Raw genomic sequence first — 72089 nt, forward strand, 5'->3', positions numbered from 1 at the left:
TTAGAAACATGCTCCCCTGATGGCGAGGCCCCTTGCCCCTATTAAATCGATATTTCAATCACTACCATTTGCACAGTGGGGGCTGGACATACTGGGATCATTCCCGATGGCATCAGCTCAAAGGAAATTCTTATTGGTAGCCATGGATTATTTTACGAAGTGGGTGGAAGCGGAACCTCTAGCAACCATAACCAAAAAGAAAGTAGAAGGGATGGTATGGAATGACATAATTTGTCGTTTCAATGTTCCCCACAAATCCGCCAGCCAAGCCACAGTATCAAAGCCTCATCATTTCAGAATTTCCTTCCTAGAAGACCTCCAATTTCTGTCGAAAGGAACCTCTTTAATCACCCCTCTTTCTGAAAGAACAGACCAGCAGTGCACGTCACCTTCTTTCCAGAACCCTCACTTCTTTCGGAAAGACCTTTCCTTCCGTGACCTAATCCTTTCGAAAAGAAGTTCTTCTCGAAAAGAACTTCTTCCAAAATGGCCATTTTTCACCAAGTAACCTACAATTTGTAGATACCCCCACCATGTTCGAATCTTACCTAACAGCCCTTCCTACTTCACCAAAATTCTAATTATTGTATTTTTTGCCACAACAGTAAAATTTTAGGATTTAGAGTTAATAGTAACCACCTCAAGTTTGTGAAATGTACCGAGCCTAGTTGCAACGCATGTGAGTTCATGTGGGAGATGTCTACCTCTAATGGTAGTTAGTCACAACCATTTGAAATTTTGAGCTTCCTTATTGAAGCCATTCTGATGTAGAGGGCTTTCGGCAAGGCAGTATGAGAAAATGAAGGATTAAGTAAAGCTAAAGGGAGATCGAAGGGTTTCATGTGAAGATGGAGAGCAATGAACAAACCTCTAAATCGAAATACACATCTAAAATAATAAGATCAAGTGATCAACGTAGAGAAATCCCAAAATTACAAATAACAATTTTTTTTACAAATAATAACTTTTTTATTTTTATCCTAATTTAAAAATATCTGAATCAAAAGTTTGAAATTTAAGAGATTTACAGTCAATTTATCCTAAAATAAAAACAAAATGAGGATAAATATAATTATAAAATTATTTTCATTACCTAATTTTTATTTTTTAGAAAAAATTGGTAAAAACAGTATTTTGACTAGTTGCCATTTGAGGTTGCCCTTCAGAAGCTCGAAAATGGTGTCCAGATTCATTGTATGAATTCCATTTATAGAAACCAAGCAAGGTAATTCATTAGATAAGTTTTAAAATATGAAAAATGTTATTTGTACTCCTAGCGACGATCGACGCGTGAGAGGCAAGGCGATGAGGGGATGGCGATGTTGGGCGATTACTGGAGGCAACTATGGGAAGGGGGGAAAGAGGATAGAGCAAGCGGTCATGGGTCGCTAAGTGGGGAAAGTAAATTTGCAAAGTGGAGAAGAGTATTTTCGTCATTTTGATATGTGTATTCATAATTTATTCAAACAAAAATGTTGGCCTTAGAAAAGAAAAGAAAATAGATGATAATAGTAGTGTTGATTGATTTAAAATATTTATATTTTATCAATTTAAATGCTTATTCTTGTCTAGAAATTAAATGCAAAAATAATATATTGCAAAAGATTAAAAAAAAGTTACCATTTGGATTGATAAATGATTACCACATAGATTTCGTATTAGATACAATGTAGATTCATCATTCTGATTAGATTAAATTAAATTATTAAACTATCTTTTTTGGATTAAAATATTTCCAAACGAGTCCTTAAATTTTGTAATTTGGCCGAATATCATCTCTTATCTCTATCTATTGATGGGTCGAAGATTCAAAATTCTATATAACATAGGCAGCCCCTCTCCGCCTCTACACCTCTCACTCCTAAACCTCTATTATTGTCGTTGCTGATAAGGCTTCCCCCCCCCCCCCCCCCCCTCCCATCTCTCTCTGTAAAAGTAGCCTTTTTGCATGGAAATCTGAAGGAAATGATTTACATGGAGCAGCCTATGGGTTTTGTTAAAAAGGAAACTGAGAGCTTGGTATGTCAACTGCAAAGTTCATTATGTATGAAGGGATAAGAGATTTGATGAATTTAGGTTAAGAAAAGGATATAATAGATTCAATTGTGGCCATTGTGTATACTACAAGCAGTTAAGAGGAAATTAGTTTATATATCTACTGATTTATGTAGATGATATGTTTATTGCTTGTAAAGATAAAGGAGAAATTGAAAAGTTGACAAAGGCTTTGACTTTGGAATTTGAAATGAAAAATTTAGGGGCAGTCAAAAGAATTCTAGATACAGATATTGAGAGAAATAGAAAGGAAGGCACTCTGACTCTATCTCAAATAGGATATGTGAAAAAGATAGTTGGCCTATTTGAAATGAATAATAGTAAACATATTTCTACCCCTATTTCATCTCATTTTAAGCTTTGCGCTATTAAGGGGGGATATGTCAAAAAAAAAAAGAGGTATATATGAGAAAGGTCACATATTCTAATGTTGTAGGTAGCTTAATGTGTGTCATGATTGGAACTTAGCCAAATACAGCTTATGGAGTAAGCTTAGTTAGCAGATTCATGAGTAAACCTTCCAAAGAACATTGGAGTGCTATTAAATGGCTACTAAGATATCTAAAAGGCTCGTTGAATATTAAGCTAGTGTATAGAACAAATAAAAAAGGTGGAAGCAACATACTAGGATATTGTCACTCTAATTATGTTGTCGATCTTGATAAAAGGAGATTTATATCAGGTTATGTTTTTACCCTTGGAGGAAATCTAGTGAATCTAGTCAAATCTCCAACACATTGTAGCTCTCTTCTCTATTGAAGCAAAATATGTAAGCTTAACTGAAGCCATTAAAGAAGTTGTGTGGTCACAAGGGATTGCTCAAGAATTAGGAATGGTAAAGTCTATACCAAAAGTCTATTATGTGACTCTCAAAGTGCGATACATTTGAGTAAGAATAGTATTTTTCATGAAAGAACTAAGCACATAGATGCCTAGTTACACTTCATGAGAGATATCATATCAAAGGAATAAGTTAAAGTGGAGACAAATTCCATTAATGTGAATCCAATAGACATGCTAACCAAGTCTATCCCTATGTCCAAGTTTGAGCAAGCATTATCCTTGCTCGATGTGCTCCCTACGTAATTGGGAGACTAAATAGTGATTCCTAATCAAATTCAAAATCAACCAATCTTGAATCAAGGTGGATTTTGTTAAGTGTTGATCCAAATTAATTGATTTGTAAATTGTATATATGTATTTTAGTACATTGGCTGGATGACTACCATGTGGCAAGATTATTTGGGGTACAAGTTCCGGTTGGGTCAGTCCTACCATTATCATTTAAAATACGCACGTGATTTATAATTGTGAAATTGAATTGCAACTTAATTAGGGACACCTAGAGTTCACATGTTGACTAGGCAAAAAAGTAATACTATAGACAGATACTCCACCCATATCGCATGCAGAAGGGACAATTAAGATGGAATCCACAATTTTTTTAAGTAATATTTCTATTACAGTGACTTTGTTTTGCCTAATCTTTGCAGGTCTTTTGTAGGACTTGCAGATTCTCTTCTCAGTCAACTCTATGGTTGTTGACACCATAATGTCAAATTATTTTAATGCAAGTCGAGATAAAATAGTAAAATAAAAATAAATTTTAATTTAAAATTAAACTCAAAATCACCATCCAAAATAGTATTAATATTTTTAAAAATTAAAAATATCATGAAATATTAGTAATATTTTCTTTCAATAACAAGTCCATTTATACTCTTTACAAGAAAATCATGTCATATAATGTGATTTGCCCGCCAGTGAGGAGATGGCCCCGCGTGCATGGGCCCATGCCCATCTCACTGGCGGACAAATATTATGTTGCCCTGCCAATAGGCAATATAGCATTGCTGTATAGTGTGATACCGATCAAATATTTTTTGATAAGTGTCACACAAATCAAATTATTATACAAAATAATGTCTTCTCATAATTTATGATCATCTATAAGCAAATACTCAATTTTTTTATCATATTTATAAAATTAAATTAGGCTAATGCCTCATATGTTTAGTCTAAGTTCGAGGAACCTTTCACTTACTTTGAAAAATTATAATAATTTTTTATGTAATTATAGAAGGTAAAATAATTTTATTAATTTCTCTCTCTTTTTTCTCCTTTCCAAATTATAAGAAAGTAACAAAAAAAAAAAAAGTAAAAATGTGTAGCTTAACAATGTTACGATTTCAAATACAACCCCAAGATCATTGGGATTTAATATTGAATCTCAAAGACATTGGGGTTCAGTTGTGTAGCTTAACAATGTTGCGATTTCAAATACAATCATTGATGTGAGATAGGTTGAGACTCAAAAACTGAATAAGACAAAAACCCTAAATTGAAATTTTAGACTGTGTTGTTTTTGTTATTTTTTTGGTCATTTTTAATTTTTAATTTTCTAAAACAATAAAAATGTGTTTACTTTGTTATTTTCAAAAATGTATTTTTAAAAATAAAAAAAATTATAAAGAAAACCTAAAATAACAAGTAATTATTTTAGTTGTTTTCAGCCAAAATAATCTCTAAGTCCAAAATATGGAAAACATAATTCATTTTTCATGTTTTGACTATAAAAAAGAAAAGGGAAAAAATAATTTTAAATTTTAAAAATAAAATTATATATTTATTTAAACTTTAAAAAATGTAATATATCTATATTATAATTAAAAATATAAGATAACATGTAGTATATTATTAAATATATTACATATACTATATATAATAATATTTAATATAAATTATCACTCAGATGTCAATAATTTATTAATTAAATTTATTATTTTATTTTAATAGTAAAATTTTATTAAAAAAAAGTTAATTTTATCATTTAATAATCAAATTCATCGAATAAAATATCATAAAATAATTTTTCTCAAAATTCTAAAATAAACGCATTTTTTAACTTTTTATTTTAAGAAATAACTTTTTAAAATGACAAAAGGAACATGTTTTTAATTTTTTAAAAATATACTATCAAACATAAAAACTGAAAATTAAAAACGCAAAGAGAATATAACCTTAAGATTTAGAGTATCAAGAACCACCCCTAGTGTGTGAAATGCACTGAGCATGGTTGGAACCCATGTAAGGTTGTGTGGGAGATGCCAACCTCTAATGACAATTCGTCGCAACCATTTGAAATTTTGAGTTTCCTTATTCGAGCCATTTCGATGTAAAGGGATTTCGATAAGGCGATATGAGAAAATAAAGGATTAGTAAAGTAAAATGAGAGACTGAAGGGTTTCATGTGAAGATAGAGAACAATGAACAAACCTCTAAATTGAAATACACATCCAAAATAATAAAATGAAGTGATTAACCTAAAGAAATTTCAAAATTACAAATAATAATTTTTTATTTTTATATTAATTTAAAAATATATGAATCGAAAGTCTAAAATTTAAGAGATTTACGGTCAATTTATCTTAAAATAAAAAATAAGGATAAATATAATTATAAAATTATTTTCATTACTTAATTTTAATTTTTTAGAAAAAGTTGGTAAAAATAGTATTTTGACTGGTTGCCATTGGAGGCTGCCCTTGAGAAGCCTGAAAATGGTGTCCAGATTCATTGTATGAATTCCATTTATGTAAACCAAGCAAGATAATTAGATAAGTTTTAAAATATAAAAAATACTATTTGGACTCCTTAGCGATAATTAGGCGAGGTGACGAGGGGATGGCGAAGTCAAATAGTTGCTAGAAGCAGCCATAGATGAGGAGAAGAGATGAGAGAGCGGGCAGTCATGGGTCACTAGATGAGAAAAGTAATTTCGTAGAGATGAGAGTGATATTTTTGTCATTTTAATATATATATATATATATTTTTTAGGTCAAATAGTACAAGTAGCCTAATTCTTGAAATATTTATAATTTATTCAAACAAAAATTTTGGCCAAAGAAAAGAAAATAGATAGTAGTGTTGATTGATTTAAAATATTTATAATTTATCAATTTAAATGCTTATTCTGATCTAGAATTTAAATACAAAAATAATATATCTCAAAAGATTTAAAAAAAAAAAAGTTACCATTTGCATTGATTAATGATTACCACATAGATTTCGTATTAGATGCAATGTAGATTCATCATTCTGATTAGATTAAATTATTAAACTATCTTTTTTGGATTAAAATATTTTCAAACCAGTCCTTAAATTTTGTAATTTGGCCGAATATCATCTCTTATCTCTATCTATTGATGGGTCGAAGATTCAAAATTCTATATAACACAAGCAGCCCCTCTCCGCCTCTCCACCTCTCGCTCCTAAACCTCTATTATCGCCGCCGATAAGGCTTCCTCCCATCCTCTCTCTATCTCTCTCCCTCTCTGTCTCTGTGTAAATCTCTCCATTTTTTTCTCTCCCTAGAATCTTTTAATGGCTGAAACGGGCGTTCGCGATGTGAATGTTTTGTCGGCGAAGAAGCGAGGAGGTTCGGACGATTTCGAAAGGGAAGATTACGTCGCCGCCAAGAAGGTCTTGGCGACGATGCCGCCGTCGTGGGAGGATCCCCAGGCGGCGCTGGCCAATTCCCGCCACGAGTTTGGCGAGCACGGCGGCGTGAACATGTCGATCGAGGCCTCCGCCACATTCACCGTCATGGAGTCGGAGACCATGCGCCGGATGTTCACCGGCGAATTGGGCCCCGACCGTGACTTCTTCATCTACAGCCGCCACTTCAACCCGACGGTGCTCAACCTCGGCCGCCAGATGGCCGCTCTGGAGGGCACCGAGGCCGCCTACTGCACCTCCAGCGGCATGTCCGCCATCTCCGCCGTCCTGCTCCAACTCTGCAGCAGCGGCGGCCACATCGTGGCGTCGCGGACGCTCTACGGCGGCACGCACGCCTTGCTCAGCCATTTCTTCCCTCGCGCGTGCAACATAACGACGTCGTTCGTGGACCTGAAGGATCTGGATATGGTGGAGGCGGCGATCGTGGAGGGGAAGACCAAGGTGCTGTATTTTGAGGCGATGTCAAATCCAACTCTGGCGGTGGCGAACGTGCCGGAGCTCTGCCGGATCGCGCATGAGAAGGGGGCGACAGTGGTGGTGGACAACACGTTTTCGCCGATGGTGATGTCGCCGGCGAGGCTGGGCGCAGACGTGGTCGTTCACAGCATCTCCAAGTTCATCAGCGGCGGGGCCGACATCATTGCTGGTACGCTTGCGTTCCTCCGCTCTTGTTACCGTACACGTGTCCTCGTATTAGCATGCACGCCTGTCCAAACGTATTAGCCCCTCCTTTTTGGGAAAAAATAAATAAATAAATTAGTTTTTCTTTTTGATATAAAAACCCGAAAAGTCTCTCTCTCTCTCTCACAGTAATACTTTTACTATATTTGATAAATATTAAGTAAAATAATATTTTAATGTATTTTATTTATTTATAAAATAGTAAAAGTGAGTGATTTTTACTTTAGTACAAAATAGTATATATTGTGAATATGTGGGGAGGCTGGGGCAGATACAGGATGGGATCGGTGGTGATTTTACTCTTTTTTTTCTCTCAAATAATTTAAATCATATAAAAAATTTGAGAAAGGACTTAGGCTACGACCCCTAGATCCACCCCTGTGGGGATGTACAGGGAAACTTTTTAAGAACGTCTTTTTAGTATTTTTGAATTATTAAAAATTATTTTTAGATCATTTTTATAATTTAAAAAAAAATTAACTATTTCATATTATTAAAAAAATATCGATTTACTAATAGAGATAAATTCCTTTCGTTTCTAATTTGAAATTTTTAATTTTTATTAGAATTTATTTTTAAAATTTATTTGAATACATTATAGAATTTATGTTTATTTTTAAATTAAATAATTACTTTTTATAATTTTTATACTAAAAATTATATTTACAAAAAAATATTATATATTTTTTTTATTTACATATTTGTCCAATATTTCATTTTTTACTTTTTTAAAAAAAATAATACTTTTTATTTTTATTTAAAATAGTATATATTTCTTATTTTTATTACCACAGCTGGGCAGAAGGGCAGCGAAAATAGGGCGGGGCAGGGGAATCACATGTATGATATGTTATTTATTCCGCTTTTTTAATATATAATCTTAAGTCCGAAAATTCTTATATTTTGTAAATTGAAAATAAAGCTTATTTATAAAAGTAACCCTTGGCAACACGAAGTGAAACTACACGAAATAAGAATAAAATCACTAAAAGAAACTTACTATTTGAATTACAAGAGAACATTGGGTCGGGACACCTTTTAAGGCTATATGATGCCAAAAGGTTACTCATTGTTGTCACGTGGCGAAAGCGTGGATGCATCTCGTGATTCCATCACGTGGAAGTAATAGAATTTATCTGTCACACACGCTAGTCCATTTTTTTCTAGAGTTTTAGTTTGCTACATTGGGTGTAAGATAACAGAGCATGTATTGGTACGATATAGAGTGATTTTGATGTCCTGGCAGGTGCTGTTTGTGGGCCGGCAAGCCTTGTGAACTCGATGATGGACCTGCACCAAGGGGCGCTGCTGCTGCTTGGCCCAACAATGAACCCCAAGGTGGCCTTTGAACTGTCGGAGAGAATTCCCCACCTGGGCCTCCGGATGAAGGAGCATTGCCACCGGGCCTTGACCTTCGCCACCCGGATGAACAAGATGGGCCTCAAGGTCATCTACCCGGGCCTCGACACCCACCCCGACCACGCCGTCTTGAAGTCCTTGGCCAACAAAGACTACGGCTACGGCGGCCTGCTCTGCCTGGACATGGAGACCGAGGAGCGGGCCAACCGGCTCATGAACCACCTCCAGAACTTCGCCCAGTTCGGGTTTATGGCGGTTAGCCTGGGCTACCACGAGACCCTCATGTCGTGCTCCGGCAGCAGCACCAGCAGTGAAATGAACGCCGAGGAGAAGGCGCTTGCCGGCATTTCACCGGGCCTGATAAGGATGTCAGTTGGGTACAGTGGGACTCTGGAGCAGAGATGGAGCCAGTTTGAGAAGGCCCTCGCCAGAATCCAGGACTCCAGTTTGTTCCCAAAGGCTTGAAGCTTTGTCTTTTAAGGCACTTAATATACAACCCCCCCCCCCCCCCCCCCCCCCCCCAAAAAAAAAAAAAAAAGAAAAACTAAAACCAGCTTTTATGTTAAAATACAGTTATCGTGACCCAACTATGGATGTATTTATCAGAACGCTTGTAGTGTAGTTGTTGTTGGATGCTGCCTGGCATTTGATGGATCTATTGTGCTTATTAATAATGGTTTGAATTAGCCGCATGTACATGTTAATAATAGCATTGCAGAGCTTGAAATTTGGTTTTGTTGGTTTTGGATTATTGTCTCTGCCACAACTTAAAATGAACCTTTTTCCCTTCTCGTGTAGCTTAACTAAATTATCAGCGTTTAACCATCCACTGATTAGGCAACAAATTAAGCTCATTGCCCGTTTAGTTCGCTCAAAGGCAATGAGAATCGCCCGATTTAGGGAAATTTTTAAAGGGTCAAGTAATGTTTGAACGGGTTGAATTTTTTATGTGTTAGAAATTGTTCCTTTCAACCTAACGAGGTTGGTAAGATTGGCTGCAATGGTAGCAAAATGTTGCGGTTTGGCGAGAGTGGCTAGCGCTTGCAAACACTTCGACGCTCAAGTCAGTGAGAGTTCAAGATAACAGAGTATGGGTAAGCCTTGTAAAGAATATATCTTAACCTGTGATTAGACTGGTTTATATAGAGATGAATGTGCCTTGAGTGTCATCGACCGTCTTCAGAGGATAGAGGGTCGAGATACACAATAGTGATAGAGATTATTTTTGAGGATCTTGGATTCGATGAAAATTACGAGCTGATGAGGATCAGCATGCGAGTTACTCGAAGTTGATAAGATCTATTACTAACGCGAGGATCTCATCTTAAATGAAAAGATTATCCAAGCTTCTTGGGCTGAGATTTGGTCTAGGGAGTTTCTACTTTTCAAATCATTAAATGCTATTTAGACAACATAAACTTTCTTCTATGAATTAATAAATATTGTTTAATGTTATTAGAAACAAAAAATGACAATTGTGAAACCAAATGGATCATTCATTTTGAAATTTGCGAAGTCAGTTAACATTAAGTGTAGAAAATCTATACATAGGAGAAGAAGCTGTTTGAAGAATGCTACACCTGAACTACACATGTTATACTACTTCAATCAAGCTTCACGAGCCCTCCTTATTCTATAATCTTGCTTCTCATAAGCTATTCATTCTAATATATTTATGTGAGAAAATATTCAAAAATGAGTCTCATTTTAAATCTTGTAACTCCCTCATTCAAGAGAAGAGTTTTTGTGCTTACTATTTCATTCATCATTCTCTTGAACTGTTTTTCACAATCTATTGTGAACTTGTTAAAGGTTATGTTTTATCCTTCAAAGGTAATGGTTTTGGCTTAGCTTATTTGAAAAGCAAATGTGTAAAGGTTAAACATTGTCCTATGAAAATATTATGGTTATGGTTGAGCCCTTCATAAAAAGTCAAAATGTAAAGGTTTGTAATGAGCCTACTAAAATTACAAGATAACAGAAAACACAAGTGGATGCGGTTAAAAAATCATTGATTGTGAATCAATGTAGTGGATTAGGCAATTGAGGCTGAACCATTTTACATCTCGTGTACTGTTCTCTTCATTTTTAATTACAAGCATTACTCTTTTATTTCTCTTTCAGTCAAGTTTTTATTTATAAAAGAGTGAAAAAACATAATTCACCTCCTCATAAGCTAATTTTTTGTTCAATCCCTAACATTATGTAGCCTGTGTCATATCAAATTTACATTGTACTAAAGATTTCATTAGTCCTAATCTACTTTATGCTAGTTGTTAGTTCTTCTTTTTGCTTCTCCTCTATCTTCTCCTTAGTCTTTTTTTTGCCTTTTCTTTTTATCCTCGTTCCTTTTCTTTTTTAGTTTCTCATTCTTCTTCTCATGTCCTGCATTCTTCTTCTTCTTCTTCTTCTGTAACCGTCCTAGTAGACATTTGAGAGATTGACTTGAATCTTCTAAGTCCGTGTAGAGCTGATTGTTACCTCAATCAACTCTTTTTCTACTTTATTCACCCGCTCTATTAATGTTTCTTGGTTGGAGAGTATAGTAGTGATTGATTGGATCACAAAAATCATTTAAGGACATCTTTGTCATACCAGGAGCAAAGAGTAGGAGTTGGAGGATTTTGAGGATGAGAAGTAGAGGCTTGAGCTAGAGAAGGAGAATATGTTGTAAAGGACCAACTTCTTGTCGTGGAGGGATATTTCCCTCTGGTTGTGCACTTATTAATCAAAATTATTTTTATTTAAGAAAGTACATTTTTGTTGAAATTCTTGTTGAAGAGGTAAAAGAAGAAATTGGCATGTGTCAATATGGGAGCTTGCCAAGTGACAGCTCCCCTGTGTTAGGAGATGTATATTTTTCAGAGATATTATAATTATAATTTATTTTTTACTTTTTAAGAAATATTTTTGTAATTAAAATATTTTTCTATAGTTAAAAAATAGTTTTTCTATTTAGAAATATATTTTGTGTAAAAAACAAAAGAGGAGGGAGAGAAAGAAAGGTAAATGAGTTATTTTATCCTAATTTTAGGTATGAGGGAAGTTGTTGTAACTTTTAAAATATAAAGTGTAATTTATGCAATTAAAACAAATGTTAAGGTGATTATTTCAATTTTATGAGAAATATTAAACCACTATATGGAGGTGTCAAATGGGTGGGTTAGACCACATTAGCCCACCCCTCACTTGGCCCCTATTTTGGTGAATCAAATCAAGTTCAATCATTTTTAAAATAGATCAAAGTGACTTATGTTAGGAAAAAAAAAAAAAAAGAACTTAGCTATTAGGTTATTAATTAAAGGGTCAGGTTAGGCGGGTCCAAGTTATAGGACAAAAGGATTGTGTCATGTGTCGAGTTGCGGATGGTTCTAGTGGGCTAAATTATTGGGCCAAATGGGTCACATTATGTAAATTAAAAAATATTTTTTTAAAAATATTTTGTTATTATTTTAAAATATAAAACTTGTTAAAAAATATAAATAAAAATATTTCAGACACCTTTTTATTTGTTGGCAAAAATTTAATAAACTTCCAACCATTTTAAAAGTCCATATTTTTTCAATTTTAAAATTTAAATCATAAATTTCATAATGATTTGTATTTATTTTATTTATAATAATTTTACTTAACATCCAAATTAATGGGTTATGTTATCTCGGATTGCGAGTGGCTTACCCTTAATCTGGCACCATCTTGTATTCTTGAGTTAGGAGATAACTTTTAAGGGTAAATCATGTTAAATGTCACTCAATTTTGGTTTCTTTTCTATTTTGGTCACTCATATTCAATTCTTTATTTTGTGATAACCAAAGTTTGAAATATTTTACAATATAATCACATTTAAGATTTTTCATTGAGTCCCTCGCTAGAGTAGGTAATATGGTGTTGATGTGGCAAAGAAGCCAAGTTACATACTGATTGTGCAATAACAATCAATCAAAACCTACCACGTGTCACAACCAAAACTCTCATAAAACCCTTTCTCCTCCCCCTCTCTCTTCGTTCTCGCCGGCGCATATATCCTCATTCTAGTCGCCATTGCAATTGCCGCCGGTAGCCTCTAACGCAATCGCCTCTACTTTTATCGTCGTCCACTATTGTTGTCTCCGTCGCCATCAACATTTTTGGTCACTGTTCACCTTTATTGTAGCCATTGTCAAAGTCTCCATAATCGTTTGTCGTTGTCGCTGCCATCAAAGCTTCTATTCAACACTATTATAGCCAACGTTGAAGCCTCAATGTTGTTCGCTTGCGCTGCTACCACCGCCTCCATCGCCATTCGCTTGCACTTCGTCAATACAACCAATGTCGCTATTGGCGTTCGCCTCCGACTACTTCGCCACCTATTGCTTCGCCGTTGCCTCCGTTTCTGGTGACCCGTTGTTTTTCTCCCGTCGACACTTCATCACCGAGCATTAATGTATTGTACTTTTTATTTTTTAATCTTTTGTTCAAAAAATTAAGAGTAACTAGTTACAAACTATTTCTTTATGTTTTTGGCTTAAAAATATAAAAAAATGAAAAGAGTACTGAGAAAAAATTAATTTTTTTTATATAAGACTCTATCTTAAGTTATATTGTTAGAAGACTTTTTAAGTTTTTGTTTGATAAATTAAAAGTGTTATGTGAAGCAAATTTGATTTGTTAATATAACTGAGGCGACTTACATATTTGACAAAATTAATGATGTCTGATACAAAATAATTACTTGAGCTTCTGAGTGTATGAGTCAATCCATACACTCGATCTCCTATCAAAGTGTTTTCCCTCAAAATGATTTATGAAATCAACCAAGATGTTGAGGGCAATTTTTAGCAATTTTTGTACTATAAAAGTCGGCATAAACTTATAATTTCAAAAAAGAGGCGCATTTAACCAGCCACATGTGTATATATATGAACACAAACAGTATATATATGTAGAAAATGCAAAATCAAAAGCTAACAAAATTTCTTCCTTTTCAATCTCACTCAGTTTACAAGCTGGGATGCGCACAATGTTTTTGGTTAGTCTAATAAGTACTATATCAATTAATAAGACAAACAGCTAACTGCCTGCACAAATTAAGAAGTCGGATGAGTAATATGTCGGTATCAATTCGATAAGTTACGAGTTCGATTCTCGCCCTGCGTAAGGTCGAAGGCCCAACTTGCGATTTACCTATCTTAACGTAATCGAGAGCACGAGTACCAAGGGTCGCGTAAGAACGATCATTCAAGACAAACATGTAGTTAACAATATATCTACTTTAGGTAAATATTAGAATATGTAAATATTCATGTATATTCCGTTACAAATAATAAATACACAGTACAACAAAGTTAACCGAAGATCAGTATAAAAGAATTACACGGTAAAATGCTAGTAGGCTTGCAATTGCATGCATGCATGCCTTTGGATAACACCAAATTGTATTAGCTTAAAGTTTCTTGGCCTGTAGTAAATTTTTTTATAATAAATGTTAGCAAAAAATAAAAAATGTGAGCATGATAAACTCAATCAAATATAAAAGGCCCAATTTGGGGTATAAAATCCAAATCTAAGTTTATAATCCAATAGTATGTTAATAAAGATGTGCAAATTCTCGTCCATATATATACATACACATATCCCCTCTTGTTCAACAGTTCACGTGAAAAGACAAAGGCTAAAAAAAAAAGAATAGAAAAAAATAAATATATAAAAAATTATTATATTATCCAAGTCGGATAATATAACGTTTGTCTGATGTGAGTAAAATTAGAGGGGATATGGGTCCCGCCCTCATTCCCTACACACCCCTACATGCCCGGCTTTCACACACCCATTGCATGCCTGCGTCAGACAAATTCGACTCGAGCAACATAATAAATCTCTAAACATATAACCTATATATTATTTTCTCTCAATACTCTTTTTCTTTTACTTTTACTTTTAAATATTGTGTGTACATTTTTAAGCCAAAAATAGAAAGAAATAAAAGAAAAAAAAATAATTAGTGAAAAGTTACTCTTAATTAAAAAAAATAAAAATACAGTGCATTAATGCCTGGTGATGAAGCGTCTATGGTGTCGAAACAACAAATGATCGAAGTGCGGAGGCGACGACGAAACAGCGAGTGGCAAAGTAGTTGGAGGCAAACGCTAACGAAGGCGTTGATGGCAGTGGGGGTAGCAAACGGCAATGGAGGTGGCAGTGGATGCGCAAGTGAACAACGATGGAAACGTCGATAATAGCTACAATAGAGGCGAACATTGACTAGAAACGTTGATGATGATAGAGGTAATGACAATAGAGGCTGCGGTGACTGCGTTAGAAGTGATTGGCAACGACTACAACAGTGAACAGAAAGAGGATACAGACACTAACAAGAACAATGCGAAAAGGAGAGAGGAAAATAAAAAAGGGTTTATGGGGGTTTGGGTTGTGACAAGTGTCAGGTTCTAATTAATAATTATTGCATAATCAACATGTAATTTTGAATTTTTGTCACATCAGTGTTATAGTACCACCACATCATCTATTCCAATAAGGGAATGGTTGAAAAATCTTAAATGTGATTATATTATAAAATATTTTAAATTTCAGTAATCATAAAGTAAAAAATTAAAATTATGTAATTAAAATAGAAAAGACATCAAAATTGAGTGATTTTGGTGTGATTTACCTAACTTTTTACTACAATAATAAATACGGGTCCTGTCTGCTGGGCAACTACACGAATATAAATTGGGTCCACGGCGAGCCGGTCTCGTTATTCCAAGTTCCGAACAATTTATTCTATTTCACCGCAGAGTGGCGGGTGTTGTGAGAGAACAGCGATTCCATCAATCGGCGGGATAACAATCTAATGAATCCTCTGCAGAACACGGCTGCGGTTGCGGCGGCGGCGGCAGCGGCAGCTGGTGGCGGCGGGAGTGGCGGTAACGGGATAGTTATTCCTCAAAACAGTGATACCTCCACCGTCACCGAAATCGGCACCGCGGCCGAAGACGATCCGAAGCAAAACCTGAACCAAGTGATCAACTCCATACAGAAAACGCTTGGATTAATCCACCAGCTCTACCTCACCGTCTCTTCCTTCAATGTCGCCTCCCAACTTCCCCTCCTCCAGCGCTTGTAAACCCTAGCTTTTATCCCCAATTCTGATCCTTTCTTTTGTCCAATTCGTTCGATCTGTATTTGAGGCTGTTATTTCTTGTTTTCAGAAATTCACTTGTGTCTGAGCTGGACAACATGACTAAATTGGCGGAGAAATGCAACATCCAGGTGCCGATGCAGGTCCTCAAGTAGGTTTTCGTTTTTTTTTTCAAGAATTATTCTTTGTTACTCGATTTAGTTATTTATTTTTAGTTTTAGTACTTCTGATTGCTCATGATGGATAACTGTGAGGTGTGTAGTTTAATTGATGATGGGAAGAATCCCGATGAATACACTAAGGATGTATTGAATGACTGTATTGCCAAAAACCAGATCACCAAAGGCAAAACCGATGCCTTCAAGGTAAGCTTTTTCTCTCCTACTCTGCTTGCAACACAAATTCTCTTGATGGCATTATTGTTGTATTCAAAAATGATTTGTCTAAGCTCAACTGTTTGTGAGTTTTAGTTTGTTGGGTATAACCGTATAAGTGGTCACTGTTTGATTAAACGTTTGTTAGACTCACCGGTTTATTTCTCTAAAACAAATGGATGCTTTTGAACGTAAACTGCAAAAGATTCTTGAACGTACCTGTAACTTTGTCAAAACTGAATCCAAAAGGATATGAGGTCATTCTGAACTACTCTTGTTAGTCTTCTAGGAAAGTCACTGGCCTCTTGATCAATTATTTCACAGGTATCAAGTCCTTGATCCCATTTAATATACATAAACCATACCTTTTTCTTTTTCAGTTAAACACATCGTATATTTTTATAGAACATGGAGTTTTATCTTCCTCTACCACTCTTTCCATCTGGCTTCAGCATAAGAAATCTTTCAATGATTTGTGCCAGAAAATGTAGTCTCAAGTACTATGTTTTATGCCCTATAGTTTTCCTCTTGTTAGTTTTTACTAAATTTAAATGTCATGGCTTAAATTTTGACATCAGTGACAGGTTTACCTGAAATATTTTTAATTTATGTATTTTTATGCGACGTAATTAAGAAGACTGTTAATTTTTCACACATGCTTTTAGCCTTGACCAGACTCTGACAATCCTATTTATGCTGTTATAGGGTCTACGGAGGAATCTTCTTGAGGAACTTGAACAGGCATTTCCAGATGAAGTAGAGTCCTACAGGGAGATAAGAGCTGCTTCCGCAGCTGTAAGTTACTCTTAATGGATAACTTTTATGTTTGTAAGAAATGTCACGCGTTCTTTCCGCATCCATTTATTTGTAATTATAGCTGAGCTCATTTCAAGGAATATGAAGAACTCATAATTGTTTAATTTTTGGTAAAGAACTGGTTGCATGTGAGATATTGACAGAAAGCATGTTGCAAATATTTTTCAGTCTATGAGATGGCAAACTAACAATTTGAAACTTAAAATAAATTTTGTATGAAGAAGAATACCAGGTAGCTAGTTTATGTTAAAATACTCCAGAATTATCTTAACTGCAGCCTCGAATTGTCTTACTAGTGCTGCAGTTTACTATAATTTCAGCTCACTTGCATATATAAAACTTTTCCTGCAACTGAGGGATATTTTCTCGGGTCATGTTTGTCATTTTCTTGGTCTTGTTATTCCTTTCAAGCGTTCTGTTACAAGCTTTAAGGTCCTAACACCTAATGCAGGAACTGAAGCGGCTTGCACAAGCACAGAGCATCTTACCCAATGGAGATGTGAAAGTCAAACCCGAGCTTTGAGAGCCTATGTTGTCAATGAATCAGGTTACCTCAGTCCCAGTAATATGCATAAACATACATATATATATGTTCAATGTTGTATCAAAGGTTGTTGAAACAGTATATTTGCATTTTCATAAACAGTTCCCAAATTATTATCCTATTTGTCTGATGCAAATTGTTTATATCCCTTCTGTAAATCCTGATTGAAAAAAAGTTTTAGGTAAAGATGATAAATGTGATCAAAGAGAGAGAGAGAGAGACCCAATGAGCTACTGCACAATAGATCTCGGTGGTAATTCCCATTGTATCAATGCCTGAATATCCTCCTTTACCTGTTGTGTTGACCCCACTTCCATGAGAAACACTATCTCTACTTCATGCTGTACTGGCATTGCCACAAGAGATGGTGCTAGTGCTTCTCTCAGGCTAGAATCGAGTTTACTTCTGGCATCTTTCACTCGGTTTCCTCCCTTGCATCACTTCTTGTTCATTTATCCTAGCAACTTTCTTTTGCCTCTGCTCCTGCAAGTTGATCCCATTGAGATGAAAAGATGTTGTTTAGATTTGAAAAGAGAAGTTGCATGCTTATGTGATGAGCTTTAATTTTATGGATTTAAGAAATAAAGACTACAAAGGTGAAAGTTGAAATATATAGCTTTTGAGCCATAAAGTATGCTAATGAATTTGTAAAATATATTTCCTACCTCAAATATGAAGCTAAACAAGGTATTAGTGTCATAGCCTAGGCAACCACCTTCAAAAGGTTGCTGCCTAGCCCGGACCTCATGCTCAAGATCCCCTCTAGCACACGCCAATGTGCCGGGTTTCCCTGTCCACTGTAGTACCCCTAGAGGTTGCTCTGATACCATACTGTCACCCAAGGTACATAGTCTTGTACAATCCACTCGTCTCTGTATGAGTACACACACTTCCGTGCTATGTTGTGCTCTTCTCATCCCTCTTAGCACAAGACGTGGTCTTGTTTGCTAGATAGGAAAGGTCCTTATTATCCTCCACAATTGAGCTGGACCTAATCGGCTCTCCTTCCGGGTGAGCTAATCCCCAGAGCACGACCTCAGATGGAAGTGCTGAAGGGAATGCTCCAATCCCTGTTAGGTCATAGGATTGCACGCACGACTCCCATATCCTAGCTTGCTGCTCCATAGTACAGATAAAATTCCTATAATAGAACTAGAGATTCATATTGTCCATCATGACCTCTACGAGCTGCCTTCACACCTATTCATATTTTCTCACAACTAATACCTGTTTCTCAGGGAGGCCCCACAGATCCTTGTGGATGGTAGATCGAAATACCTAATTCACTCGGCACAAGAAACTTATTATACCTTTGTTCTTGTGCTGGCTTCCCCCCCTCATATAGAACAATTCTTGCTCCCAATGGTACCAAAGTAAGTCCACTATTGAGGTGGTCACGAAATTTGGGTTTGACATATTGATACTTGATCCCTCGGGATCCATGTGGGGTGTCTTACGATTTGCATACAAAGCCATGAGTCAGTTCAATAACTAAAAAAATCGCTCCCCCCATCCAACAACCCAAATTTGAGAAACACACATCCTGTTACTTGCTTATTCCGAAAACACATTTCCAGCATATGCCTATACTAGGGAACATATACCACTCATGGTTACGACTTAAATTCTTAGAATACGATTCCCGATTAAAACTCACGTCTAACTATGGGACCCAACCCTAACTCTACCTTATATTACTATGTGTATAGAGACTCATCATGATCTCGCTCTGATACCTAACTGTGAGCAACCACTCCGAGAGATCTCACTATCCTAGGAATCCGAGAGGAAGTCCCAGAAAGGATAGAGAAGATACAAACTCTAATAAATATATTCCCAAACTCTCTTGACTTTAACACAACGTAAGCAAACTACACAAATTCTTTTAGTAATAAAATTAGGACCCAACCACCCATAATACATGAAAGGAGCGGCGAGGACCAGTCTCACAAAACATGACAGCTTCTCCTCTGCACCTAAAAGTAATAGCTTCCAATGATCTTTTCGGTCAGGACTGCTTTGTACGCAAGTCTACCCAATGAGGATCAAGCACCACTGGGCTCGCCCTCGACCTTCACTTTCCCCCTACCTAGAATGATGCAAAAGCAAGTATGAGCCACAAGACTAGTAAGTATAATTTAAAATAAACGGGAAATAATAGGAATTGAGGCAAGTGACGGAATTACCCATGTACATAAAATACACCCATGCTATGCTTCACAATGAATACCTGCAATTAAGCCATTAATCATAATGTGGATCGAAATCCTTCCTCGCGTCAAACTTGCGTCTATTGAGCTTTTGACCCAAAGCTCCCTCGCGTCAAGCTTTTACCTACCGAGCTTATGGGTATACCCTGCGGATATTGTTCGTCGTGCACATTAATCACCATGCAACACTTAAGCAGTTCAAAGCATATATAAATTCATGCATGACCATATGAGATACACATTAGCATGCTCATGGATGCACGTTCCCAACATATAGCCTCATTTATGATCTATCGTAGCATTAAATTCCTAAATATATGTATTACAACCCTTGTATTAAGTTGAACCCAATATTAAAGAGGCATCATTCCTTTAGAAATATAGGGTGAATCGAACCCCATTTAGGCTTTTGGATGAAATTCATTAAGTGTTCAAGGGCGACAACAAAGTTACACATAGAAGAGTAGGCTAGGTCAATTTACCCGAAAATAGGAGTTTCAACCACAAAATCCCATAGATGAAAGGAACAAATCTGCTTAATGGAAAGGAGGTGGTAGGAATTTGCATCCAAAAGGAAAAGAGGAATAAGAATTACCTTGAATGTTTCTTTATCTTTCACCGTTTCACGTCTTGCTTAATTGGAGCTATGGGGCAAGAAAGGTAAGTCTCTGCAGTTGAGTTACGGTTGGGCTGAACATAAGGAAGAAGAAGAAGATAATGAACAGAGTTGTTGAAATAGAGAAAGAAAAGGCAATTGCTAAAAACTGTCACTATTGCTCCTTTTCTTTCCAGAAATTGCTGCCTATATATTATACGTAATATACCCCTATTATATGGATAGCCTATTGATAGATGGGTGTGGGATGCGAATCTTCTATTCAACTATGGTAGGTTTATTTGGGAAATTGAACGTCAAGCCAATGAGTGGGACCCGAGCATTCCACCATACGACGCAATGGGAATCAAGGTGTTTTCCACTGCATTATTGCCTGGGGCTGTTAAGTGGGGTTTGAAGCCTGTGGAAGGGACGCTGGGGAGAGCCCACTCTAACAAGGGAAGTAATGGAGACCAGACCTTCTTGGCCGATGAAGCCACATCGCTAGTTGTGGGGATGAAGCGAGTGCTACCTAGTGTGAAGCGCTAAGTGGACTTCGGAGATGGTAGATAATAGGAATCCCACCAAATTGTGTGTGTAAATTGGTGTAGTTGGCGGGGTGGTGTTGTGGCATAGGGGGTTAATCTAACTAGTGTGATGTATCAGTATATGTTGAAAACTGGAACAAATAATGAGAACAAATCTGGATTGGAAGAACTCGGAAGTACAAACCTACTTCCGTCTTACTCTTTGATTATACCATAAGATGTTTAAATAGACTAAAGTTCCTAAAATCTAGGAAATTTAAAATACAAACAAACTTATTTAAAATACAAATACAACAACATATCTAATAAAAGCTTCCTAAACTTTAGAGATAGATAAGATCTTATCTCCTCCTAGATTTTAGAGTGATTGGAGGAATAATCGATATTATCATATTTCAACACTCTCCCTCAAGCTGATGAATGAATATCTATCATTCCAAGTTTGCATATTAGATCTTCAAATCTCTTGGCTGTTAAGCTTTTTGTGAATACATCAGCTACCTGTTCTTCAGATGAAACATGAGGGATATAGATTAAATCTGCATCCAATTTTTCTTTAATAAAGTGTCAGTCTATCTCAATATGTTTTGTCCTGTCATGTTGAACAGGATTGTGTGCAATGTTTATAGCGGATTTGTTATCACAAGATAACTCAATTGCTCCCTTAGTTTTTATCTTCAAATCATCTAGGATAATCTTGAGCCATAACAATTCACATATTCCTAGGGCCATAGCCCTAAACTCTGATTCTGCACTTGATCTAGCCACGATACTCTGTTTCTTACTTCTCCAAGATACTAGATTCCCACCTAGGAATACACAATATCCTGTGGTCGATCTTTTGTCAGTGATAGATCCAGCATAATCTGCATCAGTAAAGACTTTCACATCAATTTTCCTTCCTCTTTTAAACAATAGACCTCTACCTGGATTAGTCTTGAGATAGTTAAGTATCCTCCTTACAGCTTGCATGTGCTCCTCAGTTGGATTATGCATAAATTGGCTTACGAGACTGACAGCAAAGGTAATATCTAGTCTAGTATGAGAAAGATATATTAATCTGCCTACTAACCTTTGATATCTACCTTTGTCAATTGGTTGACTCTCAGGATTCTGCCATAGTTTTCCATTAGGCTCCACCGGGACACTAGAACCCTTACCTCCAGTAAGTCCTGTTTCAGCAAGTAGATCCAAAATATATTTACGTTGAGATAGGAAGATACCATCTTTAGAATAGGCTACTTCAATGCCCAAAAAATATTTGAGAATACCAAGCTCCTTGATTTCAAATTCTTGAGCCAGATTCCTTTTTAGCAGTATTTGTTCCTCCTCCTCATCCCCTGTCACAATTATGTCATCCACATATACTAGTAAGGCTGTAATTTTTCCTTCTTTTGAGTGCTTCATGAAGAGTGTATGGTCACCCCGGCTTTGACTATATCCCATAGTTTTCATGGCTTTAGAAAACCTCCCAAACCAAGCCTTTGGAGATTGTTTGAGTCCATATAGAGCTTTCTTGAGTCTGCATATTTTTCCCTTTTCTTTTTCTTGAAACCCTGGAGGCATCTCCATGTATACTTCTTCTTCTAAGTCTCCACGAAGAAAGGCATTCTTAACATCAAATTGTTGTAATGTCCATCCAAAACATGTTGCCAAAGAAATCAGAATTCTTACTGTTGCCATCTTAGCTACTGGAGCGAATGTTTCAAAATAGTCTATGCCATAGGATTGAGTGTATCATTTGGCTACTAACTTGGCCTTGTACCTGTCCAATGTTCCATCAGCCTTGTATTTTACATTAAAAACCCATTTGCAGCCTACCGGTAAAATCCCTCTCGGTTGTGACACAATTTCCCAAGTCTGAGTTTTATTTAAGGCTCTCATCTCTTCCATCATGGCTTGCTTCCAATTCTGATCTCTTAGGGTCTTTTCTACTGAGTTAGGAATGACAATTGAATCCAAAGATGCTAGGAACCCTATGTGGTTTTGAGACAGCCGGTGGTAGGACAAAAAATTGGTTAGAGGATGTTTGGTACAGCTTCAAACACCCTTCCTAACAGCAATAGGAAGATCTAAATCATCAAAGCTTGGGTTAGAAAGGTTAGAGCAATCTGAAATAGGGAGTTGGGAGTCTGAAACAGGAAGCTGGGATTCATTTTCTGGAATAAAAGATCGTATAAATTCCTTACCTTGACTAGGATCAGATGGTGGCACTTGCTGTGGTTCCAGAATAGGCTGTCTTCTTCTGAAAACATAGGGAGAACCCTTAAATCGGCTTGGAAGCTGCTGGCTGGATTTTTGGCCTGATAGCTGCTGAAGTTGCTGGCTGGAATTCTGAGGAGAGAGAGAACTAGAAGAGGGAGATGGAGAACTGGTAGGTAGTTGAAAAATATCCCCAACCGCTGCCTGGTCACCATCTAAATGCTCCCCCTGATGACCAGTCGGATGAGAAGAGAAAAAAGGTTGGGTTTCAACAAATGTAACATCCTTTGAGATAAAAAATTTCTTGGTTGTTGGATGATAACATTTGTATCCTTTTTGGGTAGGAGAATAGCCTAGGAACACACACTTTAGGGCCCTTGGATCAAGTTTGTCTCTATTTTGCTTGGGAATATGGACAAAGGAGACACACCCAAAGACCTTTAGTGGAGGAGGAGAATGCTGACGTAGATCTGGATAATGATTAGATAGAAGCTAAAATGGTGTTTGATGGTTTAAGGTTTTTGAGGGTACACGATTTATTAGGTAGGCTGCTATAAGAGTGGCTTTACCCTAGAAATTTTTAGGCACATGATGATGATGGAGAAGACTTCGTGCTGCAACATTAAGTAAGTGTCTCATATTCCGTCTTGCCACTCCATTTTGTTGTGGAGTGTGGACACAAGAAGATTCATGAATGATTCTTTCTTGTTGAAAAAATTGATGCAAATGATTCTTAACATAATCCTTTGCATTATCAGTCCGAAATTTTTGGATTGAACACTTGAATTGAGTGGAAATTAACTTACAGAAATATGGAAAAATGTTGCTAACAGCAGCCTTTTCTTTCAATAGGAAAACCCAAGTCATTCGAGTATAATCATTAACAAATGAAATAAACTACCAAGCCCCCGAACAATTTGGTATTTTAGAGGGCCCCCAAAGATCGGAATGAATCAAAGAGAAAGGTGTAGATGATCTCTTATTACTAGGGGGATAGGACACTCTATGATGCTTAGAAACTGCACACACATCACACTGAAATTCACTAAGGTCTAAGGACTGAAACAAAGAAGGAAACATTGTTTTTAGAAGAGGGAATGGTGGGTGACCAAGTCTGTAATGTTGCAGTCAAATATGAGCAGTGTGGTTAGACGAAAACTGAGAGAATGCAGCAGTCTCAAAGACTTGATTTCCAACCGAAGGTTCCTCTCCTTTTCTTTCTAGAAAATACAGCCCATGCTATACCCTAGCTGCACCAATCATCTTCCCGGTCTTCAGGGCCTGAAATTCACACATATTAGCAGAGAAAGTGGCATAGTAGTTTAGGTCATTAGTAAGCCTATGAATAGACACAAGGTTGGTAGATAGATTTGGCACATGTAGAACTTTTTGAAGGGTAATCTTGGGACTGAGGATGAATGTTCCTTGACCTTTGATGGGTACTGAAGTCTCATTAGCAATGGTAATCTGTTTAGAGGTTACAATAGGCTCATAAGTGTCAAAAATCAATGGATTAAGAGTCATATGATCAGTAGCTCCTGAATCTAGGATCCAAATGTCATTCTTATCAGATTTAAAGGCATTAAGAGAGGCTGAATGTAAACAATTACCTTGCTGGGCGAAAACACAGTTTCCATTGTTGATAGTCCTAAGAAAAGCCTTAAGTTTGTTAATTTCCTCACCATCAAGTTGTGCAAGATCAGTACTTGAATTTGATTCTGTCTTACTGGTTGCTTCTCCTTCCTCGTGCTATTCTTTGGTAGATATGTAAGCCTGTTTTTGTGCTGCCATATGTTTGAAACCTCCCATCTTCTTTAACACAGCCTCCTTGCCATGAAGTTTGAAGCAATTATCTCGAGTATGCCTAGGCTTGTTGCAGAAACTACACCATAGTCCCTCACGATTCTTTGCTTCCGGTTTACCCGCTCTGAACTGCGTCCCATCCTTTCTTGCTGTCACCATGGCCGATCCTTCGGTTCCATTATCATTCAACATGACTCCCCTTCGGTTTTCTTCACTCCTTACCATAGCAAAGACTTCATTCAGGGATGGTAGCTTCTCCCTTCCAAAGATTTGAATCCTAACTTGATCAAATTCAGCATTTAATCCAGCTAGGAATTCCACAATCCTATCTCTCTCAATGATTCTGCTGAGTGTGGCAGCATCATCACTGCATATCATCTTGATTTCTTGATATTGATTTAGCTCTAACCAAAGGCCATTCATCTTGTTAAAGTACTCAGTAACAGTTAGAGATCCTTGTTTAGTACTATTAGTCTTTGTTTTGATATCAAATATAACCGAAGCATCCTGTACCTTGGAGCAAGTCTGCCTAATGGTGTCCCAAATAGCCTTGGCCGAATCTAAAAACATATAGTTTTTACTAACCTCAGGTTGCATGGCATTCCATAGCCATAACATGATAAGGGAGTCCTCGATATCCCATGTAGGGAAGGCTGGATCAGTAGACTTTGGTGGCGAGGCAGTGAAATGTCCTAGCTTCCCCCGTCCTTTTAGAAAGGTTCGAACGAGTTGCGCCCATTGGAGGTAATTCTTGCCATCCAATTTGTAGGATAAATGCATGCCCGACAGTTCTCTACTGCCCGAACTAGGGAAGGTTCCTCCACTTCCATTTGTTCCAGTAGTCAGATCTGGTTCTGACTCTCCAGTAGCTAAGCCAGGATTAATATCTGAGATTCCCGACATCCTTAGTACCAAGAAAACCAAGAGAGAGCAATGAAGGCCTAGGGAAGGAAATAAAGACCGAGAGGCAATAGTGCAATGAAGGCACGATGAGATTCTATGAGCAGAATGAAGGCTCTGATACCATGTTGAAAACTGGAACAAATAATGAGAACAAATTTGGATTGGAAGAACTCGGAAGTGCAAACCTACTTCCGTCTTACTCTTTGATTATACCATAAGATGTTTAAATAGACTAAAGTTCCTAAAATCTAGGAAATTTAAAATACAAACAAACTTATTTAAAATACAAATACAACAACATATCTAATAAAAAACTTTCTAAACTTTAGAGATAGATAAGATCTTATCTCCTCCTAGATTTTAGAGTGATTGGAGGAATAATCGATATTATCATATTTCAACAGTATAAGTAGTAGTGGGCTACCAAAATGTAAATTTTAAAGTTGTGTGAAATATACTATGGTTGCTTTTAAGTTTAGTAGATTTGTGCTGTTATACTTCGGTAAAACTTGATTAATAAAAGAGGGTAGTTGTGGTGTGCAGATGGCGCCAGTAACGCGTTAAGCAACTCCGTGCATCGGGCACTTCTCATATGGGAAGTGTTTCCTGAAGGCCCTCGACAGAAGTACTATGACACTCTTAGGAGGTTCAGAGTCGTCATGTAAGAAGAGAGCCAGTCAATGACCGACAAGTGGATATTGAAGCAGCCAGTTGGCTGAAGGCATTTATGGATTTGTGACCCCTGGTGTTTAAGGGACAACTTGAGGTTGACCTGAGTGTAGCTGATTACTGGATGGACGACGTCCAACAATTACTGTTATATATGGATTACCCTAGAGATCATTGGGTAAGGTGTGCCACCTTTGTATTGGTTGAACATGCCAGAGTATGGTGGCGGTTGGCACTTGAAATGCTACGGGAGTAGAACGCTCAATTGATTGTCGTGGGGGAACAAGTACCACCGATCAGCTAGGAGCAGTTTAAGGAAGCCTTTAACGAGAAGTACTACTCACACGACTGACAACTACAAAGGAAACATGATTTTATGAAACTAAAGCAAGCAGTTCACTTAATTGTGTCCCAATATGAGGATGAATTTAAAAGCTGCTAAAGTACATTCCAACGTACATGCTGACAAAGGTCGATAAGATAGAATGGTTCATTCAGGGATTGCGACCCGAGGTGCGTCGGGGAATGAGCTATGTGGAGGCTAGTTCGTTCCGAGAGGTGGTGGCCAAATTTGTGAACATTAAGAAAAAGCTGATGAATTACGGGGAAATCACTTGGGGTAAAGGAATTGCCAAGTGAGGGTCACAAGAAGATCGTGTCAAAGCCGGGATATCGGTTCAGCTGTCCAGAGGCAAATAAATTCAAGAAGGAGTTGAAAGCATGCCCCTATTGTCACCAACCTCACCAATGGAATCTTTCGTGCAATGCTGCCAGAGCCGTGAAGGGTTGCCATTACTGTGGTGTGAGGTGGGACATCTTATAAGAAATTGCCCAAGGAGAATGGAAATGATTGAGGCCAAATCTACTTCGTCGATCGAGGAAAGCCAGAGGAGACCATTGGTGTATTTTAATTGCAACTCGCTAGGGCATATTGCTTCCTAGTGCCCACAACATAGGAGGGCTGAGCAGGTGAAGCCAATTGGAGAAAAGGTACCAGTGGCGGCCGGAAGAGTGTTTAACTTGACAAAGGTTGACGCGGCGGTGGACTTGCGAGTAATTGAAGGTATGCTCCTTATCCAAGATACCTGTATGCATGCACTGGTAGACTCAGGAGCTACACACTTTTTTACATCATATGCTGCAGTAGGTTGTGCGAATCTAAGTACTAAAGAGTTGTGTGTGCCTATGAGCGTACAAACTCTGATGGGGACTTGGTCTTATTCACGCCAGGTAATGCCAAAGTGCCCGATTACGATAGAAGAAACTATATTCCCGGTAGATTTGAATTTATTGGAAATTCGGGACTTCGATATCATATTGGGCATGGACTTTTTGTTCCAGTATTAAGCTCAATTAGACTGTGGGAAACGTATGGCTAAGTTGATAGAGCCTGACGGTCAAGCTGTGAAGTTTGTGGGAGCTCAAGTAGGGCGACCTTTAAAGATTATATTTGCTTTGGGAGCTAAGAAATGTTTAAATAGGGGAGCTCTGGGATATGCGGTGCAAGTGGTGATAAGCCATAGAAGAGGGTAGAGGCTGTGAAAGTTGTAAAAGAATACTCGGATGTATTTCCAGAGGATTTACTGGGTTTGCCTCTAGATAGAGAAATCAAGTTTACCATTGATTTGATCCCCGAAGCTCAATCAAACCCTATATCTATTCCGCCCTACAGAATGGCCCAAGTTGAGCTGTAGAAGCTCAAAATACAGTTACAAGACTTGCTAGACAAAGGTTTTATTTACCCTAGTGTGTTGCCTTGGGGTGCCCCAATGTTATTTGTGCGCAACAAGGATGGAAGTTTAAGGATGTGTATTGATTATTATGCTATAAACAAGGTGACCATTAAGAATATGTATTCATTACCCATGATAGATGATTTGTTTGACCAATTGCAAGGGGTCCAAATATTCTCTAAGATTTAACTTGTGGTCAGGGTATTACCAATTGGAGATAAAAGAGGAGGATGTTCCTAAGACTACGTTTCAGTCATGGTACGGTCACTATGAGTAGCTGGTGATGCTGTTTGGTTTGAATAATGCGCCAGTGGCGTTTATGGATTTGATGAACTGGATGTTTCGACCATACTTGGACAAATTTATCATTGTATTTATTGATGATATAGATATATTGATATACTCTCCGAGCGAGGAAGCACATCGGGAATATTTGAGAATAACCCTATCCACACTAAAGGACCATAAGTTGTATGTGAAATTTAGTAAGTGACTTCTGGGCGAAGGAAGTTGCCTTTTTGGGGCATATAATCTTTGGGCAAGGCATATTAGTGGGCCCTGTGAAGGTAAAGACAGTAAAAGAATGGTCGCAATCCACTATTGTTCTTGAAGTAAGAAGTTTTCTTAGATTAGTAGGATATTATCACAAGTTCATCAAGAAATTTTCAAGCATTGCTGCTCCACTGACTCAATTAACTTGGAAATGAGTCAAGTTTGTTGGGGATGAATGTTGTGAAAAAAGCTTTTAGGAACTTAAGCTCAGACTAACAACCCTATCGATTCTGGAGATACCTCAAGGTTCCGGAGGATACTAGGTATACACATATGCCTTATGAATAGGATTAGGATGCGTGCTGATGCAACACGAGATGGTAATTGCATACGGGTCTTGACAACTACGCCCTCATGAAAAGAATTACCCAGTGCATGATTTGGAATTAGCAGTTGTGGTACATGCCCTGAAATTGTGACGACACTATTTATATGGAGAGAAATTTGTTATATATGTGGATTAACAGTGTAACACTCGAGATTTTTAGATTCAAATATGATGTAATACTCGAGAATTTTAGATTTAGATATTTGAGAAAATAAGATATTTCAAAGGATTATGAAAGTCTTGAGATAAAAGCTCAGTTTTAGGCCAGGGACAAAATCGTAAATATTGGAGTACGGGTAAAGTGTAATTTATCAAAACTTTTGGGGTATTAACATAATTTATCCTTTCTCTAGGGGCTAAAATGTAATTAAAAATGGGTATGGGGACCAAGTTACAAGGGGTTTAAGTGCAATTACTCGGAAAGTTCGGGTCAAGGTATAGTTCTTGGAACTTCGCGACTGGGTCATTAGGGTAATGAACTAAGCCAACTAAACATTTGAGAGTCATGATTAGGGATCTCAAATAACAATCCACTTTAGCTTTGGATCATTTTAAAGTTCAAATCACATTCCATTCCACCTTTGGATCGTTTTGAAGTTTAAGTCTTTGCTTTTGCTTAACCTCCCAAGTTTACTTAGCCTCCAAGTTTGAGACATGTGGCAACCATTCATTGGCCACTTGGAGATAGGATTTAAAGTCTCACGATGACTTTAGAGATAAGGATAACGCCTCATGATGATTTTAGAGATAAAGATGAAGCCTTATGATGATTTTATGGATAAGATTTGATTTGGGTAAGATTTAATTGGATAAGATTTGATTTGGTAAATATTTGATCGGATAAGATTTGGTTCGAATAATATTTGATTTGGATAAGATTTGATTGACCACTTGAAGAGAAAGATAAGACTTTATGATAACCCTCTGAGGTGGTGACACGTGATTGGCCAGAAAAGTTTATAGATAGGCCATGAGTGGATTTGAACTAAAGTATTCCAATTTAGTTTAGCTTTTGATTTCAAATTAATGACACTAAATACTCTTATTCCTTCCATTTACTCCTCCAACTTTCTTCCTTGTTACAACCTAGACAACAAGGTGTGAGGGTTTTGTTAAGAGAAAAGCATTAATATCTATTTTCCTTCTAGCCAAATTTGAAGGTAAGTATAATATAAACTATCTACATGTTTTAACTCATGGAAATCATGTTTATGTGGTCTCTTATGTTATATTTTTTAAGCAAGTTTCATGTTTTCAAGCAAGTTACGGGACCAGAGTTTAATAGCGCTATAGGTTCTTACCCTGACAAGTTGGTAGATCCTATCGTGTCTCCTCATGTTCATGTTGCAAGTTCATGTTATGCCAAGTTTTAAAACACATTTGTAGTTCTTTTGTAGTTACTGAGATTTGCGTAATCTCACCCCTTATGTTTTCTCCTCAAGTGAATAGAAATGAGGAGATTGGAGCATGGATGTGGCGTGTGGTGATTTCAAGAATTTAAGTTTTAGTTTTATTTCTATAGATGTTTAATAGATAAACCTATTTAACTTTTCCTTTCTTTTTGTTGAAACAAAGTTCTCCAGTGTTAAACTCTTGGTTTTTTTAATATTAATATCATAAAGCATGTTTTGGAATTATATATAAGTAAAAGAAACTCTTGATTCTCGTTACTAAGTTACGACTGACATAACAAATGTGGTGGCTAATGCCTTGAGTTGAAAGAAAATGGGCCAAGTAGTAGCTTTGACAACACAAAAACTCGTGTTGAAAGAATTTGAGAGGTTAAGCCTCTAGTTGGTTGCTACGCCATCTAGTTCTAATGCTCATATGGCAGCACTCTTCGTCCGATCATTACCAGTTGAACCCAGTGTATGGCAAATGTCAGAAGCACCACGCTGGATTGTGTCTCATGGGAACCGACACATGCTATAGTTGTGGGGAAATGGGTCATGTGGCCAGATTCTGTCCCAAGGGTCAGCTAAAGAAACAACAACAGTAACCTTATCAACAGAAGCCAGGAAATCCCCCTAAGGGTGAAGCTAGGGTGAAACAGGAGGATCAGGATCGCAACGTGCTGGCAGGTAACATTCTTATCTCCAGAATACTTGCTTATACTTTGATTGATTTTGGTTCCACACATTCTTTTATATCCCCTAAGTTCGTGAGTAAACCCAATGCACATAAGGAACATGCAAGTACTCCTTTAGAAGTAGCTATTCCCTCAGGAGGTGTATTAAGTACGACTTATGTAGTAAATACAGTTGAGGTGGAGATTGATAGAAAGTTTTTAGAAATGAACTCATATGTCCTAGATATTTAAGAATTTGATGTGATTTTGGGAATGAATTAGCTCACCAATCACCACGCGACCATTTTGTGTTTCGAAAGGGAAGTAGTTTGTAAGTGTCCTGAAGGAGTAGAACTTCACCTTTCAGTAGTCGAGACAAAACTCCTTTCCCGCGTCATTTCAGCGTTAAAGGCTAAAAAACTCTTGTGGTCAAAAGGTTGTATTGGATTCTTAATGTCAGTAGTGGCTAAGAGAGGAAAAGAATTAACAGTGAACGATGTTAAGATAGTGAAGGAATTTTCAAAAGTTTTCTCGGACAATTTAGAGGAAATGCCACCAGAACGGGAAGTAGAGTTCATTATTGACCTAGTTTCTCGTTCTGCACCAATTTCTAAAGCTCCTTATAGGATGTCACCAAAGGAGTTACACAAGTTGAAAACTCAGTTAGAGGAACTATTGAGGAAAGGGTTCATTTGACCTATTGTATCTCTATGGGGAGCACCGGTATTGTTTGTCAAGAAGAAAAACTAAACAATAAGGATGTGCATCGATTATTGGGAAGTGAACAAAATCACTATTAAGAACAAGTATTCTCTTCCCAAGATCGAGAACTTGTTTGATTAGTTACGGGGTGCACGAGTATTTTCAAAGATTGATCTAATGTCAGGATATCACCAGTTAAGAGTCAGATCTAGTGACATCTTGAAAACAACTTTCAGAACTCGGTATGGTCATTATGAGTTTTTAGTCATGCCCTTTGACTTAACTAATGCGCTTGGAGTTTTTATGGACTTAATGAATCGAGTTTTCTATGAGTACTTGGATCAGTTTGTCATTGTCTTTATTGATGATATCTTAGTGTACTCACGAAGTGAAGAAGAGCACGGAAAACATTTAAGGGTGGTTTTAGGGAAAAGAAGCGATTTGCGAAGTTCAAGAACTGCGAATTTTGGTTGGAGCGAGTGGTATTCCTTGGGCATGTAATAACAACTCAAGGAATAGAAGTGGAACCTAGCAAAGTAGAAGCAATGCTAAATTGGTCACAACCAACTTATGTAAGTGAGGTTTGCAGCTTTTTAGGTTTAACTGGATATTACAGGAGGTTCATCGAAGGGTTCTCCAAATTGGCAGGGCCTTTGACTCAGTTGACTCGCAAAGGTACTAAGTTTGAATAGACGGAGAAATGTAAGGCTAGTTTCGAAGAATTAAAGAAGAGGTTGGTCAATGCACCAGTATTAACTATCCCTGAAGGATCGAAATGTTTTGTTATCTACAGTGATGCGTCCAAACAAGGAATTGGGTGTGTATTGATGTAGAGAGGTAAGGTAGTTGCTTACGCATCAAAGCAATTGAAGCTTTATGAGCAAAACTATCCTACACATGATCTAGAACTTGCAGCAGTAGTACATGCATTAAAGATCTGGAGGCACTATTTGTATGGGGGTAAATGTGATATATATACCAACCATCAGAGTCTCATTGTACATCTTCACACAAAAGGAGTTGAATATGAGGCAAAGGAAATGATTGGAATTGGTAAAGGATTATGGCTGTGAAATCCACTACCACCCAGGCAAAACAAATGTTGTGGCTGACGCTTTGAGTAGAAATAAAATAGGCCAAGTAGCAGCTTTGACAACACAAAAACTCTTGTTGAAAGAATTTGAGAGGCTATGTGACACCCCTAACTTAGTAACGAGAATCAAGACTTCCTTTAACTTATTTATAATTCCAAAACATGCCTTATAATATTAATATATAAAAACAAGAGTTTTAACACTGGAGAACCTTGTTTCAATAGAAAGAAATGAAAAACTTAAATAGGCTTATTTATTAGACATCCATAGAAAATAAAACTGAAACTTAAATTCTTGAAATTACCATATGCCACGTCCATGCTCTAATCTCCTCGTTTATATTCACTTGAGGGGGGAAACATAAGGGGTGAGATTACGCAAATCTCAATAAGTATAAAAGAATTACAAATGTGTTTTAAAATATGGCATAACATGAACTTGCAAGATGAACATGAGGAGACACGATAGGATCTACCAACTTGTCGGGGTAAGAACCTATGTGCATAGCGCTATTAAACTCCGGTCCTGTAACTTGCTTGAAAACATGAAACTTATTTGAAAAACATGACATGAGGGACCATATAAACTTAATTTCCATGAGTTAAACATGTAGATAGTTTATGTTGTACTTACCTTTAAACTTGGTTGGTAGAAAAATAGATCTTAATGTTTTTCTCTTAACAAAACCCTCACACCTTGTTGTCTAGATTATAGCAAGGAAGAAAGTTGAAGCAGTAAATGGAAGGAATAAGAGTATTTATAGCCATGGATTTGAATTCAAAAGCTAAACTAAATTGGAATACTTCAGTTTAAATCCACCCATGACCTTTTTATAAGTTTTTTTGGCCAATCACATATCGCCACCTCAGGGGGTCATCATGAAGCCTTATCCTTATCTTCAAGTGGCCAATCAAATCCTATCCGATCAAATCTTACCCAAATCAAATGTTATCCAATCAAATTTATCCATAAAATCATCAGGATGTTTCATCCTTATCTTTAAAGTCATCATAAGGCTTTATCCTTATCTCTAAAGTCATCATGAGGCTTTAAATCCTATCCCCAAGTGGCTAATGAATGCTTGCCACATGTTCCAAACTTGGAAGCTAAGTAAATTTGGGAGGTTAAGCAAAAACAAAGACTTGGACTTCAAAATGATCTAAAGGTGGAATAAAATGTGATTTGAACTTCAAAATGATCCAAAGCTAAAGCGGATTGTTATTTGAAATCCGTAATCATGACTCCCAAATGGTTTAATTGGCTTAGCTCATTATCCTAATGATCTAGTTGCAAAGTTTCAAGAACTACACTTTGGTCCGAACTTTCTGGGTAATTGCATTTAGACCCCTTGCATCTTGGTCCCTGGGTCAATTTTTAATTGCATTTTAGCCCATCGAACAAAGGATAAATTATGCTAATACCTCGAAGGTTTTGATAAATTACACTTTTACTCGTACTCTTATATTTATGATTTTGTCTTTGGCCCAAAATTGAGCTTTTATCTTAAGACTTTCTTAATCCTTTGAAATATCTTATTTCCGCAAGTATCTAAATCTAAAATTCTCGAGTATTACATCATATTTGAGTTTAAAAATCTCGGATGTTTCAATCTATACTTCTAAAGAATTTTCGTCCTCGAAAATTTACCTTCTCGTCATTAAACAGCTGGGGATATTTGGATCACATCTCGTCCTCGCGCTCCTAAGTTGTTTCTTTGACTGAATGATGTTTCCATAATACTTTGACCAACGGTATCTCTTTATTGCGAAGTTTCTATACTTTTTGAGTTATAATACATGTTGGTGCCTCTTCATACGTTAGGTCCTGTTGGATATTCAATGGTTGACGTTTTATTACGTGGGCTAGGTTAGGGACATACTTTTTGAGCATCAATACGTGAAAAACATCATGTATTGCTGAAAGTTCGGGTGGTAAGGCTAGCTGATAAGCAACGTTCCTAACCTGCTTTAGGATCTCAAACGGGCCTATAAACTGAGGTCTAAGCTTTCCTTTTTTCCCAAATTATAAGACTCCTTTTTTGGGTGTAACTTTTAGGAATACCTTATCATTGATGGCAAACTCCAAATCCTCTCTCCTTTTATCAGCATAGCTTTTCTATCTATCTTTAGTCTGCTTCATACTATCCTTGATCTTTTCAATGGCTTGTATAGTTTGTTCCACAGTTTCTGGACCCAAAATCTTCTGCTCACCAATTTTATTCTGATGAATAGGTGATCTGCACTTCTTTCCATACAACGCCTCATAGGGTGCCATGCCAATAGATGCATGGTGACTGTTGTTGTATACGAATTTAATTAATGGTAGATGTTTCTCCTAATGTCCACCAAACTCTAGGGCACAGATACGAAACATATCCTCTAAAGTTTGTATTGTCCTTTTAGATTGTCCATCTGTCTAAGGATGAAAAGCTGTACTAAAATTCAATTTGGTTCCCATGACTCTATGTAAGCTCTTCCAAAAGTTTGATGTGAACCTCGAGTCCTTTTTCGATGCAATGGAAACTAGAACACTGTGTAGCCTTACTATTTTCTTAACATACAGTCGTGCAAATTAATCCATTGTAGATGTCATCCGAACAGGTAAGAAATGAACTGATTTGGTAAGTCGATCCACGATCACCCAAATAGCCTCGTGTCCCATTGATGATTTTGGAAAACTTACAACCAAATCCATCGTCACATATTCCCATTTCTACTCTGGAACCTCCAACGATTGCAGCAACCCTGACGGTCACTAATGCTCGGCTTTCACTTGCTGACATATCAAACACTTCTTGGCAAATTTAGCTATGTCCTCCTTCATATTCCTCCACCAAAACACTACCTTTAAGTCACGATATATCTTTGTACTTCCAAGGTGTACATAATAAGGAGTGGAGTGGGCTTTTTCCAGAATTTCTTGCTTTAGTTCCTCAAAATTTGGTACACACAGGCACCCTTGGTAGTAGAGCGTGTTATCGTCGGCTATTGTGAAGTCCTTTCGCTTCTCTATGTCAATCTCAGCTTTGATATACTCAAAAGATTGGTCTTTCTTTTGATGACTTTTAATCCGATCTCGGAGGGCCGATTGGACGGAGAGTGCTTCCATACGAGCATTAGAACTGGATGGCGTAGCAACCGTCTTGAGGCTTAACCTCTCAAATTCTTTTAACAAGAGTTTTTGTGTTGTCAAAGCTGTTACTTGGCCCATTTTCTTTCTACTCAAGGCATCAGCCACCACATTTGTTTTACCTGGGTGGTAGTGGATTTCATAGTCATAATCCTTTACCAATTCTAGCCATCTCCTTTGCCTCATATTCAACTCCTTTTGTGTGAAGATGTACAATGAGACTCTTATGGTCGGTATAGATATCACATTTACCCCCATACAGATAGTGCCTCTAGATCTTTAATGCATGTACTACTGCTGCAAGTTCTAGGTCATGTGTAGGGTAGTTTTGCTCATAAGGCTTTAATTGCCTTAATGCATAACCAACTACCTTACCTCTTTGCATCAATACACACCCAATTCCTCGTTTGGACGCATCACTATAGATAACAAAACCTTTCGATCCTTCAGGGATAGTTAATACTGATGCATTGACCAACCTCTTCTTTAATTCTTCGAAACTAGCCTCACATTTATTTGTCCATTCAAATTTAGTACCTTTGCGAGTCAGCTGCGTCAAAGGACCTACCAGTTTGGAGAACCCTTCGATAAACCTCTTGTAATATCCAGCTATACCTAAAAAGCTGCGAACCTTACTTACATAAGTTGGTTTTGACCAATTTAGCACTGCCTTTACTTTGCTAGGTTTCATTTCTATTCCTTGAGTTGTTACTACATGCTTAAGGAATACTACTCGCTCTAACCAAAATTCGTAGTTCTTGAACTTTGCAAATAGCTTCTTTTCCTTTAAGATCCCTAAAATTACTCTTAAATGTTTTTCGTGCTCTTCTTTACTTCGTGAGTACACTAAGATATCATCAATAAAGACAATGACAAACTGATCCAAGTACTCATAGAAAACTCAATTCATTAAGTCCATGAAAACTTCAGGCACATTAGTTAAGCCAAAGGACATGACTAAAAACTCATAGTGACCGTATCGAGTTCTGAAAGCTGTCTTCGAGATGTCACTAGATTTGACCCTCAACTGGTGATATCCTGACCTTAAATCAATCTTTGAAAATACTCGTGCACCCCGTAACTGATCAAACAAGTTCTTGATCCTGGGAAGAGGATACTTGTTTTTAGTAGTTATTATATTCAATTCCCGATAATCAATGCACATCCTCATTGTTTCGTTTTTCTTCTTGACAAACAGTACTGGTGCTCCCCATAGGGATACACTGTTGAATAGTCAAAGCCACCAACACTTTGCAATTGAAGTGCAAGATGGCCAAATTTAATTAATAAATTTGGAAGGTAGACAGCCTACCTTGGTTAGGCAGCAGCCAAAGCTTATGCCTTCTGCCTAACCCATTTAGGCGTGAGGGAGGCTTATAAATAGGCCTCCCCAGCTCACTTCTCAATCATCCCTTCATCCCATCTTCTCCACAAGCATCCCAAAAATTCAAGTCTCTCAATTGTAAAGAGAGAGAGAGAAAAAAAAAATAGAGTTAAGAAAATTAGTGTTTTCTCCTATTTTCAAGAGAGATTATTTTGTTATCTCCTTGTGATCTAGAGGGAAAGTTGTAACTCTTATTATTTCTCATAGTGAATTCTTCTATCCTTGTCCATGGTTTTTACCTTAATTTATTTGGGGGTTTTCCACGTAAATCCTTGTGTTCATTTTATCTTTAATTTTTCTCATTTCAACTATTAGTTGCAAGCCATCTAGGACCCATCATTTTCCAACAAGTGGTATCAGAGCTTGACTTGAGTGTTGATATCTACTTATCGTATGTTTTGTGGTTGCCATTGAAAAGTGGATCCTTCACATCAGAAAATAAGTTAGATTATTATTCATTCTTTTTAGGGTTCTGGCACTATTCACGTATACGCATTGTTCACGTATACGGTACTGTTCACGGTTGAAATCAAGGTGTGAAAAATGGCAACAAAGTTCGAGATAGAGAAGTTTAACGGAAATAATTTCTCGTTATGGAAAATAAAGATAAAGGCGATCTTAACAAAAGAAGATTGCATAGAGGCGAGTGGAGAAAGGCCGGTGGAGATCACTGACGATAACAAGTGGAAGAAAATGAAAGACACTATTGTCGCCAATCTACACTTGACTCTAGCCGAAGAAGTCTTGTCAAGTGTGGAAGAGAAGAAGATTGCAAAGGAGATCTGGGATACTCTCATAGTTGTACGAGGCCAAGTCATTACACAGCAAAATCTTCTTAAAAAGAAGACTCTACACTCTTCGAATGTCGGAATCTGTTTCAGTAACGGATCATATAAACGCCATCAATACACTATTTTCTAAACTCTCGAAGTTGGGTTACAAAATAGATGTAAATGAGTGTGCGGAACTTCTACTTCAAAGCATGCCAGATTCGTACGACCAACTCATCATCAACCTGACCAATAACATTCTCACTGACAATTTAGTCTTTGAGGACGTTGCAGCCGCAGTTTTGAAAGAGGAACAAATGCGCATAAATAAGGAGGACAGGTTGGCAAATTCGCAACAAGCAGAGGCATTATCGATGACGAGAGGGAGGTTAACGGAACGTGGTCCCAGTGGGAGCCATAATCATGGTAGATAAAAGTTAAGAAGTAAGAAAAATATAAAATGCCACCATTGTGGCAAGAAAGGGCCCATCAAGGAGTGTTGACATCTTTAGAAGAATGGAAAGGGCACATCAAGAAGGAGGCATCTTCAAAGCTCTTGGTTACGAAAGTATAAGTCTTTTCAGGAAATTCTTAGTATGCTCTGTGGTCGTAACTTTATTTGATCTTCCACATTAGAAAAGAATTGTCTTGGATAAAAGCATATTTCTTGTATGTTCGGTTATTGGATTTAAGTGTGGTGTAGTGGAAGTGCATGTCTATGAAAGTTCTGGCTAAGGAAAGACTTGATACTTAAGTGTGTCTGTTTGTGACCCATCTCTCTTTCCTGGGAACTTACCTGGTGTACTATTCACGTACAAACACTATTATAATATCTGGTTACTATTCATAGTGAATAGTAGGAGCCTGATGGAAGCTAGTACAAGCAGAATGATTAGTCTAAATGGAACCAACTATCACGTATGGAGGGGAAAAATGAAAGATCTCCTTTATGTGAAAAGTTGGCATCTACTGGTATTTGCTATACAGAAGCTCGAATCAAAGACCGATGAAGAGTGGGAATTCAAACATGCCTAAGTATGTGGTTTTATTCGGCAATGGGTAGATGACAATGTGCTCAATCATATTTGTGATGAGATGCGTGCCAAATCGTTGTGGTAGAAACTTGAATCTTTATATGCTCGGAAGACCGGCGACAACAAGCTCTTTTTGATTAAGAAGATGATGAGCTTACACTACAAGGAGGATAGTACTATCTTTGATCACTTGAGTGATTTTCAAGGAGTTTTGCAGCAGTTGTCTTCTATGGGTGTAAAGTTTGACGATGAGATTCAAGCTTTATGGCGGCTCGGTACTTTACCAGACTCTTGGGAGACATTCAGAATGTCTCTTTGTAACTCCGCTCCTAATGGTGTAGTGACGATGAAACTTGTTAAGGGTGCTGTTTTGAACGAAGAGATGAGGAGAAGGTCTCAAGTTTCGTCTTCGCAATCTAAAGTTTTCATCACCGAAGACAGAGGGAGAAGTAAAAGCAAAGGTCCAAAAGGTAAAGATCGGCTAGACTCAAGTGTAGATTGGCGACAGCAGTGTCGTTAATTTTCTTCCACTTGCAATCGTCAGTGATCTCCACCAGTCTTTCTCCAATTGCCTCTATGCAATCTTCTTTTGTTAAGATCGCCTTTATTTTCATTTTCTATAATGAGAAATTATTCCCGTTAAACTTCTCTATCTCGAACTTTGTTGCCATTTTTCACACCTTGATTTCAACCGTTTCACTTGAACCGTGAACAATACCGTATACGTGAACAATGCGTATACGTGAATAGTGCCCAGTACCCTAAAAAGAATGAATAATAATCTAACTTATTTTCTGATGTGAAGGATCCACTTTTCAGTGGCAACCACAAAGCATACGATAAGTAGATATCAACACTCAAGTCAAGCTCTGATACCACTTGTTGGAAAATGATGGGTCCTAGATGGCTTGCAACTAAGAGTTGAAATGAGATAAATTGAAGATAAATTGAACACAAAGATTTACGTGGAAAACCCCCAAATAAATTAGGGTAAAAACCACGGGCAAGGATAGAAGAATCCACTATGAGAAATAATAGGAGTTACAACTTTTCTTCTAGATCACAAGGAGATAATAACAAAATAATCTCTTGAAAATAGGAGAAAACACTAATTTTCCTAACTCTCTATTTTTCTCTCTCTACAATTGAGAGACTTGAATTTTTGGGATGCTTGTGGAGAAGATAGGATGATTGAGAAGTGAGTTGGGGAGGCTTATTTATAGGCCTCCCTCACGCCTAAATGGGTTAGGCAGAAGGCATGAGCAGCAGCCAAATTTGGCTGCTGCCTAACCAAGGTAGGCTGCCTACCTTCCAAATTTATTAATTAAATTTGGTCATCTTCCACTTCAATTGCAAAGTGCTGACGGCTTTGACTATTCAACAATCTCCCACTTGAAGATTTGATTGAAGTTCAATCAAATTGTTGAATAGTTAAAGCCAACATCTCCAAGTTCTTTTTTTCTTCAAAACCTTCTGGCTTTGACTATTCAACAATTTGATTGAACCTCAATCAAATCTTCAAGTGGGAGATTGTTGAATAGTCAAAGCCGCCAGCACTTTGCAATTGAAGTGGAAGATGACCAAATTTAATTAATAAATTTGGAAGGTAGGCAGCCTACCTTGGTTAGGCAACAGCAAAATTTGGCTACTGCTCATGCCTTATGCCTAACCCATTTAGGCGTGAGGGAGGCTTATAAATAGGCCTCCCCAGCTCACTTCTCAATCATCCCATCTTCTCCACAAGTATTCCAAAAATTCAAGTATCTTAATTGTAGACAGAGAGAGAAAAATAGAGAGTTAGGAAAATTAGTGTTTCTCCTATTTTGAAGAGAGATTATTTTGTTGTTATCTCCTTGTGATCTAGAGGGAAAGTTGTAACTCCTATTATTTTTTATAGTGAATTCTTCTATCCTTGCTCGTGGTTTTTACCCTAATTTATTTGGGGGTTTTCCACGTAAATCCTTCTGTTCATTTTATCTTCAATTTATCTCATTTCAACTATTAGTTGCAAGCCATCTAGGACCCATCATTTTCCAACATACACTAGGTCGAATGAACCCTTTCTTCAATAGTTCCTCTAACTGAGTTTTCAACTCGTGTAACTCCTTTGGTGCCATCCTATAAGGAGCTTTAGAAATTAGTGCAGAACTGGGAACTAGGTCAATAGTGAACTCTACATCCCGTTTTGGTGGCATTTCATCTAAATCGTTCAGGAAAACTTCTGGAAATTCCTTCACTATCTTAACATCGTTCACTGTTAATTCTTTTCCTCCCTTTGCCACTACTAATATTAAGAATCCAATACAACCTTCTGATTGCAAGAGTTTTTTAGCCTTTAATGCTAAAATGGCACGGGAAGGAGTTTTGTCTCGGCTACTGAAAGGCGAAGTTTTACTCCTTTAGGACACTTACAAACTAGTTCCCTTTCGAAACACAAAATGGTCGCGTGGTGATTGGTGAGCCAATCCATTCCCAAAATCACATGGAATTCTTGAATATTTAGGACATATAAGGTTGTTTCTAAAAACTTTCTATCGATCTCCACCTTGGTTCAGGTGGTAATTTCTTGGTGTTGGACCTCCTTTACTTTTCTTCGAATAATCCTGCTTCCCTTTACCTTTATCCTCCCACTTACACTTTTCTGGTGGTCTAGACTGCGGTGGCTTGTTATTGCTACTAGAGCCTTCTTTAAAGTTAGCTAGTTGGGTTTTGGCTGGCACCTTATGATATGTACCTAGCTCAAAAGTTACAATTGCTTGTCAGAGATCATACCTTAAACCCTGTTCAAAACGTCTTGCTCGTTTCAGTTTTGTATCCACCAATCCAGGGGTAAAACGTGATAACTCATCAAACTTTCTTTCATATTCAGTCAGCATCATGTTGCCTTGTTTCAAAACAAGGAACTCTGCCTCTTTTTGGTTGCAGACATTAGCTGGATAGTATTTTTTGAGGAAAAGTTCCTTAAATTGATCTCAAGTCCACACATGTCCTTGAGGTCTGGATCTGGCAATCAAATCCCATCAGTGCCTTGCTCCTTGTTGTAACATGAATGCGGCGCATGTCACTTTCCTAGAATCTAGGCAATCGATGAGATTGAAGATCCGCTCAAACACAGCTATCCAATACTCAACCACAAGAGGGTCTAGCCCACCCTCGAAAGTTGGGGGTTGAAGCTTCCAGAACTACTCAACAAGGGTCGCATTGTTTCCTAGATTTGCTTAGAGAGGTGCACATGGTGGTGTGGCAGGTGGCACCATGTTGCAAATGGCGTCAATGAATTGTACGAATTGGTCATTGGGATTGTTGATTTCGCTTGCCTCGCTCTGTGCTTGCTTGCCCTTATTATTGGTACTTCTAGCACGAGTTTCCATAACCTTATAAAATATAAACAAAATAATTAATTTCTAAATATAGGGTCCTTAGGAATGGAGACTATGTGCCAATTTCGATTTGTAAATCCATCATTTCTTGATTAACTTAATTCCTAATTGATTTTATCCTAATAAGCTCTTCATAACTAAGTATTTCCACTATAATTATGAACAATTAACTTCGGAGCACTTTAACTAACTGAAAAACACATACTAATTAATTACCAACAAGAATCATTACCATTCACATACTATTCTAACATGAATGTCATTATATGTGCATTTGTATAACAACATGTGCGCATAAATATAGCTTAAGAGAATAACCATAGAGAATAAGCATAATAACTCTTATGACTTAACCTGGAGATTGGAAACTTGAATGAGACGTCATGAATTTCAATTTGCCTTAAAAAAAATATCCACCTTGCATATCTTCCTAATTATTTTTTTTTTAAAAAGAGTCTATAGGAAAGTAAACCTTACTCTGACACCCGTAACTTAGTAACGGGAATCAAGACTTTCTTTAACTTATATATAATTCCAAAACATGCTTTATAATATTAATATAAAAAAAATGAGTTTTAACGCTGGAGAACTTTATTTCAATAAAAAGAAAGGAAAAACTTAAATAGGCTTATATATTAGACATCCATAGAAAATAAAACTGAAACTTAAATTCTTAAAATCACCACTTGCCACATTCATGCTCCAATCTCCTTATTTATATTCACCTGAGGGGAGAAACATAAGGGGTGAAATTACACAAATCTCAGTAAGTACAAAAGAACTACAAACGTGTTTTAAAACATGGCATAATATGAACTCGCAACATGAACATGAGGAGACATGATAGGATCTACCAACTTGTCAATGTATGAATCTATATGCATAGCGCCATTAAACTCCGGTCTCATAACTTGTTTGAAAACATGAAACTTGCTTGAAAAACATGACATGAGGGATCACATAAACATGATTTCCATGAGTTAAACATGTAGATACTTTATATTGTACTTACCTTTAAACTTGGTTGGAAAAAAAAAAAAAGATCTTAATGCTTTTTTCTTAATAAAACCCTCACAACCTTGTTGTCTAGGTTGTAGCAAGGAAGAAAGTTGGAGGAGTAAATGGAAGAAATATGAGTATTTATAGCCATGAATTTGAAATCAAAAGTTAAACTAAATTGGAATACTTTAGTTCAAATCCACCCATGGCCTATCTATAAGCTTTTTTGGCCAATCACGTGTCGCCATTTCAGGGGGTCATCATGAAGCCTTATTCTTATCTTCAAGTGGCCAATCAAATCTTATCCAAATAAAATCTTATCCGATCAAATTTTATCCAAATCAAATCTTATCTAATTAAATTTTATCCAAATTAAATCTTATCTCTAAAGTCATCATGATGCTTTAAATTTTATCTCTAAGTGGTCAATGAATGCTTGCCATATGTCTCAAACTTGGAGGCTAAGGACAAAATCCTAAATATTAGAGTACGGGTAAAAGTGTAATTTACCAAAATCGTTGGGGTATTAACGTAATTTATCCTTTCTCTAAGTTGCTAAAATGCAATTAAAAATTAGCTCGGGGACCAAGTTGCAAGGGGTCTAAGTGCAATTACCCAAAAAGTTTGGGTCAATGTATAGTTCTTGAAATTTTGTGACTTGGTCATTAGGGTAATGAATTAAGCTAACTAAACCATTTGAGAGTCATGATTACGGATCTCAAATAACAATCCACTTTAGCTTTGAATCATTTTGAAGTTCAAATCACATTTCATTCCACCTTTGGATCGTTTTGAAGTCCAAGTTTTTGCTTGGACTTCAAATTTAAGACATGTGGCAAGCATTCATTGGCCATTTAGAGATAGGATTTAAAGTCTCATGATGACTTTAGAGAAAGATAAAGCCTCATGATGACTTTAGAGATAAAATTTGATTGGATATGATTTAATTGGATAATATTTGATTTGGATAAAATTTGACCGGATAAGATTTGATTTGGATAAGATTTGATTGGCCACTTGAAGGTAAGGATAAGGTTTCATGATGACTCCCTGAGATGGTGACACGTGATTGGCTAGAAAAGCTTATAGATAGACCATGGGTGGATTTGAATTGAAGTATTCCAATTTAGTTTAGTTTTTGATTTCAAATCCATGGCTATAAATACTCTTATTCCTTCCATTTACTCCTCAAACTTTCTTCCTTGCTACAACCTAGACAACAAGGTGTGAGGGTTTTGTTAAGAGAAAAGCATTAAGATCTATTTTTCTTCCAACCAAGTTTGAAGATAAGTACAATATGAACTATCTACATGTTTAACTCATGGAAATCATGTTTATATGGTCCCTCATGTCATGTTTTTCAAGCAAGTTTCATGTTTTCAAGCAAGTTACGGGACTAGAGTTTAATAACGCTATACACGTAGGTTCTTACCCCGACAAGTTAGTAGACCCTATCGTGTCTCCACATCTTCATGTTGCAAGTTCATGTTATGCCATATTTTAAAAAATGTTTGTAGTTCTTTTGTATTTATTGAGATATGTGTAATCTCACCCCTTATGTTTCCCCCCTCAGGTGAATATAAATGAGATTGAAGCATGGACGTGGTGTGTGGTGATTTCAAGAATTTAAGTTTTAGTTTTATTTCTATGGATGTCTAATAGATAAGCCTACTTAAGTTTTTCCTTTCTTTCTATTGAAACAAAATTCTCCAGTGTTAAATTCTTGTTTTTTTTTTTTTTTATATTAATATTATAAAGCATGTTTTGGAATTATATATAAGTTAAACAAAGTCTTGATTCTCGTTACTAAGTTACAGGTGTCACAAATGGAGTTTAAAGTATATCTTCTCCCAACATGATTTAAATCTTTGGCAGCGTCAGTGGATGGAACTTCTAAAGGATTACGACTGTACCATTCAATATCGACCTAAGCGAGCAAATGTTGTGGTAGATGCACTAAGTCGGAAGAGTTTTATGCTGAGAGCTTGTCAGGCTGTTTGTCTACAAGCTCTGATTGAGGAATTTACAGAATTGACCCTTAAGGTAGAACCGTATGATAAGACAACAGTTGTAGCGCAGATACGGTTGCAATTAAGTCTTTGGGATGAAATTAAACAAGCTACAGTTCGGGAAGGGAATTCGGAACAATGGATAGGTGAGAATGGACAACCCAAGCAACCTGGATTTGATTATCGTAATGGAATACTCTGAATGAATGGACGAGTGTATGTACTGGCCTTTGGGAAGCTACAACAGGAAATTCTGAACGAGGCGTATCAAACACCATATACGGTACACCCTGGAGCCACCAAAATATAATGTGATCTGCAGGAAGTGTACTGGTGGTTGGGAATGAAGAGAGACGTGGTGGAGTTCGTAAGAAAACGTGACACCTGTTAGTGGATAAAAGCCGAGCATCAAAAACTGTTGGGGAGTTTGCAACCCTTAGAAATTCCCAAATGGAAATGGGAGCATGTAACGATATACTTTATCATGGGTTTACCCCAAACTCCAAATAAGACTGATGCTATTTGGGTGGTTGTGAATTGACTAACAAAGTCAGCGCATTTTTTACTTGTAAGGAGTACTATGGGCGTTGAACAACTTGCCCGACTCTACGTTTAGGAAATTGTTCGACTATATGGGGTTCCTGTGAGTATTGTGTCAAATAGAGATAGTTGATTCATGTCAAATTTTTGAAAAGCTATGCAAGAGGAATTAGGAACTTAGCTGAATTTCAGCACAACCTATTATCCCCAAACAAGCGGTCAAACTGAGCGTGTTAATCAAATTTTGGAAGATATGTTCAGGGCTTGTATATGAGATTTTGGGGGTAGTTGGGACAAGTATTCGAGTTTGGTCAAGTTCGCCTATAATAATAGTTACCAGGTAAGCATAGGGCTGGCACCCTATGAAGCATTATATGAGAGATGGTGTCGATCTTTGATATGTTGGCTTTAAGTAGGGGAGAAACAGTTTACTTGAACAGATCTTGTGGAAAAAGCGATGCAGCAGATAGAGGTAGTTCACAGGAATATGAAAGCAACCCAAGATCAACATAAATAATATGCAGATCGTCAGACTCGACCTTTGGAATTTGCTATGGGAGACTTGGTGTGCCTTCGAGCTACCCTAATATGTTTGGCGTTTAGGCACTAGCGAAGAGGAAAGTTAGTACCTCGATATTTGGGCTCATACTAAATCGAAGATCGAGTTGGACTGGTTACCTATCGTTTGGAATTACCAGAGACATTAACCGGATTGCATGACGCATTTCATGTCTCCTAGTTATGGAAACATATATATAATTCTGACATAGAGGTGCATATTGAAGAAGTCGACCTCCAACTTGATATGACCTTTGAGGTACAACCTGTATGAGTGTTAGGACGTGGAGATCGTTAGTTAGGACATAGAGCCCTCCCTATGGTAAAAGTGCAGTAGAGTTGGCACTCGAAATGAGAAACGACTTGGGAAATGGAGGAGAAAATGCGAAAGAGATACCTTTATTTATTTGAAGGCCACGATTAATGTCACAATTTGTACGCCATGGTGAGATGTTCAAAATTTCGTGAATGAAATTTTTGTAAGAAGGAGAGATTGTGACATCCCAGTACCTTGAGGAATAATAAGTAATTGGGAATATGGGAAATGAATTATTATGGTTTATTGGGGATTTATTGGCCTTAAGGAAATTTAATGGGGAATTTTTTATTTATGGTAATTTATTTATAGTTTGTTGGGAAATTGTGGTTAATTGGAAAATAATGAATTTTTAGGTTATGATAAATTATTTATTTATTTATTGAATATTTATGGTTTAGGAGAAATTTATGAAAAATATTAAGTTAATTGAAATTATGCAAAAGGGTGTATTTGTGAATAACTGGAAGATTTGGGGGTAGAAATGAAATTTTGGAGAGTAGCAGTCAGGTGTAAGTGCAATTTTGGGAACCGGTGCTCGAAATACCTTAAATATAAATGGATGTAGCATGTGCGCAAGGGGTCCAGGTCATAGGCGCGGGATCGAGTCTGGCGCTGGGAGGAAAAGAAATTAGCATTTTTCAGCAAAGGAGGACGCCAAAATAGTGTTGTTTTGGGAGGAAGCCACGCACACACCATGCATGCGGTCGCGTGGCCAAGTGTGGCTGTCAGCCACCTGCTTTTGTCTTTCATTGCCACGTGGCAACTCCTGGTGAAGCCTTGGCCCCCAAGCTTTTACCTCACGCCTTGGCTATTTCTTCCGCTATTTAAGGCTTCCTTTGTTGAAATTTTACCGTAGTGAAGAGCAACTTATAGATACTTTGTTAGATTGTATGGGCGGGAAAAAACTTAAGTAAAATAAATTCAAATTAATTTAGTAGAAATTGTTAGAATTATTTTAATGTCGGTATTTGTTTTTCGCGTGCTTAATTGTGCCATTTTATAATTTTAATTAGAGGGAAACTGAGATGCAACATCGAGCATTTAGGCAAATTAAAGAGGCGCCGCCAGAAATACCGTAAACGTAAATTCGGTAAGAGTTAATATGCTTTGTGTAAATTATTTTTGTCATCACTTGCATAAGATGTAGAGGGAGTGCCTAGGCATGGGACTGTGGATTTTTGACTTTGTGAGTCTTGAGATGGGGTCTTAGAAGGAACCACTGAGGGCCACCAAGATTCTGAAAGGTGCAGTGGATAGGCTTGCATGCACGATTCACTTTACATTATCTATATTTGTTATGTTTATTAATTTACTGCTTTGCGTATTATCTTTACTGAGTCTCAAAACTCACCCCTCCATCCTTACTAACCACACATATGGCTCGAGGTTTAGTAAGGGGAAGGCGGTATGTGTCGACGACCAGCTAGTTAAAGGGGGTTACAATGCGTGGTAGAGTGTGGGTTGAGTAGATTTGTAACAATTGTGATATTTTGCTGTGTGTTAAACAGACGGTGTTAGCCAGTGTTTATGTTAATTTTGTATTTGTCAGTTGGGACTGTTTTATGATAATGAAAGTCTTGCGTGATGGCCAATAAACACATTTAAATTGCAGCTCATTAACCTCACTCATAAGACCTAGTCAGATGCGAGACTTGAGTGTCCTTTTGTTGTCTATGAATCTTAGACCTCGAGCTCTCGATGGCTGAAGTCGGCGAAGCCTGGACCCCACCCAAGGCGTCCACATTATTTCATTCCTTTGTTGTGAGGGGGCATAGTCGACTTTCGGTAAAGACCTTTGGTGTAACCTTGAGTTACGGTAGCACTCGGGAGTGGGGTCGAGGCATCACAGAAGAGGTGCCAATGGACAACATGCTCCCAAATGATGCCTCTTCTGCCGCTGTTGCCATTGAGTTTCATTGCTAGTTAGAAGAGGTTCCGATCTGTGATGGAGATATCTTCAGGTGCTGCTGGAGGAGGATTTTGAAACCCTAACACAAGAATGCCTTTATTTTATTTCCTGTGACAATCTTGTAAAGTGGATGAATACAACAACATATTCAGCTTTTATCCCACTATATGGGGTCGGTTACATAAATTCTAAACTTCCATGTATTTCTGTTTTTTGTGATATCTTTATTTAGGTCCATACACTTTATATCAAACTCTAATGTTTCCCAAAATCTTCTTAGGTCTGTCTATCTCTTTTTTTGACTAATTGTTCTATAAAGTGGATGAATAAAAGGAAAATTTTGCAACTTAAAGGAAGTGGGACCCAGTGGATTTTTACTGGGTTTTAGTGTCCTACCCGCTATTTCATGGATCCATTTTACCCTTTTCACCAAACTAATGGCCTCAAATGGGTTTTTTTTTGGATCTGTCAGGTCAGGTTGGCACATCCCCCATTGTTATCCCTAATTAAGACAGGTTTGACATATGAGAAAAAAACTAATAGACACCACTGTGAAGTGAGTGGATGAAATAGGAATTTGTAGCAACAAAAAGGGAGAGGTAGGCCAAAGAAAACTTACTGGTCAAACCTTAAAGCATGTCAGGATATAAACTATATGAACTTTTGTGTGGTGTACCTGAAAGACACTGCATGTTTCATTTTTTTTGTTTGCATAAGTCAACATTCTGACTTTTTAATGGTCAAGCAATGCTTTGACTTTATGTTGCAGACTAGTAAATCTATAGAAGAGTTAGGAACCAGATTAAAAGCATGAGCAGTCCCAGACTCCTAGATGGGGATTGAGACTCGGAAGACAGATTAGGAGCATGAGCAGTCATGGGAACAGCTATGCTTTTTAGCATTTGAGGTATGAATGTTTTTCTGTTGAATATTTTGAACATGAATGATCAATGGAAGGGGTTGATTGATTGACTGCATAGTAGTGGTAGTGAGCAAGGTCAGCAACACGAAGACCAAATTAAAGAGTTTGTCTAGAGTAGTAGGGAACAATGGGACACTGATGGTGTTGAGCCAGATCACACTTCTTTTTAGATCGGGAGGGCCTGTGTGAGCTTTCAACCTCATCTAGACTCATTTTCTGTTGAGATTGTTGAGGTTAAGTAGTGTTCTTATTGGTTCTACAAATTCATGTACCTGTACTCAGCATGAGTTGTCAAATTGTGGTTACATGAAATACTAGAAAGAGATGTAATAGGCATGGTAGTTATGGATGTGGAAGAAGATTATTAAAAGACAAACCAGCAAGACTAGAAAGAGAGGTGAAGAATGTTCCAGTATGCTGGATGTTGGATTACTCTATGGTCTTGAATTTAATCTCCTTGGATGAGAACCCTAAACATATATAGTATGGTAACCAAATCCTCCTATGACAAGCTCCTGTCACGGACAAGGAAACTTCCAACACAAATCGATCGGACCATCTAAAAATACACCCTGTCCCTTGGAACTTATTTCTAATAGGACTGGAACAAGTCGCTTTCTTTCGAAGTTGAGTTAGTCTCCCAGCACTTATCTACCTGTTAAAACTGATGTCATGGAAAACTTGTATCTCGATCCCTTGTGTTGCATAAACCTATAATTCTCAATTATTCTATTTTTGAGGTGTTTGATTTCTATATGGTTCCAGTGGTGTTGTATAAAATCACTTTTGCGGGAGCCCTCAAATCAATTTGTTGGCTGCGTTTGAAATGCTTTGAAAATGATTGGTTTGAAAGCTGATGATAACAAGAAATAATAATGTCAAATTCCTCAACAGGGAGAACAAACACTTCAATTCTTTTGGTCAAGGGGCGATGAGCGAGTCAGTTTAAGGGGTGTAAGAATCTGCTAAGCTTTTGGTTTGATTGATGGAATGAAGATGAACCAGGAAAATAACATCCATGCATTGTTGGTTGGATGAATGAGTGACCAGCAGTTGCAACTATTGGTTGTCTAAAGAAAGAAAGTAGAGAAAAGTGGTCAAAGTACAGGCTTCGTTTGATTCTACTGTAGTTTTCCGTTTGATGTTTTCATTTTCACTTTTTTTTTAGTGCTATGTTTTCATTTCCAAAAAATGGATGTTGTCTCCACACTAATAATCGGCTTGCTCGATGTATCTCTAGTAGTGTCATTCAGATCTGTGTTTTTCCAACACAAATTTGGAAGGAAAGAGTTGATATTTCTCCATAGAAGCTACAATTTTCATCCCTGTCCATATATTTACTTCCCTATTTAGACATGGCCCCAGATTTGTTTTAGCACTGAGGTTCTTGCTTGTAGATTCAAACCAGATGCTATGCTACTACTACGTCATTGTTGTGATTGTGAAAACCAAAGTAAGAAAGGGTGTTTTAGACTTTTAGTCATTTTGTGCAGTCTTTGGCCATTCAGTTCAGAATCAGTGTAACTGTCCTCTAATATCTTTCACCAGCTCTTGCATTTTTACTACCCTTGCCATTAGATCTCTATCTCATCTCATTTATGGACTTCCAAATTTGTGTGTGTGTGTGACTGAGCATGGCAGGAACGCTCAGCCGGCGGGAAATTTGGACTGCGAGGTTCACTTTGGTGACGCAACCCACCACCCTCCAATCTAATCTTTTTAGCTTGTTGCCTTTTTGTTTCACGTGCTCTACAAACACTAGGTTGATGGATCTTCCAAGATTGTTTTTGGGCTTTTGAAATGGTTCTAAAACTTTACCTTCCACTCCACCGAATTTGCATCTTTTCCAACACACACCTTTCTTTTTGTGTTAATTTTATTCTTCCATAAGGTTTTAGAGCTTGGGTAAGTAGTGTTTATACCATGTTAAAAGGGCATAACTAGTAACTAGGTTGTTTATTAAAAGGTGAATATTACGCTAAATTTTAGATTTTTCTATGTAAATTATTGCTTAAAATTAAGGGGCCTCTTCAATTTGGTTTGAAAGAATTTAGAGATCCAAATTATGTAACCACTGATTGGATCACATAAAATTGTGTACATTTTACCTAAATTGCACAAATAAGCACAATAGCAAAAATAGTGAAATTACGTCATTTGGTTGAGCGAATAACTAATTTTAGGAAAATGACGACTTTGAACAAGTGGTCAAACTACTTTTCTAATTAATTCAAAAAAAAAAAAAATCCTTAAATAATACTCAGAATAATCATACTAAGTTTGTATCACAACCAATACCATTGATTAATCCTCCCGTTATTATCGTCAAGTTACAGATCATAAGCTCGTGATCCAATTTTCATTACAATTTGTTTGTTAATTAAATTAGGGTAAAGCTTATTAGTTTTGAAAAATCTCAACCTATTATCATCTCTTTTAAATATCCAATTATCACGTCGCTCAAAAGATTATTGATTATTTGTAATTTATAATAATATAATTAAAATTTTGTATGACTTCATTCTTTTGTAGAGACTCATTAATTTTTGAACAATGGCTAGGGTGAGGATTAAATTTTAATAAATATATCTTATTTTTAAATAATGTGTATTATTTTAAATTTTAAAATAATTTTATTAATTGATGGCTCTTATAAAACTAAAGGGAATAAAGACAAGAAAAATAGGAAAAACTCATGAGATGAGAGAATAGAAATTTCTTTTATTCTTGTTATCAATAGTCATTCTCACAACATAAAATGCCTCTATTTATAGGCTTACAAAAAAAGAAATTCAGAGGTCACATGTTACAATTATAATGGAGGGAGTAAAGGGGTAGGAGTTTAGAAGATGAATGGACATTTACTTAATCATAGTATTTATAACACTCCTCCTTGGATGTTCATTACACTAATATATGCCTCATTAAAACCTTATTAGGAAAAAACTCAGTGGGGAAAAAAAATCCTAGTGAAGGAAAAATACTACATTATATTGGTGTAAAATATGCTTTAAAACTTGCCTCGTTAAAAACCTTGCCAAGGAAAACCTAGTGGGAAAAACCCTGGTCAAGGAAAAGAGTACAATGCTTATATATTTCTTCCCCTCAAATTAATGTCACTTGAGATCTCTATACCGTCGCATTCCAATGCCATGCACCAATTTCTCAAATGTCGTGGTTGGTAATGCCTTTGTCAATAAATCTGCCAAGTTATCATTTGATTGAATTTTTTGAACATTTATGTCACCATTTTTCTGGAGGTCATGAGTAAAAAAGAATTTTGGTGATATATGTTTTGTTCTGTCTCATTTAATATATCCCTCTTTCAGCTGTGCAATACAAGCAGCATTATCTTTGAATAATGTGGTTGGCATTTCTCTAATAAAAGATAATTTACATGTACTCCGGATATGATGAGTTATTAACCTCAACCAGACACATTCTCGACTAGCTTCATGAATTGCAAGAATTTCAGTATGACTTGAAGAAGTGGCAGATATAGTCTATTTTGTAGAACGCCATGATATTGCAGTGTCACCACATGTAAATACATAACTTGTTTGGGATCGAGCTTTATGTGGATCAGATAAATAACCTGCATCTACATAACCAACTAGTGGTGATTTAGATTCGTTTGAGTAAAACAAACCCAAATCATTTGTTCCTCGAAGATAACGAAATATTTGTTTAACTCCATTCCAATGCCTTTTGTTTGGAGTAGAACTATATCTTGCCAATAAATTTACAGAAAATGCTATGTCAGGACGAGTATTATTAGCAAAATACATTAGCGCACCAATAGCACTAAGATATGGTACTTCAGGACCAAGCAGTTTCTCGTTATTTTCTTGAGGTCGAAATAGATCCTTTTTCACATCAAGTGATCTAACAACCATTGGAGTGCTCAATGGATGTGCTTTGTCCATGTAAAATCATTTAAGGATATTTTCTATAGAAGTTGATTGATGAATAAAAATTCCATTTGTCAAATGCTTAATTTGCAAACCAAGACAAAATTTTGTTTTTCTAAGGTCTTTCATTTCAAATTTTTTCTTTAAGTATTCCATTGCCTTAGATAGTTTATTCAGAGTTCCAATAATATTTAAGTCATCAACATACACTGCAATAATAACGAACTCTGCTCTTGAATTCTTTATAAAGACACATGGACAAATAGGATCATTTCTATATCCTTCTTTTAATAGATATTCACTCAAACAATTATATCACATGCGTCCAGATTGCTTTAATCCATACAAGGATCTTTTCAATTTAATTGAATACATTTCTCGAGAACTTGACTTATATGCTTCAGGCATTTTAAATCCTTCAGGGATTTTCATATAAATATCACTATTAAGTGATCCATATAAATAAGCTGTAACCACATCCATTAGACGCATATTAAGCTTTTCATGAACTGCAAAACTAATTAGATATCGAAATATAATTGCATCCACCATAGGGGAATATGTTTCTTCATAATCAATACTAGGTCTTTGAGAAAACCCTTGTGCAACTAGTCGAGTTTTATGTCTCGCAACTTCATTTTTCTCGTTTCGTTTTCACAAAAACCCATTTGTATCCAATCGGTATTACACCTTCTGGTGTTCGGACTATAGGTCCAAAAACTTCTCGTTTTGTGAGCGAATTTAATTATGCCTGAATTGCTTCCTTCCATTTTGGCCAATCATTTCTTTGTTGACAATGTTCAATAGAATTTGGTTCAATATCCTCGCTTTCCTTAATAACATCAAGTGCTATGGCATATGCAAAAATGTTATCGATAACTTGTTCTTTTCGGTTCCATCTTTTTCTTGTAGAGACATAATTTATTGAGATTTCATCTCTTTCATTATTTTCAAGTACCTGAACCTCTTCTGGGGTTTGAACCTCTTCTGAGGTTTTTTCATCAATTATGTCTCGAGTCTCATCAAGAGTACTAAACTCCTTTATTGTGCCATCTTGATCACGTACTCATTTTCTTTTTCTAGGATTTTTATCCTTGGAACCGATTGGTCTACCACGTTTTAAACATGTCTTAAATTCATTAGCTACAAGCAGTCCTTCAGGGACATCAACTTTTGCAGGAGTATTTACAGCTGGTATATGCGATTTAATTATTTTTCTTAGGTCAGTAAATGCATCTGGTAATTGATTTGCAATATTTTGAAGATGAGCTATTTTTTGAACTTCTAGCTCACATTGATTTATGCGAGGATCAACATGAGATAGTGATGATGCATTCCATATAATTTCCTTTTCCAACTGTTTTTTATCTCCCCCTAATGTTGGGAAATTTGTCTCATCAAAATGACAGTCAGCAAATCGTGCCGTAAAAACATCACCTGTCATTGGTTCAAGATATTTAATAATTGAGGGAGAATCATATCCCACATATATTCCCAGCCTTCTTTGAGGACCCATCTTAGTGCGTTGTGGTGGAGCAATTGGAACAAATACTGCGCAACCAAATATTCTTAGATGGGAAATATTTGGTTCCTGACCAAAAATCAATTGTGATGGGGAGAACTTATGATATGATGTTGGCCTTATGCGTATAAGTGTTGCTGCATGCAGAATTGCATGACCCCAAGTAGAAATTGGGAGTTTTGTTCTCATGAGTAATGGTCTAGCAATTAATTGGAGGCATTTTAATAAAAGATTCTGCTAAACCATTTTGTGTATGTATATGAGCAACTGGATGTTTAACAGTTATTCCAACTGACATACAATAATCATTAAAAGTTCGAGATGTAAATTCACCTGCATTATCAAGACAAATTGTCTTGATTGTATAATCTGGAAATTGTGCTCGCAATCTAATCATTTGAGCAAGTAATCTTGCAAATGCCATATTACGAGTGGATAATAAACAAACATGTGACCATCTAGTGGATGCATCTATCAATATCATAAAATACCTAAATGGTCCACATGGTGGATGAATAGGTCTACATATATCCCCTTGGATACGTTCTAGAAATGTAGGTGATTCATTTCGAACTTTAGATGGTGAAGGTTTAATAATCAATTTTCCTTGAGAGCAAGCAACACATGAGAATTCATTAGGCAAAAGAATTTTCTGATTCTTTAATGGATGTCTATGTGAATTCTTAATAATTTTTCGCATCATTATTGACCCGGGATGGCCTAACCGGTCATGCCAAACAACAAAACTTTCTTTATTAATGAACTCCTGGTTCATTGTAGCATGTACTTCAATTGTACTAATGTTTGTATAATACAAACCAAAAGAAAAGGCAGATAGCTTTTCTAATACACATTTTTTACCAGAGACATTTGATGTAATATAGAGATATTCTATATTATTTTCATTCATAGTCTCAACATGGTATCCATTTTGTCGAATATCTTTGAAACTCAATAAATTTCTTTTTGATTTAGTAGATAATAAAGCATCATTAATAGTGAGTTTCGTTCCTCTAGGCAATAAAATACTTGCTCTTCCGGAGCCTTCAATGATTTTTACATTACCTGATATTGTAGTGACAGTGGCTTCCATTATTTTTAAATTTGTAAAATACTTCTTATTTTTCAATATAGTATGTGTTGTGGCGCTATTTGCTAAGCATACATCTTCACCATTGATATTGAGACCAACAAAAGGAAGTGAAAGATCCATGCTTCTTCATTAAAAAAAAAAAAAACATAATAAGATTCAAGTAAAAGAAAGCAAATTACAAAAGAAACACACCAACAAAAATAAAGACACCAATGCTAATGCAACATAAAGATAACAAATTTAGAAATGAACATTCTCATCACCAATTGAAGGGTTAATTTTGCCATCAGAAAAATCATCAATATTTTCGTCAAAAAAATCTGCAACATCCAAGTGTGTTGTCCCCAAAGAGTGAAGATGATCACCATTAAAATCACCTTGAGATGCAAAGTTTGCTTCAACATTTTTCTCTTTCTCCTTCAAGGAGGCTTAATAGAGCTCAACCAAATGTTTAGCAGTACGACCTGTCTCATGCTTTTCTTCATTAGGTGTAATTTTCTTCAAATTAGAAGTGTTATAATGACCACCATGATATCGAAAATTATTTCGACCTCGACCACGTCGTCTTCTATGCCCACGACTTCGCCCTCAATTGTTATACATTGTTGAATTCACTTCAAGGAATAGGGTAGAACCAGTAGAACGTGATTCATGATTTTTCATCAAAAGCTCGTTATTTTGTTCAGCCACAAGAAGACATGTAATCAATTCTGAATATTTTTTAAAACCTCTTTCTCGATATTGCTGCTGCAGGAGCATATTCGAGACATGAAACGTGGAGAATGTTTTTTCTAACATATCATTTTCAGTAATCTTTACTCTACATAATTTCAATTGAGAATTGATTTTAAAAATTGCAGAATTGTACTCACTTACAGATTTAAAGTCTTGCAATCATAAGTGCATCCAATTAAAACGAACTTTTGGGAGAACTACCGTTTTTTGATGGTCATATATTTCTTTTAAACTTTGTCAAAGAATAAGGAGATCTTTTACCGTGAGATATTCAGATTTTAGTCCCTCATGAAGATGACGCCGAAGGAATATCGTAGCCTTAGTACGATTTTGGCTAGATGCATCATTTTTATCTTTAATGGTGTCTCCAAGACCCATAGTATCAAGATGGATTTCAGCATCTAGTATCCACGATAAATAATTTTTTCCAGTAATGTCAAGTGCCACAAACTCCAGTTTTGTTAGATTTGTCATGGAGAATACTATCACAAAAAGTAATAATTAGATAAATGATAAACTTAATTCATATTAACAATGAAAAGAAAATAACTATAAAATAATGAAATAAAATAATAAGAAAACTAATCAACCATACAATATCATCGTTTATAATATACACAATATGATAAGAGAAAATAGACATAAGTGACCTATGAACAAAACGTGCATAAAGTATAAAGAAAAGTTAGAATACTTACCTTGAATTTGTATGCTAGAATAAACAAATTGGTAGAGAATCGTGCTGATAACATCTTATAAAACTAAAGAGAATAAAGACAAAAAAAATAGAAAAAACTCATGAGATGAGAGAATAGAAATTTTCTTTATCCTTGTTATCAAAAGTCATTCTCATAATATAAAATGCCTTTATTTAAAGGCTTACAAAAAAAAAATTCAAAGATCACATGTTACAATTATAACGAAGGAATAAAGGAATAGTCATATGTTACAATTATAATGGAGGGAATAAAGGGACAGGAGTTTAGAAGATGAATGGACATTCACTTAATCATGGTTTGTATAACAATGGCATTGACATTGCCTCCCTTAATTTCCTAATTATTACAACAATCTCTGCATTAGGGGGGCTGCCAGTGAAGTCTTGGTTCGAGGGCAAAGGCAAATAAATGTTTTGGAACTCTTTAGATAGGATTTTCTCTCATTTATTATTGGCTTCATTTAATTTATATTTAATATAATTTAATAATCTATAATTTGGCGTCTCAGTTTGTTACCTTCGAGTGAGTGATTAATATATATATGTAATTAATCAATGATTGGAAAGTACCTTTAACCAATATTTAAAAACAAAAACCAAAACGATACCGTCCTTCCAATTAATAAGTCAACAACCTTCTTATAAAATTATTGAAGTTTATAAAGGAATACAAAGCTGAAGTTTATAAATTATTGAAGTTTATAAAATTATTGAAGTTTATAAACGATACCGTCCTTCCAATTATTGAAGTTTATAAAGGAATACAAAGCGACCAAAGCTGGCCAAACAAACGGATAGATCGAAACCTACAAAACTAGTAATCAAGAATGACTAAATAATATAAATAATTATTGAAGTTTAATTTAGTATATAATTTTATAATTATTGTCAATTGTCATTAAAAAAGACTAATGAAATGTTAATACTTTTGTATTTTAGAGAAAAGTTTAGTAACATTTTTATATTTTTGTATAAAATTTAGTAACTATTTGTTTCAGTTACCTGTTTACATTATTAGTTTCATCAAATTCCCGTTAGTCTTTATTAATGACAATTGATGATAGTTATGAAATTAGATACTAAATTAAAATTTAGTGAGCTTTTGGTAATGAATTAAATTTTAGTGAACTTTTCATACCTTAATATAAAGTTACGTGATTATTTATGTTATTTAATCTGAAGGGAAGAGTAGGAAACCAAAGGGAATAACTAGTGAGCAACTAGCAGGAGAAATTGCTAATTATGAATTTAGGTAGTGTTTGTTAAAATGAATAAGATAATGTTATATTAAAATAAGATTGAAATACTTTTAAGACCAAAATATGAAATGATCAATATAAAACTAGTAAATATTTTAAAATTTTTATTAAACTGTTAAATTTTTTAGAATGTATTAGAGAATACATACATCATTTTCTCTTATCTATAAAGATCAAGATAAATTGTAATACTAACTTTAACAGATTATAGAATCTGAGTGACTCTTATTAAGTGTATCATTATATGCTTTTTAGTAAGTGCCTCCATTTTTGTTGACTATACTAGGGGCTTCTTCTACATATATATATATATATATATAGGTATATTCATTCTTTACATATTTGAATATTGTCAAATAATTAATTCAATTTCTTTTAATTTAATTTGGAGAGTTTTTTTGTTTTTAAGAAAAATGAGGTTCCAACCTCAGACTAGAGTGTGGAATCCATTAGGAATAAGGAATTCCATACAGTAAGTAACAAAAACAAGTCCATAGATAATGGAAAATTATACAATATTAAAAGGCATCGACATTTTATATAACGTGAATGATTTTTTTGTACAAGAAGAAAGATGTATTATATAATATAATAATTTAATATAAAAAATATATTGTGGATATATCCTTTTTATTTTACAAAATATCTTTTATATTATATAAAATACTTGTGTTTTGATATTATATAATAGAAAATTTTATGATACTAAAAAATTAGGGTGCGTTCTCTTTACTTTTCAATTTTTAGTTTTGAATTTTGAATTCATTTTCAGTTTTCTATTTTAGTACTCTCTTTTTAGAAAATTGAAAACGCGTTCTTTTTGTCATTTTGAAAAATATTTTTCAAAATAGAAAATTAGAAAACGCATTCTCTTTGAAATTTTGAAAATATTTTTTTAATAATATTTTATTCAATAAATTTGATTATTAAGTAAATTATAAATATTTAATGTTAATATATTATTAAAAAAATATATACATTTTAAAGTTAATAAATTTTATAATATTTTTTCCCATTACAATAATAAAATATGAATAAATAAATAAATAAATATGTTTTGACTTTCGAATTTGTTTTAAATAAAAACACTCAAAATAACTTTTTGTTGTTTTGAGTTTTCTTTACAATTTTTTTTTTGTTCTAAGAAATGCATTTTTAAAAACAGTAAAGAGAACGCGTTTTCATTATTTTAGAAAATTGAAAACTAAAAATGACTTAAAAACAGTAAAGAGAACGCAACCTTAGGGTTTCAAATGCATGAGGGGCTTCTATGACTTTTCTCATTTGGTATAGACATGCTTATATGGTGACATGGCAATTTAAATTCCATTCGGATGTGAAATTTGTGCGTTTGTTTCAACAATTTGAGTTTTGGTTTGATCATGTATTAGATTTTGTGGGTGTCCTCTATGTTCATTATTTAGGAGTGGGGAAATCATACCATTTGGATTAGGGCAACACTATACAACGATGAGGACCTAGGGTTCTTTCTTTCTACCCCAAAAGGATAGCCAACCTCCCTCTCCTCTGTGATTCTATAACTCCATTCTTGGCGATATTTGACAAATCTCTGGTAAGTTCTGTTCATCCCACTGATTTTTTCCTTTCTTCTGTTCTCTTTAGATCTTGGATTATTGTGATAAAAACCACCCAATTCACCAATTATTTCTATGATTGTGGCCAATTCAATATTTGGTAACAAATTGTTTACTTTGATCCCACATCCTCATATTGCTCTTATATATATATATTATTGGGTGTTGATTTTTATTCTCTATGTTTCAATGTTTGATCTCAAGAGAATTGGATGTTTGATGTTCGTTGATTTGGATGGGGAAATCAATTCGATCAAGGGTTTTAATTATGTGATTTGGCGATGGGCTATGATAGGGGACCTTAAGTTCTGAAGACAATTGGTATTCTATGGGTTTTGGGGACTTACATTGTTTTGTGGATTCTAGTGACTGTCCATTTTCCCGAAAACTACACCACATCTATATATACACATATATACACTATATATATACATACAACATAAATTAATAATCTCTATAATACAAATAATGTTGGACGAGATTAAGAAATTCAAAGATGAAAAAGAAGGATGAGGTGGATGGAAGATTTAAAAGGAAGTGTGGTAGGTGAAGGGATAACTCCAACTCTTGGTGTATCAATGTAAGGATTTAGTATTTTTAAATTTTTTTTCGAAAATATAACAAGAACGTAGTGGAAATAAGTTAAAGACCACATTGCAAGACTCAATTTCCAATCAATCATATGCAATAAAATCGAAACCATTCCATAGGGTATTTAGGGGGTATACCTTATGAAGATTTCGATTCTAATGTAGGGGTTGAAATTCCTCCCATGGTAGCAACCATTGCTCACTAACAGCTCCCGAACGGCTCCATCAGTAGTCTCCTTTTGCCCTGAATAGCAAGTTGGATGATCAATCCGTCTTCCAAAAATATGAGAGACCTAGTTAGTCCACGCTCCTAATGAGGAAGAAGACCATAGCAAAACCTATGTGCTAGCCAAGTCTTCTATGAGTGATTTAGCTGGAAATGGGTTCAATCAAAAATACCCAATCCAATAGACTATTTATTGGAATGAGATTGCTACTCTACCAATCATGGAATGAATGGAGCAAGAAAGAAAGTAAAACTAGAAGAGCTTTGGGTCTTTGGAATTAGAGGAAGAAGAAGAGAAGCTTTGGCTAAGAGAGAGAACAACCAAAATGCAAAAGGACAAGCCTTCTTGATTTCTTCTTCTTTTTTCCTTTTATATGAAACATCTAAAACCCTAGAATGCCCAAATCTGTCCAGATAACTAGGAGAGAGAGGAGACAAGGGAGAGACAACCTAGATCATCAAGGACGCATGCCCTCCTCCCTCCATTGTTCCCAACCATGCGTCGCCCGATTTGATTCAAAAACGACAAAGAAATCTTGCCAAAGCAAATTGTTGACCGATTCACATGACTGATAGACAAATTTCTCAATTTGTTGATCGATTTCAGCTCATTCTTTACACCAAGTTTCTCCAAATTGCATTTAGGTCCATCATTAACCTTAATGACCTTTTCACCATCTCATGATGAAACCGAGGCCCCCGTTAACTATTAGTAGCATGCCTATCAACTCTTAATAGTTGCTCCAATTAAATTCAAACCATATCTGTTAACTTTTAATGATATCATAATTAATTATTAATGACAATCATTAATCACAACTTTATATAGCAATTAGTCAACCACATTCAGATATACGTGTGACCTTTTAGGTTCATCACTAAGTAGCAATCGGGACATGTCAAACTCTTTGATGCCGACCAAACATTTTGGTCTACAACAAGAATCTCTCCATCTCCCTGAAATACCTTGAAAGTCCTTGAATGACAACTAGCATTATATCAAGACGATCTTACCAGTAATGAAGTCTAACTTCAATGATAACTTATTTGGGATTTTAATTCCCGTGTACTATAATCTCTCCATCGACTTACATCCCGATCGAGTGAGAGCCGTGGACTGATCAAGCTCACTAATTCGATAGTTATGCTAAGATCTAGTGTGGTGCGATCGAGATGAAATATTAGAACTCCTTCCGACATTGGAAACATTTTCCAACTAAGTATACTCTAGCCAGAGGTTCATACAACCACGACCACCACTGATCGTATAACATGTTCACCTCACGACAGAGGTCAACGGATCCCATTAGTAATCACCTGCCTCCATATTCCACGGCACTGAGACCACACATAGCATCTTCCACCCGATAATCAAATGGTTATTATCAAAGGAAAATCTCAAGCACCAACATACAAGATAATTGTATTGCCTTCGATCCAAGGACCAGTAACACAATCGAAGCATGTGATAGATCATAGATTCTCTCAGTCATGTGATCTATCACGTGCGTCACATTCAGTAGATGATCCACTAACATTTATCCACTTGTCTACTATATACATCTCATTGATTTTGGCATGCAACTTGCCATCTTTTATCATTAGTATCTCATATTAATCAAAGGTAGTAACCTATGCGCTAACTCGTAATTGATTACTCATAACCCGCTTATGAGAAATCTAAAGATTAGGAATTAACCTTAAAGAAAACCTTAACTTGAAAGTCTTTGTCACATATTCTTAATACTTAAGAATAAGACTATCGTTAGGAAATCTAAGGGCCCATTCATAAGATTGATTGGAGAGGTATGAATGAAGATATGACCTTAAAATATGAAAACATATTTTATTACATTTGCAATAGTTACATCATTAGTGTCATAAATATATCCACTAAATGTCATTTAAATCTAGTATTAGGGCACCAACACTAACAATCTCCCACTTGCACTAATTCTGATTGAACAGCCTTCAAGTCTTCATTGCATCATCCTAGTATCTAATACCCATTTTCTCAAGATGGCGATCAAGATTACTCTAAGATAGTGCTTTGGTCAGTGAGTTCGCGACATTCTCTAATAACTCGATTCTCTACAGATGCACATCTCCATGTGCTATGATCTCTCGGATCAAATGAAAGCGTTGCTCGATGTGTTTGGACTTCTGATGAGACTTGGGCTCATTGGCCTATGTAATGGCTCAATTGTTGTCGCAATATAGGTATATCCACAACTCAATAGATGGGATCATCTCAAGTTCAGCAATGAACTTTCTCATCCAAACAGCCTCATTTGCAGCATCGCATGCTGCAACATATTCAGCTTTTATAATGGAGTCCACAGTTATTCCTTGCTTGAAACTCTTCCAGCTAATTGTCTTTCCATTATAGACAAATACAAACCCGGATTTAGACTTTCTATCATCCATATCAGATTGAAAATCTGAATCAGTGAATCCGTCAACACAGAGTTCACCCTCTCCATATACCAGTAACAAATCCTTAATCATTCTCAAGTACTTAAGGATACACTTTATTGTTATCCAGTATTCCAAACCTAGATTGGACTGATATCAGCTTGTGATACTTACAACATATGCGATATCAGGTCTTGTATGTAACATAGTATACATTAGGCTCCCAACAGTCGAAGCATAGGGAATATTTTCCATGCTTTCTCTCTCTTCGGGTGTCTTAGGACACATCCCTTTAAAGAGATAAGTTCCATGCCTGAAAAGTATAAAACCCTCGGAATTCTCCATGTTAAACCTCTTCAGAATCTTTTCTATGTGTAGACTCTGGAAGAGACCTATTAATCTCCTCGCTCTATCTCTATAGACATGGATTCCCAAGATATAGGTCACATCTTCTAGATTCTTTATGGAGAATTTATTAGATAATCAAAGTTTTATTGACATCAACATGGCAACATCATTCCCCATTAAGAGGATGTCATCCACATACCAGATCAGGAAAGCTTGCGTGCTCCCACTGACTTTGTTGTATATACAAGGTTCATCCAAATTTCTAATAAAACCAAACTCTTTGATCTCATTATCAAAATGGATGTTCCAAGATCTAGAGACTTGTTTAAAACCATAAATGGATCTTTTAATCTTACACACTTGAATGGCATTGGAAGACTCAAAATCACGCGGCTATTCCATGAATATATCTTTCTCAAGATAACCATTCAGGAATTCCGTTTTGATATCCATTTGCCAAATTTCATAATTATAGTATGTGGCTTTAGCTAGCATCATTCTTATGGATTTAAACATCACGACCAGTGAAAACGTCTCCTCATAGTCAGTACCATGTTTCTGACGATATCCTTTCGTCACTAATCGTGGCTTGAAGGTCTGTACCTTCCCATCATGATCAATCTTTCTCTTGTAGATCCATTTGCACCCAATAGGAACTATTCCCTCCAGTGGATCCACTAGAGTCCAGACTTGGTTGGAATATATAGATTCCATTTTTGACTACATAGCCTCTAGCCATTTCTTAGAGTCAATGTCTAACATCGCCTCTTTGTAGTTAGTAGGGTCAACATATTGACTACTATCTCTATACAGGAACACTTCATGTATCTCCTCAATGACGAAACCATATCGTTTCAAAGGACGAGATACTCTATTAGATCTATAGGCCTCACGTGGAATGACATTACTTGGACCAACAGCTTAAGATTAGCTTCCTAACTAGGCATGATTTGAGGCTCAAAAGACACCTCTTCTACCTCCACTTTCTTTTCGATGCTTCTTTCTTAAAAAAACTTTTTCTCCAAAAATATAACATTCCTGTTGACCAACACTCTTTGATCACTAGGAAAGTAGAAATAGTATCCCTTACAATGAAGAGGATACCCTACAAATCTACCTTTGTCAAATCTGGGCTCTAGCTTATCTGTATTGAGCTTCTTGACAAAGGCAGGACAACCCCAGATCTTAATATATTTAAGACTAGGTGGTCTCCCATACCATATCTCATATGGTGCACTCTCGATAGTCTTGCTTGGAGCCCTATTAAGGAGGTATATGGCAGTGGATAACAAATAGCCCCACAGTGATAATGGTAGATCAACAAAGACAATTATTGAACGTACCATGTCCAACAGGGTACGATTTATTCTCTCAGAAACACCATTCAACTGTGGAGTAGGAGGATGAGATAACTGGGATGTTATGTCGTTGGACTTGAGGTAGTTATTGAACTCTATACTCAAGTATTTCCCACCTCGATCCGATTGAAGTATTTTAATACTCTTTTCGGTATGGTTCTCTACTTTAACCTTAAACTCTTTGAATTTTTCAAAGGTTTCAAACTTGTACTTCATCAAGTACACATAATCATACCGTGACATGTCATCAGTAAAAGTTATGAAGTAGCTATAACAACCTCTTTCCATTACATAAAATAGCCCACAGACATCTGTGTGGATTAACCCTAACAATTCACTAGCTCTCCCACTTTGTCCAACAAAGGGTAACTTGGTCATTTTCTTGAGAATGTAGGATTCACAAGTTGGCCTCGATTTAGAACCTACTAGATCAATCAATCCTCTTTTGGCCAATTTGTTTATCCTTCTCTCATTTATATGGTCTAGTCTATGATGCCATATTTGTTTAAGGTCAATACCGTCACCATCGAGAACACTTCCCACTGCTATTACATGCAACATTTACATCTCTGTCTGATACTTTCGTACAACTTTAAAATGTAAAGACCATTTACCATAATGCCCTTGCCAACAATCTCATTACGATAATGAAAATGGCATTAATTGCTCGAGAAAGAAAGTTCATAACCATCTTTTTTACAAGCCTTGGAATATACACTACATTCCGAAACGCATTTGGTGAATATAAGCAATCTTTGAGTGTTAATGCATGCTCAGAGTGTAGAGTGACAAAAGTTATCCCTAAAGCCAATGGTTCTATAGTAGCACCATTTCCCTTTTCGAGCCCAACTTTTTTATCTTGAAATAACTCTTCTTTCTTATAGAAGTTCTAGAAGAGAAAGCACCAGCAAGAACTCCTTGCCTCTTTCCTTTGACATAAGCTTGGGTTATTGTCAAACTCTTTTTTAACAATTTGGGAAGTGTGCACATATTCTTATTCTGAATGAACAAGGCGAATGAATCTAGAAGCGATTGGAGGATGAGATCTACTTGGAGGTCAGCATCCATGCAGAGTCCTAATGAGTCTAATTGATCAATTAAATTGATCATTTTAAGGACGTGATCCTCTACATCTATGCCTTTTACCATTTTAGACCTGAACAACTGCATAGATATCTCATATCTAATTGTTCCTTTATCTTCTTTATAAAGCTCCCTCATTTGCTCCCACTGGGCACACTTTCCCTCACTTGCATTCTCAGGCAACAAAGCAGGGATAAACCTCTCCAATGACCCACCATTATTCCCCTTATTTAAAACAACTTTGATTTTCTTAGCCAATCTTTATAACTAGGTCCAGTTAAAACAAATTTGTCCAAAGAGTGCAAGGTTAGGTTTGAGATATTTGTCATTTTTGAAAAAAGTCACAGTAAATAAATAAACAAATGTTAGTTTAATTTATCTTGCATAATCCATTTAGTTTCAGTTTCAAACCAAATGGTACCTCCTACTCAATTTTTCGAATCCCATACTTCCCAAAATGGAAAACGTGAATCCCTAAAGGGACTCGCAGCGAGTGATCGAGTTCTCTCTTACACGAATACCCCACAACCCTATGGTGGTTTCTAGGGATATGCATAAATTTGAGTAGACAACTATTGCCTATCACATCTCATGTGAGGTTCAATCCACTGACCCCCAATGTAACAACCCGCTCCCACTTATGGGCGCCACCGGTAAATAATCGACCGGATTACTCATCCGATGAACCACAACTGAAGGGTTGGACTATGTTTCAACAGGAAACGCCCCAGATGGGAACTAGGCTTCGTCCTTCCCTTCGCTTCACTCAGGAATCGGTCCCAACTCAAACAAGAAAAACCCAGCGGACCGAGACCCGAAACCCAAGTGAGCTTCACCTCTCTTCAGTTCACCCCATAACAAGCCAGAGGTGACCCAAGCACAAAGCTAGCATACAAACATTTCACTGAGTATTGGGGATTTATGAGCACATACCTTGCTGATCTTTACTCGGTTCGAACTTGGCTTCAACAACTCAAGCCACATATAAATCACGCAAACTCACAATCATCTAACACACTGACGATTACAACAATTGGATACATCTAACTCTCATCAACACATACATATACTCATAATGGTATACATACACAACACCACATGGCTACATACAATAGATAATAAAATACACAACTCGGGCAACACCGCTAGTTGCCATAACAGCCTCCCGGCACCATCCCTGCTTGCATATGGTCTTGCATCATCTACAACACGAGGTAAAACCTCATGAGTCATAAAGACTCAGTAAGGGTGCAATGCATGTAAATATGAATATAACCATGTTTATGTATGCCAATGCATGCAAATGAGGCTAGGCCCACTCATCCTCACAACCTTCTAAGGTTTGAGGCATTAACCTATCAGCCTTTACAACACTAGTCCTCCTTATGGCCACAGGTCCACTAGATCTCGCATCGCGCAAGTGTTAACCACTACATGCAAATGCAATATAAAAACATTATCAAACACATTTACCAACTTGCAAGACCACCTCCACATGGGGCCGTCCCTTACCTGGCTCGAAGCCTCAACTCTGCCTCGGCACGAACTCCAGCCTGAATCTCAAGTTCTTCTAGGATCACCGCCTCCCCGGTCAAACCGAGATGCAAACACACACAAACCTAACTCCATTAACATCCGGCATTAAACCAATGCTCTCAACTACACCGTATACCGCAAAACCACTCGACAACAACTCAACAGAAACCACCCAAACCATAACCTATTCCACATTATCTCAAATAATGGAAATTAATTCGAAAAGAAATTTAATAAATTTACCTCACTCAATTTGGAAAAGAAAATCGGCTAATCGCCCATACCTGCATTGCCTCATTGACTGCCATCTCAAGCCCAAAATCCCATTCTCGAGCTTCCAGTATGCTCCATGAGCCTCGAAATAATTTTTAGAACTTTTCTGGAATTTTCTGGGATTTTTCTCCTATTTTTCCCATTTTTCCAGATTTTCTTATTTTCTATTTTCTTTTCATTTTTTTCTTTTTCTTTTTATTTTATTTTATTTTTTTCTTCTCCTTCTTCCCCTTTCTTCTTCCTCCCGCTCCTCCCTTGTGCATGCCCTGCTCCTTCTCCTTCATCGCGCATGGCCACTGGCCGCGCAAGCTGCCGCCGGCTTACTCGCTTCCGTCGGTCGCTCCTCGCTGCAACACGACCGTCGGCCACCACCGCAGCCTGCACCTCCAGCCATCACCGGCATCCCCTGTTCGCAAGACGTTGCCATGGCAGAACTCGCAGTTTCCAGCCGCTATTGCCAATGCTTCAACCGTCTTCGAGCACCGCCCCATGCGTCACATCAGCTGCCGCACGTTGCGATCGCCATCGGCCGCCTTGACCAGCTCCATGGCCGGCCATTGAAGCTTCGTCCGCTGCTGTTGCTTTTCTTCTTCGCTGGCTATGGCAGCTTCTGCCATGGCCGACTGGCCATTGGCTCTCTCTCTCTCCCTCTCTCGCAAGCTTTCTCTCGGTCTCTCTTGCTCGCGATCACTCTCATTTCTCTTTTCAAATTTCAGAGTCACGAAGCTTCCAGGAAGCTTCTCACACACACACACGCGCGCGCATAAATATACATATATATATATATTACACACATTAATCCCTCAATTACTCCATAATTCCATTTAGCAATTTTTAATTACTCTTGGGGATTTCTATAATTGTACTTGGACCCTTCAAACTTTAATTCAAATTCCATCAAGCCACATAACTTCTTGATTTTCTAAAAATTAATAACCGACATCTACTCAGAAGTTTCGATTTCTTCCCTGCTCCTGCACTAGACCTCGATTCCACCCAAAAATACGTTAGGTTCGCCTCACTCCCAAAACCGGACCACCCCTAGGGTCCCCTCAGCTTCTCGGAGGTCCCCTGCAACCCTTCGGTGTCGACACCTTTTTGGGCTTATACCAAAATTATTCCAAAAATTATTCCCGGTCGAACTACTTCCAGCGCCATAAACCTCGCTTCGAGACGTTCATCAATCTCTTGCCCTCTTTCCTAGACATCCAAGTCCCGAGGCACTCCCAACCATCAATTCAGCAATTTAATTAATTAATTAATTTCTCGAAATCAACTTTCAGACTTCTCGGACCACCTGAGGTCCTGACAAAATAATCTAAATTATTTATTTTCAATACCATGTAATACCGGGTATTACATTCCACCCCCCTTAAAGAATTTCGTCCTCAAAATTTACTTTGCCTTAATCTCTTGCCTAAGATAATCACATTCTCGGGCTACATGCTAAATTCTCATGCTCGAGAATCTCATAGCCTATCCATTTCTCACATTCACCTCGGGCTATACCCACCTTGAGGCTTAACTTAGGCATTTGATCCTTCGCCTCTCGAGGACATTCACCAACCAACACCGCCTTGGCCTCCAGCCAAATCGCACCACTGGTAGCTGGTCATGCTTACTGCAACGATATCTATCTCCTGATGGATTTTCTCTGCCTCGGAGCATCGCTTTGCAGTCCACTTCCCATTTTCCCATCAATCGAAACAAACATTCTCTAACATTGCATAATTGATCAGTCTACTACGATTTTACGCCGATCACACACAACAACATTTCCCACTGCCAATCACACATGGCCACGATTTTACGCTGGTCCAACCAGCAACGTCTTAGCACTGATCATCAGCCGCAATGTCTCCTCTAGTGCCCACAAGACACTCTAACACCTATACCGCCATGGCACACCGCCATTTATCACACGCATGCTTAGCTTGAGTTGATCCTGATGGCAACTTCTCATTACCGATCAACTAACTATGCTAGCACTACATGGGAAGCAACCATTTGGCCCACCCAGCCAACTTCGACCATTTCATACATGGTCTTTTTACCATGACCATCCGACCCTCTTTTATCGATACGATTACGCATAATCGACAAACCCAACACCATGCTTGGAAATTTCACATTTTAATAATACGTGCAGTACCCGAGTCCACCTCAAGTCTAGCGATGCACGCACCGCTACAATCTCACCTCGAGGTTAACCATGCTCAGACCATAACCTTCTCCCAACCAGGAGCTTTCCGTATAAGCACACAAATTACTCTAGCCTTCCTTTCTGGCCGATATTACACGCTAGTAGGGGTCTCATATCCATACCAGGGAACTCTTCACTGAGTAACCCCTCTTAAATTCTTCACCCAATTCAGCTTTCACAATCATGCCCCATGCTAGGCCTTACCTTGGCTATTAAACCCTACATCAAGTCAATGATCCTACCATTGCGCTTAAGGTCGCGGAACCATTAATCGGCCCTCGTCATCACCCACGGTGCGTGGCACAAGTGATTGGCTTATTACCATCTGCACAATCATTTATTGCATCGCACCTGTAGGATGACTCGTGCCTTTGGTCCGCACCACAACAAGGTAACACGGTAACACCCCAACTCTTGTAGCAGTCTTCTAGCCAAATTTACTCGCCCAGCTTCAATTTCATTGGGACTTTTCAAATCTCACATTCCTCAACAAAGCCTCTTACTCTTGAGGCACGAAATTTTTCGGCAATCCCAAAATCAGGTTCATTCTCAATTTGTGATAAACACCTGATTTAAACCATGCATAATGGTTCCCTTTGTCCTACTTGGCAAGGACAACACCATGACAACAATGAATTCTCTGACAGCGACGATGACACCACCACGTCATCTCAAAAAACTCGCTGCTCCTTGAATCTTACTGGTCATCGCAACCAGTAGGACCCCCACCCTTAGGCCGTCTTCCTGATATCATTTTGCTATGCTTGTAACAACTAGCTAATTCCCTGAGAGACTTTGGCTTCTCTCGGACTTCCTATAACTTTTGCTTCAATCAGCTCACACCACTCGGTGAGCGACCACATTGGCTCTAATGCCATCATCATCGTTTATGACGACCTCTTGCCATCGCTTAGCGCGACATCCAGCCGCAACCGCGACTCCAGATCCACCAACGCCACTGACCAACTACTCTCACGCTGCAGCACGACCATGGCCAATCGCTGCTTGCCGCTGCTTCTATCACCAGTTGGCGCCTTCGGTCGCCACCGGCTACCCCCAGCAGGTCACCAATTAGCTTCTTTAGCTGCTTTCCTTCACACCCATTAACCTCTAACCACGAGGCTAAATCTCCTCAATTGCCACACTCCAAGGCGTCCCTCTAGCTGTATCACTCACCGTTATTAGGTGATCTCATCACCTAAACACCATTCCTGGGAACGACCTCGACTCACAAGCTCTTCCTTCGAGCTCTCGTCACCCATTGACAACATCTTAAATTCTCCATCTTCTTCCATCTAACCACCCAATTAGCTTTAGCCGGATCGCCCGGCTCACAACCAACACAACCTTCCTCCAGGTACTACTCTTGCAATCATCGACTATCGGCTCGATTTAAA

The 72089-nt window shown here is 36.9% G+C and overlaps 2 protein-coding genes across 6 annotated transcripts; both read left to right on the top strand.

Annotated features, from left to right (window-relative positions):
• Window positions 1-6279: 6279 nt before the first annotated feature.
• LOC127813594 (methionine gamma-lyase) lies at window positions 6280-9163 on the top strand. The gene is made up of 2 exons (XM_052354635.1): window positions 6280-7219; window positions 8501-9163. Exons 1-2 carry the CDS (start codon window positions 6439-6441, stop codon window positions 9076-9078), a joined length of 1359 nt encoding a protein of 452 aa, XP_052210595.1. The 5' UTR covers window positions 6280-6438; the 3' UTR covers window positions 9079-9163.
• A 6179-nt stretch (window positions 9164-15342) lies between these two features.
• LOC127813043 (mediator of RNA polymerase II transcription subunit 10b-like) lies at window positions 15343-51654 on the top strand. Of its 5 annotated transcripts, XR_008026043.1 has the most exons (7): window positions 15343-15714; window positions 15804-15884; window positions 15996-16098; window positions 16813-16902; window positions 17375-17470; window positions 49675-49812; window positions 50722-51389. XR_008026043.1 is itself a non-coding variant. In XM_052353740.1 (6 exons), the coding sequence occupies exons 1-5, from the start codon at window positions 15446-15448 to the stop codon at window positions 17444-17446; spliced, it is 615 nt and encodes a 204-aa protein (XP_052209700.1). In that variant the 5' UTR covers window positions 15343-15445; the 3' UTR covers window positions 17447-17470; window positions 51469-51654. The 5 variants fall into 5 exon arrangements, 4 of the variants coding, with proteins under 4 accessions (XP_052209700.1, XP_052209696.1, XP_052209699.1 ...); XM_052353740.1 differs by lacking the exons at window positions 49675-49812; window positions 50722-51389 and adding an exon at window positions 51469-51654; XM_052353736.1 differs by lacking the exon at window positions 49675-49812.
• Window positions 51655-72089: the final 20435 nt, after the last annotated feature.

The sequence above is a fragment of the Diospyros lotus genome, chromosome 11 (genome assembly GCF_014633365.1).
Source record: "Diospyros lotus cultivar Yz01 chromosome 11, ASM1463336v1, whole genome shotgun sequence".
NCBI lineage: Eukaryota > Viridiplantae > Streptophyta > Magnoliopsida > Ericales > Ebenaceae > Diospyros > Diospyros lotus.

Coding starts and splice junctions, on each gene's coding strand:
- LOC127813594 (XM_052354635.1), top strand. CDS start 6,439: ATGGCTGAAACGGGCGTTCGCGATGTGAATGTTTTGTCGGCGAAGAAG. Junction 7,220..8,500: donor CGGGGCCGACATCATTGCTG/GTACGCTTGCGT, acceptor ATGTCCTGGCAG/GTGCTGTTTGTGGGCCGGCA.
- LOC127813043 (XM_052353740.1), top strand. CDS start 15,446: ATGAATCCTCTGCAGAACACGGCTGCGGTTGCGGCGGCGGCGGCAGCG. Junction 16,099..16,812: donor GCAAAACCGATGCCTTCAAG/GTAAGCTTTTTC, acceptor ATGCTGTTATAG/GGTCTACGGAGGAATCTTCT. Junction 16,903..17,374: donor TAAGAGCTGCTTCCGCAGCT/GTAAGTTACTCT, acceptor CACCTAATGCAG/GAACTGAAGCGGCTTGCACA.